The sequence below is a fragment of the Odocoileus virginianus genome, chromosome 31 (assembly GCF_023699985.2).
Source record: "Odocoileus virginianus isolate 20LAN1187 ecotype Illinois chromosome 31, Ovbor_1.2, whole genome shotgun sequence".
NCBI classification, from domain to species: domain Eukaryota; kingdom Metazoa; phylum Chordata; class Mammalia; order Artiodactyla; family Cervidae; genus Odocoileus; species Odocoileus virginianus.
Genome location: NC_069704.1, coordinates 20,892,364 through 20,964,452, shown reverse-complemented (window position 1 = coordinate 20,964,452; position 72,089 = coordinate 20,892,364).

The following is a 72,089-nucleotide window of genomic DNA, read 5'->3' as shown; positions in this document are numbered from 1 at the left end:
ATTGGGAGATGAAATGCAGGTGTAATTCTGTTAGAGCTTATTGAGGAAATTAGTGAAATACAAAGTAAGGAAAATTGTACTCTGTTTTTATTGGGGAAGAACTGGTTGAGTGAGTTTTCATACAAATTGGAGGGGGAATATTATAGATGCTCTGTATTGATGAGCTTGGAAATTTGAATACATAAAAATGGAAATGTAATAAGTACTTAAAAAGACCACAGAGAGATGATTGTAAGGCAAGAGAAAATTATTGGCTGTGATGAAGTGTCACCCCCCGGAGGAGGGAGAAGACAGGACAGGGTGCTTCAGTGGAGGCACTTCTGTGCCTGAATTAACTCAGGGTGCCGTGTGTCAGTTTCTTTTGACAGTTGGTGTTTTTCTGGGTTGGTGGGTTTTATCTCTGTGCGCTCATTGGCAGGATGAAGGCTAGCACTAAAGCAACCATTATAAAAGAGAAATATTTTAAAATGTCATCTTTTGGTAAATTTTCCGAGTGTGCCTTAGAAGGTGGGAACAAATGTCCCTTAAAATTCATTTTTTTTTCCTTCACATGCTATTTTTGGTCAGTCTGCCAGGCTAGAAAATTACTACACTCTCCTTCCCTCACCACCAGTGATCCAAGCTTCAATTTTGGAACTTCAAAAAAATGTTATCAAATGGTTTCACAACTCCAGAAATTTATTTCCTTTAGTACATGTTACTCTCCCTCATTCCCCAATACATGAGCATGAGCATGCACACACACACACACACACACACACACACACACACACATTTCTTTGCCTGTCAGGATAGAGTTGAGTGAATCTCTACCAGGTAAATGTCTGTCTCTTGTTAATGACATTTGCTCACAGTAGATTCTAATTAGAAGGGCAGTGAATAATTGATGATTTGATTTTTGATCTATTTGATAGCAGAAATGGAAATGCCCAAGTATTTGAAAATATAAAAGGACTTTGATCTTTAGTATTCAACAGACTGATTTTCATCACTGATTGTAACTTCATGGCCCAGAGAAGGTGGTGTTTGAGTTGGTGTTGAAGAGTTTTGGTAAGAGGAAAGGGAAGAAGACTTTTTTAAGCTAAGGACACAGTGTGAGTATGCATGGGAAGGCAAGACATGGCATTGTATACACAGCATATGGCAAATAATCTAGCGAGGCTAGGGTATGTAGTTTGGGTAATATTGTGATGGAACATAAAGCTGGAGATATACTCAGAACCATGTTTTGGAAGGCCTTGCATGTCAGTCTATGGGGCTGAGTTTTATTCAATAGGCAAGGGGATTTTTGAAGGGGGAAGTGATCTGACTCTTGCATTAGGAAGATAACTTATAAAATAATAAAAGTAATTTTAAGGTACAGAACTCTCATATTTGTACAGAGTTCTGAAATCTTTGTAGCTTTTCCACCTAACGTGATCCTGTAGAATGAAGCGCATGAATAAAACCCTACATGGGGTTGGGAATTCATGTCATATGATGTCTGTTTGAAATCAGTGGAACCAGACCATTATTGTTTGCAGGGCTCTATATATAAAGGATGTAGGTTTGTTCTGTATTGTCTGCACAGCAAAGGCATAAGTCTAAGACTAATTCAAATTCTCCAAAAAATCTTTAAAATTTAATATGATGGAAAAGGCAATTAAGTAAAGCGTAACTTAGCAAACACCATGAGTTATCTCCCCAAATCAGCCATTTTTAAAATCTTGGTGCATTACTTTCCATTCTTTTTGGTACACATATTTATTTGTCCATCTATTAACTCACTTATAAACAACAAATATATATTGATGTTAGAGTAGATTATATAGAGATAAGATAGATAAGACAAACTCAATTCCTGTTCTTATAGGGCTGTGGTTTAGTTTATCTTTTTCTTTTTTTATAAAGTTATAACCACATATTCTCATCCTCTTATCTTTTAAAATTAACATTTTAAATTATCATTACCTCATGTATACTTGCTTTACCATTATGGATGCATTATTTGCATAATATCTCTCCTGGTGGATACCACACATTTTTTCTTACAGTTAGACCTTTAGATGGCTTTCTGTATTTTTGCTATTATAAACTACTTTGTGAATAAATAATATACTTAATTTTTCCCTACATTTTAGATTATTTCCTTAGAAAAAATTAAGAATGGTAGAGCCAGAGGCCGTAAACATTGATAAGGCTTTTGGTAGTGGTTATTGCTTAACAAAAAGTGCATGCATTTACTTTCTGCTCAGCAGTAAATAAAAAGTCCATTTCACAGCAACCTCGCCACATTGGTCCTTACCATGAAAAAATTAATTTGACTCTAGAGAAAGAGGTCAATATCGTTGCTCTTATTAGAAAAGACACTTAGATGACTCCAGTTGTCAGGAAATGCAAGGACATATCTTGTACTGCTGTGAACTCCCCGTGACTGAAGGTGTGCAAGTTCAGACCATACAGTCCTATGATCATCCATCTAGAATCACTTTGCAGTCCAGTTGTTCCTATGGAATTTTGATTCTCTTCTATGGCAGTGGTCCAAAGTGATCACTGATGAAAATGTGCTATTTTTTTGATGCTAGAGAAACGGTCATTTGGCCCCAGAAACATGGACTATGTGTGAAAATAAAGAACCTTTAAATAATTTCAATAGGCTATAATTAGAAATAGGGAAGAGGCTTGTAAGAGGTGGTAAAGAGAAGACCACAGAAGCACCTACAAAAGAAGAAATAACGGCAACCAAGTGCTCAGCAGCGCCAGGAGACAGAGCGGGCCACTGGGGCTTCTGATACAGATATGCCACAAGTGTTAATTGCTTTGTTAGAAGAGGAACGGCCTAAAAATATATGAAGGAGGCTGGGCCCTAGAGGTACTAATGGCAGTGGAAACCGTTGCCATGACAACGGCAAGGAAAAGTCAACCAAAGGAATTACTAATACATGTGAGTGTAAATGTGTCTGACATTGAATAATGTGAGCTGATTCCTTGGCAGATTCCAACACTGTTTTTGAACCTGCAAAAAAAAAAAAAAAAAATTCAGCATTTATCACATGCAGGTTTAATTTTATGGATTTCATGGTAAGGAGTAACTAACTTTTTCATAAGAGACTGGCTTTGATTTTAAAATAACTTTTCTTATACGAATTTCACAGGAACGCTAAAGGGTATCTTCAAAAGAAAAAAAAAAAGAAATCTCTTGTCATCCTCCATCTCTCAATACAACAGCTTGCCTTTTCTTTCTCTACTTCCAACTTCATTTTTACATATCTGTAATCTTCTGACAGTTTTGAATTCTGTGTTTATTATTTAACCTCATGTCTAAAGCATTTTCCGTATTTCAAAATCATCTTGGTGGTTAATAGTTAAAATCCTGTGCAGTAATTTATCATTTGCAGTGTATTATTTACTCAACCATTCGGCTGTTAGAAGGAATTTATCATTTACAAGTTGTGTTATAGGCAATGCAGAGGGGATGGTAGAGTTCAGATTAATGTCACTAACACGTTACCCAGAGTTGAGTTCATGTTTGGGCCATGGTGCATTACTAGATACAAATATGTGCTAACTGGAGGGTGGGAGGGGTCAGTAAGTCTTGATTATCAGATAGTGCCAACAATTAATAGGATAGGGAAGAATGCTTTTCTCATCATGCCACATATTGCTTTATAATGCACATCTGCTCCCATACCCTGGGCTCTGCGGCACTCCTGTATTCTTCTCAGATACCATTTCTTACTCGCAAATGAATCTGTCAATAATAATTATTATAGTAAAAGTGAAAAACCCAGCTAACATGATTGAAACATTTCCTGATAGTCTGCAGTGAAGAAACGAAACTCTATTTCACAGGATGACAATTGTCTCTTGCATTTATGGTAAATAGGGTGTCTCTTTCACTCTGTATTGAAAGGGATTCTGCTTGACCTCGTGTACTGTATCATTCATCTTGTTTTGTGTACTTAATGGTGCTACTGGCTCAGAATGACTGTGCCAATGTTTCAGGTTGTTAATAGAGCTGCTTACTTCCATGAGGATGTCTTCTGAATGTGTCTATTGTACTCTCAGCACGCACAGTTAGCAAAGCAAAGGGCAGCCACCTGAGTCACTATGTAGAGGTACTGCTTAACTTGGAAAATTCAGGGCAAGTGCAATGCCCCAACATGGATTAATGGTAGACTGCAAGTGAAAACAGTTGTTATCCCAACTACTGTTTTGAAGACCATTCAATTACTGAAGAGTTGTGTTAATTCAAACCGATTAAAGGATGTTGGTTATGTGTAACTGTCATTAAAAATACATGCTGAAGAGTAATAAATCAGCATGTTGTTTTCCAGTAAGCTTTCAGGCTGGAAGGAAGAAAAGAAGGATTTAATGAGGCAAAGGAATAACCAGAAGGTGTTTGGAGAATAGGATAAACACAGAAAAACCAAGAAAGAAACAGGATAAGGTGACTGAGCCCAATCACCAGACACTTTCATGTAGGAAATTTTTTTAATACTTAGTTATTAGCAAATCACCTGCTCAGAGGAGTGTTCTGGGCTTTCTTCTAGGTTCAGAATTGCCAGGGGCTTGCATTTGAGAGTCAGACTAAATTTCTGCCACTTATAATACTTTTTTTTTTCTGTGCTTCATTTTTTAAAAAATTTTGAGTAAACTTTGTTTCCTTATCTATTGAAATATAGTCGGTGTACATATTATGTTAGTTTCAGGTGTACAATATAGTGGTTTGACATTTAAATACATTATGAAATAATCATCATGATGTTTAGCAACCATGTGTCCCTGTTTGTTGTTGTTCAGTTGCTTAGTCATGTCCGACTCTTTGCAACCCCATGGACTGCAGGGGTTGCAGGCCTGGTTCACCATCTCCTGGAGCTTGCTCAAACTCATGTGCATTGAGTCAGTGATGCCCTCCAACCATCTCATCCTCTGTTGTCCCCATCTCCTGCCTTCAATCTTTCCCAGTGTCAGGGTCTTTTCGAATGGGTCAGCTCTTTGTATTAGGTGGCCAAATTATTGGAGCTTCAGCTTTAACATCAGTCCTTCCAATGAATATTCAGGATTGACTGGTTTGATCTCTTTGCTGTCCAAGGGACTCTCTTCTCAGCCTTTTGGCAAAGATCAAGTGTAGTATGTGTCCGTATACAAAGAACTTAAAACAGCTTACAGTGAATAAGTTCTAGGTTTCTTTTTCCCAAGTCAGAAAGGGCCTTTAGAGAAGAGTTTATTTTCTTGTAATGAGTACATTCCTAATATCTCTGCCAGGAAGCTAAAATCCCAAGGAAATAGACATTCCACCCCTCACTGCAGGAAGAACAAAAAGGGTGGAAAGGGACCACAGAGATTTTAGAGGAAAGGATCGGAGGAAGGAGGGGTTTGTTTCAGTTCAGTCGCTCAGTCGCGTCCGACTCTTTGCGACCCCATGAACCGCAGCATGCCAGACCTCCCTGTCCATCACCAACTGCCGAAGTTCACCCAAACCCATGTCCATTGATGCCATCTAACCATCTCATCCTCTGTTGTCCCCTTCTCCTCCTGCCCTTAATCTTTCCCAGCATCAGGGTCTGTTCAAATGGGTCAGCTCTTTGCATCAGGTGGCCAAAGTATTGCAGTTTCAACTTCAACATCGTCCTTCCAATGAACACCCAGGACTGATCTCCTTTAGGATCGACTGCTTGGATCTCCTTGCAGTCCAAGGGACTCACAAGAGTCTTCTTCAACACCATAGTTCAAAAGCATCAATTTTTCGGCACTCAGCTTTCTTTATAGTCCAACTCTCACATTCATGCATGACTACTGGAAAAACCATAGCCTTGACCAGACGGACCTTTGTTGGCAAAGTAATGTCTCTGCTTTTTAATATGCTGTCTAGGTTGGTCATAACTTTCCTTCCAAGGAGCAAGCATCTTTTAATTTCATGGCTGCCATCACCATCTGCAGTGATTTTTGGAGCCCCCCAAAATAAAGTCAGCCACTGGTTCCCCATCTATTTGCCATGAAGTGATGGGATTGGATGCCATGATCTTAGTTTTCTGAATGTTGAGCTTTAAGCCAAATTTTTCACTCTCCTCTTTGACTTTCATCAAGAGGCTCTTTAGTTCTTCTTCACTTTCTGCCATAAGGGTGGTGTCATCTGCATATCTGAGGTTATTGATATTTATCCCAGCAATCTTGATTCCAGCTTGTGCTTCTTCCAGCCCAGTGTTTCTCATGATGCATATAAGTTAAATAAGCAGGGTGACAATATACAGCCTTGATGGACTCCTTTTCCTATTTGGAACCAGTCTGTTGTTTCATGTCCAGTTCTAACTATTGCTTCCTGACCTGCATACAGGTTTCTCAAGAGGCAGGTCAGGTGGTCTGGTATTCCCATCTCCTTCAGAATATTCCACAGTTTATTGTGATTTATGCAGTCAAAGACTTTGGCATAGTCAATAAAGCAGAAATAGAACTCTGGAACTCTCTTGCTTTTTTGATGATCCAATGGATGTCGGAAATTTGATCTCTGGTTCCTCTGCCCTTTTCTAAATCCAGCTTGAACATCTGGAAGTTCACGGTTCATGTATTGCTGAAGCCTGGCTTGGAGAACTTTGAGCATTACTTTACTAGTGTGTGAGATGAGTACAATTGTGCAGTAGTTTGAGCATTCTTTGGCATTGCCTTTCTTTGGAATCAGAATGAAAACTGACATTTTCCAGCACTAAGGAGGGGTTAGTACTTGCAAACTTCAGCCCCAACTTACAGTAACAGACACAATTTTACATGAAGACCTAGTGTGGGTGTGCATAAATGTTCAACTCCAGATAAGCTTTTTATAAAATAATGCTTATATTTCCAGTGCAACACTGGTATCTTTTTCATCAAATGCATGACCACCAGTTCCTCATAAGACAACATACATTGATTCATTTAATTTAGTAAGCAGGTACTTTTGTTACTGTTTTCTAGATGAGGAAATAGGGCTTTGAGAGCTGAAATCACTGGCCGTGTTCACATGACAGTCAAGTGGAGACTGAGTCATGGGTATGGATCTGAGTGATCAAAGCTGAGTCATTCTCCATTTTGCTAAATCATCTTTCTCCAGGAAGCACTGAAGATTGGTCCCAACTTGCTTAGTGACTAAAAAAAGGAGAGAAAGATGATCAGTTAAAAGAACTGTAATGTCCCAAGAACTTCTCAGCAACCCAGGCTTTTAGAGTCAATTTGGCAGCAACAGGGCCCAGTGATTCAAATCAAGGGCTCCATGGATCAGACGGCCCAGTCTGACTATTGCTGCCCGACACAGACCAGCTGTTACACTTGGGCAATTAAGACTCTCTAAACATCACTTTCCTCATTTATAAGTTGCTAATATTAATAGCAGCCTCCTTATAGGTTTACTGTAAAGATGAAAAGAGAGGATCCATAGAAGTATTTAACATGGTATTGAGAACAGATTTTGCATTCCGTAAATGTAATTGTTACCACGAACATGGAGAACTTACATGAGTGTATTAGAAACTCCTTCGTTCAAAATCAGGCTACTTCAGCTATAACTCTGTAACTTTTTCCTTCTTTTTTCTGCTTATGGCAATCCAACTCCTACTGAGAAGCCAAATGTGTTATTTGAGCCAATTAGGGCTAGATGGAAATTCATAATAAACATTTGCTAATCAACACAAAGACCCCTAAGCAGTTATGAGAAGATGGGGACAAAATTGCCTCTAGGTCATTATTTTCATTATAGCTCCTATAATTCTACTAAAAACTCTCATGAGTTCTCTTGTTGATAGCTACATTTATATGAATTAGCGGCTGCAGTTCAGTTTCCATTACCTCGGTCTCTCAATCACAATTTATAAATTCTAAAATTCAAAGCTTATGTTTTAAGATGAATGGAGTAAACTTAGAAAGCTTGGGAGAAACTTAGAATCTCCACCATGACAAATAATTACAAGAATTTGTTCGTAAGATACACTGTTAGAACAGCAGAGGGGTGATGTTCTTTGATCTGGATTGTGCCATAAGTACCTTGTCAAGCTAGGTACCTGTGCCAGCCATTAGAGGAGCTTGGACAGAATGCAGAAGTGAGAATAATATGTTTCTGTCTTGTTGAAGCACCCCCAGTTTTGTCAGCTAGAGACAATCCATTCCACATGGCATGGGAATTATCACCAGAAATTGATAAATAATACTGTCATTGGTCAAAAGGAAACCTAGCTATTGAGAAAACTCTATGGATGAAGTTCCATTCTGTGAGCTAGATCCTCTCGGATAATAGTCCCACCTGTGCCTGCATCTTGGGTAAGTCATAAAAAACTTGTCAAAAACTCTGCTTATGGTCTTCTCAAATCCTTGGAACAAATAATTTGGAACTCCAGTAACTACACCAATGAGGACCTCTAATGGATCTACTGTTTGGAATGACTTGGAGGGGAAGAAATGCAAAGACTGAATCCATATAAGTGGTTTGGATCTTATGCTCTCACGATTGTTAGAACATGTTCTGTCCCATATAGATGCTTTTCCTCCAGATACACACCGTGTGGCCTTGACAGTCTCTTAAAATATCAAGAATTTTGTTGCAGGGAGGGGGACCCCTTCCAGGGCCCAAGAGTGAGCTCTTGTCTAATGCTCGGAAATGAACTGTCTAAGAAGAAACACATGCTGCCAAAGCAAGAGGCTTGACTGGGAAGGACACCCAGGCAGAGAGCAGCAGGGTCAGAGAGCCCAGGAGAACTGCTCTGCTGCATGGTTTTTGGTCTCAGGGTTTATGGTGGTGGGATTAGTTTCCAGGTGGTCTCTGGCCAGCCATCCTGACTCACCACCTGTCCTTCCTGGTGGTGCGCACATTGCTTAGCTGAGATGGATTCCAGCGAGGAGGATTTTGGAAGGTAGTAGGACATGTGGCATCTCCTCCTTATTTTTCTCAAATTCTTCTCTGTGTTCCTTGTTCCTTACCAGGATCACCTGTTGTAAAATAACTCATGCAAATAATTACAATGGTGCCTGGCCAGGGTGGGCGGTTTCAGTCAGTGCTTCCCCTGACAAGTGGATATTGGTGATAATGATGGTTACAATTTTTTGAGTGCTTACTATGTTCCAAGCTATGTTAAGTACTTCCCATTCAAAATCTTGTTTCCTATTCACTGTAGTTCTGTAAGGTAGGTCTATTATTATCCCTATTTTACAAATGAGAAACAAAGGAATGGAGAAGTTACTCATTACCCAAGGTCATACTGCCAGCATTGTCTCATGCTAACAAGCTATCAGTGATGTTTTTTCTCCTATTTCTCATCCTTGATTGCCCCTTTATACATCTTAATACATCAATATATCTTTTACTGTCATGAATATTGCTAACGATTGTTTGTGGATGAAAGGCACAGCCTGAAAAAGCTATTGGTGCCAGGCCTCCTGTCCTACCAGCTGCATTATCTGTTGACATGAGCTTCTGCCCCTGCAATAGCATCTCTGATTCTTGAACCCAGAGGCCACTGAGTCTCATAGTGATAAAGAGTCCTGTGTGTATAATAGTGCCTCCGTGACCACTGTATCCACCAGGATTGGACCTGGAGTGGCTTCCATCTCCTTTCTTTTAACACCCAGGCAAGGAACTCTGCCTCTGTGAAACCTTCTCTGATCTCTCCTTGTCTTCCCCAGCTGAGGTGGCAGCATGCACTTTAACAGCCACATTCAGGGCAGCTATTACCTTGATCCTAGGGCACTTGGTAGGGGTATCAACAGAGGGGAGGAAAGTTATTGATTAGGGAGGGCCTTAGATGCTGTTCTAGGAAATTAGGAGTTTTATTTAGAGGGCAAGAGGGAACCACTGGCAGGTTTTAAGCAGGGAAATTGACAGAAATGTACTCATATTTGGAGAGATCGCTAGAGAAGTTGCAGTATCAGGGAAGGAGGCGAGACAGGAGGCAGGGAGATAAGCTAGGATGCCATGGCAAGAAAGCAGCAGTTCTCAGACTGGAAGGCACCAGAGTGGCCAAGAGAGCTACCCTGGAGTGTCAGACAGAATGTGTCTGGGTGGGGCCTGAGAATTTGAATGTCCAGATAGTTCTCTGGTGATGCTGACATTACTGATCTGGTGGCCCCACTTTGAGAACCACAAGAACTACTGTTGCAGATATATAATCATGCTTTGAATCAGTGCCAAGACAGGTTAGGGATGAGGGGATGCATTGAGGAAGTATTTAAGCGGTACAGCCTGACTGTGTTGGTGATGAGTCAGAGGGAGGTGAGGAAGAGGAGGGTTTTAAGCTGGGTGACAGGGAGGTGAGGAAGAGCAGGGTTTTAAGCTGGGTGACAGGGAGGTGAGGAAGAGCAGGGTTTTAAGCTGGGTGACTGCATGGGCAGAGTCGCCACCAGTGTGCTGGGGCCTCAGGAGAAGCAGGGTCCTCACGAATGCAGTCCTCTCAGGGTTAATGCTTTTTGCTTTCTCTCATTGTGAGCGTTTCCTTTTAAAGATGGCTCCATTTTTCCACTTCAGCAGCTTCTATGTGTCTAAGTGTTACGGAAGTATTTTATGAGGGCCTTTCAATAAATTAAGTGGCTTCTGTGGATAGTTTTATGTTACAGAGTAGGAATGTGTAAGGGAGAAGAATTCCAGGGTGGATGAAGCAGACTGACTGTCAGAGGGGTTTTATTTGAAGCCACCTCATGTTCCTTTCTCCTCATCCTCAGAAGTGCCGTGATTACAGCGGCAGTAGGAAATACCCACAGATTCTCCTGATCAGCAACGCTGATGAATATTATCACTCAGCAACCATGAAAGTAGTTCACCATTAAAAGAAAATTACTAACAATAATTTATTGTTCAAATATGGCGTGACGTAAATAGTGCTTGCAATGGGAATTGTAGGTGGGAATGGAAGTCGGTCACAATGGGACTTCCATATGTTGACCACCAAGCAGCAAGGAAAGAAAACCCGGATCATGTTGACTTTGAGAAAAGAACATAAATACGCCACCTGGTAGACTCTCGGGCAAGGGATTGGTCAGCAGACATACAAGCTCTTTTCACCTAGTCATTTCTGCCGGAGGCGCCACTGTGACCGCAAAGGAGAAAGGATGTGCCCCTGGAAAGATGCTTGTCGGCCAGGCTGGTCATAATTCATGCTCCAGTGACACTGTGCCTGGAGGAAAGGGGATGAAACATTTATGAAAATGGCTTTTCCTAGCCACACATCATGTTTGTCAAAGGGAAGAAGGTGAAAAAGCAGGAATCATCTCCCAGGAAAGATCATGCTTGTTTGATTTGTGTCTTTAGGAGTAGACTCCACATCTGAGGTTTTGAACGTGAACCCACGGAAAGGTTCATATCATTCACTACTGTTTTACTGCATCTCAAAACATCCTCCTGAATTATCCGTGAAGGCGGGAAAGAGTGAATTTGATCTCCAGAGGGTGGAGGTGTAGCCTGAAGCATCCATAGCAGAGGTGAGAAATTTCTTTGCAATGTCGCTTTTAACCCTGAAAAAAAAGTCATGTACATTTTCCATTCCATCCCCACATTTGTCGTAACAGTGACAACCATCTTACTCTCCCTTTGGAAGTATAAAGTGGAAGACATTCTCCCCAGATAGCACTAAGGCAGTTGAACATTCTGCAATTCTTCTTGCCACTCATTAAGCAATTAAAAACAAAAAAATTTTATCCAAGGAGAAGGCACAGCAGTTCACTCTAAGGAGTAGAATCCAACTTTGGTCAGAAAATAATGAGGTCTGTTTTGAATAAGAACAGTGATTTATTCACTATCAGTACTGTGCTCACACCGTTTTGCTGACTCTTTTTTCTTCCCTCAAATAACTTTGACAATGCTCAAGTTATCTAATACTGTCTGAGACTGTCTGGAAAGAGCACTCTGTTGGCAAAGGAAGTGCTGTCACAAATGAGCCTTCTGCCCTTTGTAAGTCACTTCACTTTGGTCTCCTCACCCATAAAACGAGAAGCTTAAACTTGCCATCTCTGAAATCAACTCTAGCTACTGGATCCCTGTGTTCAGAACTGAGACCAGTTTAACTTCCATAGGCACTGACTGCAAAATATTTGGTGAAAATAGTTGTGGAAGAGAAAGCCGGTTGAAGAATCTGAGTCTGAGCTGTATTTTCTTCTCTCTTGAATGGTGTGGTACAAGTTAGGGGCTTGAATAATATCTACCTTTCAAACAAAATTTTTTTAATTGGAGTATAGTTAATCTGCAACATCGTGTTAGTTTCTGGTGTACAGTGGAGTGATTCAGTTATATACACACACACATATATATATATTCAGATTATTTTCCATTATAAATTATTACAAGCTATTCTTAAATTTTATTTTTTCTTGAAGGAAAATTGCTTTACAAAATTTTGTTGTTTTCTGTCAAACCTCAACATGAATCAGCCTTTTGAATGAATCAACATGAATCCCTTTTGAAACTGCCTCCCATCTCCCTCCCCATCCCACCCCTCTAGGTTGATACAGAGCCCCTGTTTGAGTTTCCTGAGCCACACAGATTGGCTCTCTGTTTTACATATGGTAATGTAAGTTTCCATGGTACTCTTTCCATATATCTCACCCTCTCCTCCCCTCTTCCCGTGTCCATAAGTCTGTTCTCTCTGTCTTTTTCTCCACTGATGCCCTGTGAATAAATTCTTCAGTACCATTTTTCTAGATTCCATATAAATGCATTAGAATACAGTATTTATCTTTCTGACTCACTTCACCCTGTATAATAGGCTCTAGGTTCATCCACCTCATCAGAACTGACTCAAATTCATTCCTTCTTATGGCTGAGTAATATTCCACTGTGTATATGTACCACAACTTTTTTATCCGTTCATCTGTCGATGGACATCTAAGTTGCTTCCATGTTCTAGCTATTGTAAATAGTGCTGCAATGAGCAATGGGGTGCATGTGTCTTTTGCAATTTCAGTTTCCTCAGGGTTTATGCCTAGGAGTGGGATTATTGGGTCATATGGTGGCTTTATTCCCAGTATTTTAAGGAATCCCCATACCATCTTCCATAGTGGCTGTATCAATTTACACTCCCACCAACAGTGAAAGTGTTCCCTTTTCTCCACACCCTCTCCAGCATTTATTGTTTGTAGACTTTTTGATGACGGCCATTCTGACTGGTGTGAGGAGATATCTCATTGTAGTTTTGATTTGCATTTCTCTACTAATGAACAATGTTGAACATCTTTTCTTGTGTTTGTTAGCCATCTGTATGTCTTCTTTGGAAAAATGTCTGATTAGGTCTTTTTCCCACTTTTTGATTGTGTTGTTTGTTTTTCTGGCATTGAGTTGTATGAGCTGCTTGTATATTTTGGAAATTAATTCTTTGTCAGTTATTTCATTTGCTATTATTTTCTCCCATTATGATAGTTGTCTTTTCACCTTACTTATGGTTTCCTTTGTGTAAAACTTTTAATTTTAATCAGGTCCCACTTGTTTACTTTGGTTTTCATTTCCATTACTCTAGGAGGTGGGTCACAGAGGATCTTGCTTTGATTTATGTCATCAAGTGTTATGCCTATCTTTTCCTCTAAGAGTTTTATGGTCTCTGGTCTTACATTTAGGTCTTTAATCCATTTTGAGTTTATCTTTGTTATGAAGTGTTCAGATTTCATTCTTTTACAAGTAGCTGTCCAGTTTTCCCAGCACCATTTATGGAAGAGGCTGTCTTTGCCCCATTTTATATTCTTGTCTCCTTTGTCAAAAATAAGTTACCTATAGCTGCATGGGTTTATTTCTGGGCTTTTTATCTTGTTCCATTGGTCTGTAGTTCTGTTTTTGTGCCAGTACCATACTGTCTTGATGATTGTAGCTTTGTAGTATAATCTTAAGCCAGCTTAAGATTCCTCCAGCTCCACTGTTGGTTCCTTCAGCTCCATTCTTCTTTCTCAGCCTGCTTTGGCTATTCATGGTCTTTTGTGTTTCCATACAAATTGTGAAATATTTTGTTCTAGTTCTACGAAAAATGCCATTGGTAATTAGATAGGGATCACACTGAATCTGTAGACGGTGTTTGGTAGTATAATCATTTTCACACTATTGATTCTTCCTATCCAGGAACATGGAATATCTCTCCATCTGTTTATGTCATCTTGGATTTCTTTCATTAGTGTCTTATAATTTTCTGTGTACAGTTCTTTTGTCTCCTTAGGTAAGTTTATTCCTATTTAGTTCTTTATGTTGTGGTGGTGAATGGGATTGATTCCTTAATTTCTTTCTGATTTTTCATTGTCAGTATATAGAAATCCAAGTGATTTCTGTGTATTGATTCTGCATCCTACAACTTTGCTAAATTCACTGATTAGCTCTAGTAGTTTTCTGATACTATCTTTAGGGTTTTCTATCATGTATCATTTCATCTAGAAACAGTGAGAGCTTTACTTCTTTTCTAATCTGGTTTCCTTTAATTTCTTTTTTTCTCTGATTGCTGTAGCTAGGACTTCCAGAATTATGTTGAATAATAGTGCTGAAAGTGGACACCATTGTATTGTTCCTGATCTTAGGGGGAATGCTTTCAGTTTTTCACCATTGAGAGTAATGTTTGCTGTAGGCTTATCATATGTGGCCTTTACTATGTTGAGGTAGGTTCCTTCAATGCCCATTTCTTGAAGAGTTTTAATCATAAATGGGTGCTGAATTTTGTCAAAGGCTTTTTCTGCATCTATTGAGATGATCATATGGTTTTTATCTTTTAATTTGTTAATACAGTGTGTCACATTGATTAATTTGTGTATGTTGGAAAATCTTTGCATCCCTGCAATAGAGCCAACTTGATGATAGTGTATGAGTTTTTTGAAGTGTTGCTGAATTCTGTTTACTAAAATTTTGTTGAGGAGTTTTACATCTTTGTTCATCAGTGATATTGGCCTGTAGTTTTCTTTTTTTTCTGTTGTCTTTGGTTTTGGTATTAGGGTGATGGTGGCCTTATATAATGAATTTGGAAGTGTTCCTTCCTTTGCAATTTTTTGAAAGTGTTTTAGAAGGATAGGCATTAACTTTTCTTGAAATGTTTGACAGGATTCTCCTGTAAAGCCATCTGGTCCTGGGCTTTTGTATTTTGGGAGATTTTTGATCACAGTTGCAATTTCAGTGCTTGAGACTGGGTTGTTCATAATTTCTATTTCTTCCTGGTTCAGTCTTAGAAGACTGAACTTTTCTAAGAATCTGTCCATTTCTTCCAGGTTATTCATTTTATTGCCATGTAGTTGTTCATAATACTCTCTTATAATCCTTTGTATTTCTGCATTATAATTCTTTGTATTTCTGTATTGTCTGTTGTAACATCTCCTTTTTCATTTCTAATTTTGCTGATTTGATTCTTCTCTCTTTTTTTCTTGATGAGTCTGGCTAAAGGCTTGTTAATTTTATCTTCTCAAAGAACCAGCTTTTATTTTTATTAATCTTTACTATTGTTCCTTTCATTTCTTTTTCATTTATTTCTGCTCAGATATTTATGATTTCTTTCCTTCTAATAATTTTGGGTTTTTCTGGTTCTTCATTTTACAGTTGTTTTAGGTGTAAAGTTAAGTTGTCTATTCAATGTTTTTCTTGTTTTTTGAGGTAGGATTGTATTGCTACAAACTTCCCTCTTAGAACTGCTTTCACTGCATCCCATAGGTTTAGAGTTGTCATGTTTTCATTGTCATTAGTTTCTAAAAATTTTTTAATTTCCCTTTTGATTTCTTCAGTAACCTGTTGGTTATCTAGAAACGTGTTGTTTAATCTCCCCGTGTTTGTGTTTCTTACAGTTTTTTTTCTTGTACTTGATAGTCTCATAGTGATGTGGTCGAAGATGCTTCATATGATTTCACTTTTCTTAAATTTACTGAGGTTTTATTTGTGACCCAAGATGTGGTGTATCCTGGAGAATGTTCCATGTGCACTTGAAAAGAAGGTGTATTCTTGCGTGTTTGGATAGAATGTCCTGAAGCTATCAATGAGATCCATCTCATCTAATGTATCACTTAAGACTTGTATTTCCTTGTTAATTTTCTGTTTTGATGATCTGTCCATTGGTGTGAGTGGGGTGTTAAAGTCTCCAACTATTATTGTGTGACTGTCCATTTCTCCTTTATGTCTGTTAGTGTTTGTCTTATGTATTGAGATGCTCCTATGTTGGGCATAGATAGTTACAATTGTTATGTCTTCCTCTTGGATTGATCCCTTGATCATTATGCAGTGTCCTTCCTTATCTCTTGTAATCTTCTTTATTTTAAGGTTTATTTGTCTGACATGAGGATTGCTACTCCAGCTTTCTTTTGCTTTCCATTTGCATGAAATATATTTTTTCTATCCTCTCACTTTCAGTCTCTCTCTGTCCTGAGGTCTGAAGTGGGTTTGTTGTAGACAGCATATATATATGGGTCTTGTTTTTGTATCCATTCAACCAGTCTGTGTCTTTTGGTTGGAACATTTGATCCATTTACATTTAAAGTAATTATTGATATATATGTTCCTATTGCCATTTTCTTAATTGTTTGGAGTTGATTTTGTAGATCTTTTTTCTTCTCTTGTATTTCTTTAATATATAAATCCCTTTAACATTTGTTGTAAAGCTGTTTTGGTGGTACTGAATTCTCTGAATTTCTGTCTAAAAAGATATTTTTCCTCCATCAGTTTTGAATGAGATCCTTGCTGGGTACTGCAATCTTGGTTGTAGATTTTTCCCTTTCAGTACTTTAAATATATCCAACCATTCCCTTGTGGCCTGCAGAGTAGTGTATGGGGTTCCCCTTGTATGTTACTTCTCCCTTGCTGCTTTTAATATTCTTTCTTTGTGTTTAGTCTTTGTTAGTTTGGTTAGTATGTGTCTTGGCCTGTTTCTCCTTGGGTTTATTCTGTATGGGACTCTTTGTGCCTCTTGAACTTGATTGACTATTTCATTTTCCATGTTGGGGAAATTTTCAACTATAATCTCTTCAAAAATTTTCTCATCTTTTCTTCTTTTTGGACCTCTATAACTCGAATATTGGTGTGTTTGATATTGTCCCAGAGGTCTCTGAGACTATCCTCAGTTCTTTTCATTCTGTTTACTTTATTCTGTGCTTTAGAAGTTATTTCTACCCTTTTATCTTCCAGCTCACTGTTTTGTTCTTCTGCTTAAGATATTCTGCTATTGATTCCTTCTAGAGTATTTTTAATTCAAGTAATTGTGTTGTTTGTCTCTGTATGTTTATTCTTTAATTCTTCTAAGTCTTTGTTAGTTGATTCTTGCATTTTCTCCATTTTGTTTTCAAGGTTTTTGATCATCTTTGCTATCATTGTTCTGAATTCTTTTTCAGGTAGTTTGCCTAATTCCTCTTTATTTATTTGGACTTCTGCATTTGTTGTTTGTTCCTTCATTTGTGTAGTATTTCTCTGTCTTTTCAGTATTTTTTTGTAAGTTATTGTGTTTGAGGTCTCCTTTTTTTCAGGCTTCAAGGAAAGTTGAATTCTTTCCTTGAAGAAGGTTGAATTCTTTCTTGCTTTGGGTTTCTGCCCTCCTCCTAAGGTTGGTCCAGTGGTTTGTGTAAGCTTTGTATAGGGTGAGATTTGTGCTAAGTTTCTGTTTGTTTTTCCTCTGATGAGCAAGGCTGAGTGAGGTGTAATCCTGTGTGCTGATGATTGGGTTTGTATTTTTGTTTTGTTTGTTGTTTAGATGAGGCGTCCTGCACAGGGTGCCACTGGTGGTTGGGTGATGCTGGGTCTTGTATTCAAGTGGTTTCCTTTGTGTGAGCTCTCACTATTTGATGCTCCCCAGGGTTAGTTCTCTGTAGTCTAGGGTCTTGGAGTCAGTGTTCCCACTTCAGAGGCTCAGGGCTTGATCTCTGGTCAGGGACAAAGATGCTACAAGTTGTTTGTTATGGCATTAAGTGAGATTAAAACAAATACCCCAAAATGAGAAACCAAAAATGAACCCCAGACAAATGGCAGTTACAAAATCAGGCAAATAATAAGTAAAATAATGGAATATATGCATATACATATACACCCATGAGCAAGTCAGAACATCCAACAAGTACAATAAAGTACAGTCCAACAAAGTACAGTAGATTGACCTGGAGAAGAAAGGAAATAAAAAATTATACCTACCAGTTATGAAGAAAATAACTAAAGCACAAACTGGAAAACAAAACTAAAGCAAGGTGCCAAATGGGGAATAAAGCAATGAAAAGCAAACTAACTAATCTGTTGAGAGGAAAAGAAAGAAAGAAAAGAAAGAAAGAACAGATATGCAAAGTTAAATAGAGGTAGATGAATAAGATTTATATACATTAAAGATAAACTTCAAGGGGAAAAGAACAGTAGGAAAGGTAAACAAAAGATTAAATGTAGAAAAAATATAATGGGGTTAAATTTATTAAAATTAAGAATATAAACAATAGGGGAAAAAAGGAAGAAGGAAGAAAAAAAGGGAGAAAAAAGGACAATTCCACAGAACTGCAAAAGTTCAATGTAGAGGCAGAGATTTATAACAACATTAAAAAGTGTGACTCAATATACACATATACATTTACACCTGTAAGCAAAATCAACTGTCCAAGAAAAATTGAGTATAATAGATTGACCCAGTGAACAAAGGAAATAAAATACTATATATATCAGTTAAGAACAGAACTAACTAATGCACAAGTGGAAAACAAAACTAAAGGAATGTGCCAGTTGGGGATTAAAGCAATGAAAGTAAAACTAACAAATATGTTGAGAGGAAAACAGAGGAAGAAAAGGAAAAAGAATAGATATGCAAAGTTAGATAGAGGTAGATAAAGAAGATTTTTATATGTTAAAGATTAACTGCAAGGGGAAAAGAACAGTAGGAATAGCAAACAAAGGAATAAATGTAGAAAGAATGATAATTGGTTAAAAAAATTAAGAATTACAATGAAGAAAAGAGTAAAGAAAAAAAAAATAAAAGGAAAACTCCACAGAACTGCAAAAGCCCAAGGTAAATGCAGTGGTTTATAACAATAAAGATGTGACTGAGAAAAAAAATTGCTCAAAGACTTAATTGGATTTCATAGTGCCAATAAAATTGATAACTACAGCAGAGAGGGGAAAAAAGAAAAAAAATAGTCCAAAAGCTTCTACAGAACGTGTCAAAACATGCGAATAATAAGTGATTTTCTTCAGTCACTGCTGTCAGAGTCCTTTCCCTCACTGGCAGTCACGGTCCACATTACCTCCGTAGGATGCCCTCCAACACTTTCCTGATCGCTGGACCTGCTGTGGGGGCAGCTCAGATGCTAATCTGGTCCTACCCCTGTGTGTTCGTTACTCCAATGCCCACAGCTGTCAGAACTAGTGCATTTTCTTTTGTGGGAGCTCTCAGCAAACTTTTATATATTTCACAGGCACAGAGTCTGCCTAGTTGATCGTGTGGATTTAATCTGCAGCTTGTATAGCTACTGGAAAGGTTTTGGGTCTTCTTCTTAGCCACACTGCCCCTGGGTTTCAACTGTGGTTTTATTTCCACCTCTGCATGTGGGTCGTCCACTGGGGTTTGCTCCTGAGGCTGCCCTGGAGGACTTGGGTCTGCCCCTGTGAGGGCCAGGTGTGGAGGTGGTGCAGCTGCTTGGGTCACAGGGGTTCTGGCAGCACCAGGTACTCAGGGGAGTTGGCAGCTAGGGCAGCAGGAAATATAGTGCTCTAGAAGGGTATGGCAACCAGTATTGGCCAATATGCTCCAGTAGTCTTGCCTGTAGAACCCCCTCTCTGGAGAACCCCCCTCTCTGACAGAGAAGCATGGCAGGCCACAGGGTTGCAAAGAGTTGGATACGACCAAAGCAACCCTGCCCGCATAGATGCAGACTTCTTTTGCCTGTGGCAGCTCTGCCCCAGTGAGAGCTGAGTGTGAAGGTGACACAGCTGTTTGGCTTGTGGGGACCCTGGTGGCGCCAACTGTGACTCCATCACAGGAGTTATGGCCCTATCAGAGGGTTGTTTTGAGCCTCTTGTCGCTGGTGATCAGAAGGTCTCTTTGGCCTGTCTTTCTCTATAGCGCCACCCGTTCAGGCACTTACAGGGTTCCCTTGCCTGGGGTCCTTCTCTGTTGTTTAGCACATCAGGCACATAGAGGGCCCCCCCAGCTGGGTCCTACTTTGAAGATCGGCACATCAGGCACTTAAAGGGGCACCCTGGGTGGTGTCCTACTCTATAGGTCAGTGGGTCAGGCATTTGATGTGTCAGCCTCTCTATTGTTCTGCTGCTGATGCTGGCGTGTGGGGAGAGAGGCTAGGCTAAGGTGATGGCTCTACACCCTACATGTGACTCAGTGGTATCACCTTGTTTCTGTGGCTGCCTGGCTTTCCTCCACAGGCATTTCCCACCACAATTTCGTTCCTCACATCCCCTTGATCCGTCTTTCCGGAGTCAACAGCAGCCCTCACTCTGGGATTGCTCCGCAGTCCCTAAACCCCTGCTCCCAGCCCCTGAGCCTTCCAGGGGACCAGTTCCTGTCTGGGGTAGGTATGGCTGTCGCAAGGCTGATTCTCAATTTCCATTTAGGCCGCCAAAGATCAGCTGTTTCACTCTCAGTCTTAAATGTTTCTCCTCCAACAGACAATTGCCCTGATGTGGGGATCGGACCCCCTGCTTCAGTTTCCCCACCCACCTAGGGCAGGTCCAGTCCTACTAACACTCCTGTTTCTCCCCCTAGTTCCTTTGTCCTACTGAGTTTTGCATGGGTCTATATATTCTTTTCCACTGGTCAGGTACTCCTGTCTGCTTGCTCTTAGCTGGTGTTCTGCACACTCTTCTCTGTCTGAAGGTGTATTCCTGATGTATCTGTGGAGAGAGATGTACTCCATGTCCACCTTCTCCTCCACCATCTTGCTCTCTCCGATTATTACAAGATATTGAATATAGTTTCCTGTGCTATACAGTAGGTCCTTGTTGTTTATTTTATATATAGTAGTGTGTATCTGTTTGTCCCAAGCTCCTAATTTATCCTTCCCCACCCCTCTCCTCTTTGTTAATCATAAATTTGTTTTCTATGTTTGTTAGCCTGTTTCTGTTTTTCAAAAAATATTTTTATTTATTAAAAAGTTTTAATTTATTTTGGAGTATAGTTGATTAACACAACAAAAAATATTTTTATTTATTAAAAAGTTTTAATTTATTTTGGAGTATAGTTGATTAACAATGTTGTGTTCGGTTTAGATGTACAGAAAAATGATTCAGGACATTTCAGAACATGTACATATTCTATTCTTTTTTAAATTCCTTTCACATTTAGGTTATTATAGTATATTGAGCAGAGTTCCTTAAGCCATATAGTACATTCTTGTTGGTTATCCTATTTAAACATAGCAATGTGTACATGTCAATGCCAAACTCCCAATCTTTCCCTCCCCAGCACTCTTCCCCCTGATAACCATAAGTTTGTTCTTTAATTCTGTGAGTCGATTTCTGTCTTGTGAATAAGTTAGTTTGTATCATTTCAAAAAAATATTTTAAAACAAATCTTTAGTTAGGGCCAGGTACTCTTTGAAGTTCTTTACAGGTACTGTCTCATTGAATTCATATGTTCTCACTATGAGGTAGGGGTTATCATTATCCCCATTTGATAGATGAGAAAATTGAGAGGTTAAGTCACTTGCCCAAAGTTACAAATAGTAAGGGCAAGGCCATGTTTTGAAGCCAGGCAGTCTGACTCCGAGTCAGAGCTCCTAACTGCCGCACTGTGCTTTCTATTTAATAGTAGAGATTATATATTCTTCCCTGTAGCCAGGTTGTGCTGCAAGTTGTGCCATGGGATTTATGCTCATGGCATAAAGACAAATAAGATTTGGTCCCTACACTCTTGGAGGTCAGAATTCAGTGGAGGAGTTCAGTAGGATTGCTTTTAGAGGCCCCAGTGACAGTTTGCAGGGGGTGGAGGACGGAGTGATTCTTGTCTGTTAGGGGAAGGTGGTGGGCAAGGTGAAGAATGCAAAAGAGGCTTTGAAGGAAATGTGGACCAAGTACTATAGATGTTGATGAAGTTATCAGGAAGGGAAGGGAGCATGGATGGGCCTAGATAGGAATTCTGGCCAGAAGGAATAGAGTGCTCTGAGAGTAGTAGGTGTAGGAAGTAAGTATGTGGGTCTAAAGCTTAGGGATTTCCACTTGAGCAAAAAGAACATTGCCCAGAAGTGATAGTTAGCACATCTGTATTATTTAAAAGTTCTGCATTATCCTAAGTAAGCATGTATTTCATCTATAAAACTCAAAATAAAGCTATGTTACTTTGCACAATTGTTTGCTTTTTAAGATATCACTTTTTCCTGTTCTTTTAGAGAAGTCAAAGCTATATTATGTACATGGAGTTTTTAAAATATAAGCTTTGAAATAAAAAACCAGCCTTACCACTAATTGGCTATATTGCACTGCCTTTTCTGGGCTTAAGTTTACTTTCCTATAAATTGAGAATGGTCATAACTACTCTGTTGGGGCCTGATGGAAAAAAAGAAAGAAAACAATGAAAATAAAATATAAAATAACCACTACAGCTTGACAGAGTAGATCAATAAACATTATTTCCCATGCCCTAACCTTTGTAAAATAGTTTCCCCGCATATGTTGGGTCAAACCTTGGATTACTTTAGTAGTTGAAGAGTGCTGAGAGCCCAGTTCCATGGCCACAGATGAACTTGTTCTTGTTAGTGACTCAGCTCCTGCGTTATCAGCAGGTACCTGCAACTCATGTACCTTAGGTAGACTCTAATTAGCCTTCTCAGCTTGGTATAGCTCTGGGAGAAATCCTAATGTACAGCCAGGAGCACTTCTCCCAATGTATGGGGGGCTCTCCTGAACCCCACACAGAACAGAGACCTAGGAGAAGCATCAGGGCACAGCCTCACCATCTTATCAGCTCTGTTGGTTGCCTATGCACCCCTCTCAGCTCTCTCCCCGCACAGTAACCCAGGATGCTCAGGGTTCTGTGCTTTTTGTCTCCACTTCTATTATCTTTTCACAGACACTATAGCAAAGAGATATATTTGATTTCCTATTCCTAATTATCTGCCTATTTTCTCCACAGTTACTTTCCAATATGCTCTCAGGAAAGATTGATATGGTCCAGGCCATCCTCAGGGGGATTACTCTATAGACTCCTTCTCTCTTCGCCACGAGCTGCTCTTCACCCTGCAGCCTGAGGGATCTTTAGGAAAGACTTACTCTTCTTAAAGTGCTCCAGTGGCTGCCTGTGCCCTAGAAGAAAAGCTGAATACCCTACCCTGCCTTACAAAGCTCTTTCCTGAGTTCCTTTAGCATTATCACCTGAGAAGTTGGAGCAGGACAGTGGTTGATATTTTTTACCTTGCACAATAATAAAATACGAGAGTTGTTTTGCTCTCAGAGTAAAGATGATTTTGTGAAGTGATACCTTTCTCTCCAAGAGTCTATTGTAATGTTAGACAAGCAGAAGGAAGCTCTAGACACAAAAAGAAAAACACTTTTTGACCTGAAATTACTTGCAAGGTCCTGTAAGGATGGCCTTATAGAAGATCAGCATTTAGGAGATATATCCAGAGTGTGGGTTGTGACTTTATGAGATGTGTGTGTTTGAAACCAGATGCAGAGGGCTGTACAGATTATCCAGAGAACTGCCAAACAAAAAACTGCTTTGTGTTTTAACTGATACATTGTGATGTGAGATCTTTGAACAGTGAAGCATTCCTTGAGTTCTTACTTTATAGAACACAGGGAAATTGATCCTGTGGGGCAGTATGGAAGGGAGTGTGTCCAGAAGATGGAAAAGGTACTTTCATGAAGACATATATAATTAAGGAGAGATAAAATATAGGCATAACATAAATAGTTTGAGAACAACTATCAAGAAAGAACACTAGAAATGTCAGGGCAATGAGCACATATCTAGTGGGTGTGTTGAGGGGTGAAGATAGGTGGGGAGGGATGGCTGGTTGCTGGGGAAAGAGTCTCACAAGAGATGAATTTTGAGCGGTGACTTAAATCATTCAAACTGTTATAGGTGAGTCTTCAGGAGGTCATCTGAGAAGGCAGTAATGGCTTGAGCAAAGATAGAAGGATCTTGAGGAGATTCATTTAGAAGAAAGTTCAGAAAGACAGAAGCTAGGGGTAAGGCTATGTTGGCAAAGAAAGTTGTGCTTTCCTAAACTACTGTCCAACATCTAGATAAGGATGAGCATTATGGAAACAAACAGAAAGGTACAAGAAATATTGATGTTGTTGTTCAGTCGCCAAGTCATATCTGACTTTTCCCAATCCCATGGACTGCAGCACACCAGGCTTCCTTGTCCCACACCATCTCCTGTAGTTTTCCCAAGTTCACGTCCATTGAATCAGTGATGACATTCAACTGCCTCATCCTCTGTTGCCCTCTTCTCCTCCTGCCTTCAATCTTTCCAACATCAGGGTCTTTTCCAATGATTCAGTTATTTGCATCAGGTGCCCAAAATATTGTAGCTTCAGTTTCAGGATCCAATGAATGTTCAGAGTTGATTTCCTTTAGGATTGACTGGTTTGATCTTGTTGCCGTTCAATGGACTCTCAAAAGTCTGCTCTAGCACCACAGCCCGAAAGCATCAATTCTTCAGCATTCAGCCTCTTTATAGTCCAGAAATGTACTGGTATATACAAGAAATATACGGGTACTTAACAAGTGAATTGCTGTGGGCCCTGAATATTTTGCAATATAATTCCTGGAAAAGAGTTTCTGGGTTGCTTTCCTGAATCATTCATTCCTCCAACATCTGTTGGGTACTGCGTTCCAGGATTCAGGTTAGGTGCTTCATCCTGAAATATCACATAAACACAAACCTGTTTTGGGAACAGGGAAGGGTGCAAAAGACCTACGAATACTTACACACCCTCCCACTGACAGTAATGTATTCATTCCCAGAATAACACGGTGCCCGTGTGAATAAGGAAGAAAGATATTTTTGAGTGTATCCCTCCCTCTTTTGGTATATGGGGAAAACACCTTCCAAATCTGCCACAAGTGACCGTTGCTCCCCAGTAGACATGCACATGAGCGAGCAATTGTCTCAGCCAAGCGGGGTGATTTCAAAACTGACAGCAGTTTCTAGGCAGGATTTCAGCTCCAAGCGCCTGAGGGAACCCTGTGCTAATTCCACCAATATTTTTAGTAACTTGTAGTTGCAAGTCCAAACCTGGTCATAGCAAGAACATAAAGGACAGATTTTTATGACCTCTGGAAACTAAATAGTGCATATCACTTACTGAAGAATCAAGTCAAACAGTTTTATTTTAGAGAATATTCTTCCTCGGGCCACACTTACACTGTAGTATTTCAACAAATGACTTGAAGATGTAAAACGCGTATTTTGATCCTTTGTATTTAGCGCGTTAGTGAATGGCCCTCATCATTTACCAGTACGAACTGTTACCTTATAACCCAGATCACATTCTGTGCTCTCAGCATTCCTTTTTTATTGAACTGATATTTTCTCTAAGGAAATTGTCTAGGGACTATATTCACGTGTGAAAAGGAATACTGAACACGGGTACTAGTTATTTTATTTTTCTTCAAATTCTTTAGTTCAAGTAGAAAATTGTAAAAAGCTCATATGAAAAATCACACCGGCAAATATGAAGTGATACTAGGTCTTCCCTGTCACCTTGAATGACATGCTCGGAATGATCTTTCCTTCAGGTTAGAGGAAGTGTTTGGCCTTATGACAAAACTCATCCTTCTAATTAACATCAACCTAATGCTTGGAGTATTTTAAAAATTGTGGCTGTTTATAGCGATTTATCCCCATCTGACCTGTGTGAGTTCCCAGGTTAGTGTCTGTAACCTGTGCGAAAGAGGCTCAAGTGTAGCAGAGAGGTGGGAAGGTCCGTTTCCCTTGCTTTCATGTTTCACTGGCTTTCAAGACCCCCCTAATTGAGTCTAATGATAGGAAACTGCAGTGTTTGAAATAGTAGTTGGTTAGGAGTCTTCGGTGGCTCAGACTGTAAAGAATCCGCCTGCAATGTGGGAGAGTCAGGTTTGATCCCTGGGTTAGGAAGGTCTCCAGGAGAAAGGAATGGCTACCCACTCCCGTTTTCTTTCCTGGAGAATTCCATAGACAGAGGAGCCTGGCAGGCTACGATTCATGGGGTCACAGAGTGAGACATGGCTTAGTGACTAATCCTTTCAATTTCACTAGCAGTGAAATAGCCTTTCCCAACTTTGCATGAAAATGCCTATGGGGTCACACAAAAAAATCATAAAACTAAATTATACCACCTAAAAAGATTAAAGGGAAAAAGTTTGTTAACTGAGGGTGGGTTAAGAAATATCTCCTCATCTTCCCCTACTATACACTCATGCCTTACCTTATGAAACAGACCCTGCTTGAAAAAAGTGTAAAAAAAGAAAAATACCATTATTCCTTTTACTCACCATCTTCCCTGTGTTAGAGACCCAGTGTTTGATCTTTTCTTCCTAAGTTAAGATTTTTTTAGATGGTGAAAGTGTAAAATTCTACTTCCCTGTCTTTTATATTCATTTACACAAAAGTTTACTGGAAAACAACAGAGTTGGAAGAAGATGGTGGGTGCTGGCAGGGGCACATAAAAAGAAATCCACACTTTCATGGAATGAAATACACAATGTATTATTAAATGAAATTTGTTTCATGCAGTATAAAATATGTAATTTAGTAGTATATGTAAGTGTGTATGGGCACATAAAAAAAAGAATGGAAATATACACACCCAAAAGCAGATTATGGATGGTGAGCAGCAGATGGATAGTGAGAATAGGGTGGCTTTCAATTTCTAAGATTTTATATTATAGGATTTTTAACATAATGAGAATGTTTTACTTGAATAATCCATAAAACACTGTAACACTGTGATTTTTTTAAGGAAGCTCTTTCTGAAGGTCATGAAAAGGGGACTTGAATGAGAGGTTAGATTAAATGATATTAATTATTTTCCAAATATTGAAGAAAACTTTACAAAAGATTGATAAATTTTAGGAGAATGTTTCCCAATAAAATATTAAAATGTATTAAAAATCAGAATATAGGAAAAAAGAGTCCTGGTAAGAGACTCTGGACTAGATCCATGGACTAGAAGGAAGTGCTGAAACAGACTCTTGTGATAAAGGTCACATTTAAAATCAGTGGGAAAAGGATTAATGTACTGTAAATCACTTCAGACAGTAGACTAAACAATTTGTGGAAAAGTTACCTCGTAACACATCAAAAGAAATTCCACCCAAATGAGAGATATAAATATTTCAAAAGAACTGAAGTAAATAGAGTATAGAATAAGTAAACAAATGTAGAAGAACTGAAGCAAATGCAGGAGACTATATATATCATCTGGAGGCATGGAAATTTAATAATGCCATCATAGGCAGAAACCATAAAATTTAAGATAGATTTGGTACATAAAGAGTAAAATGTACTCTGTCAGAAACACCATAAATAAAAATAAAAGACAGATGCATGAATAATGTATTGCTTTTGTAGTCTGTGTTTTCTATTTTTCTATAGTAAGAATGGTACTTGGTGGTCTATAGAGGACCGGATGTTCATGTGATGACCGAGAGGCAGAGCATGGAGGTTAAGGGGATCTTGGTGCCAGATTGCCTCTGTTCCAATCCCGGGATGCTTCTTGTGTGATACTGGACAACTGAACCTAATTGTGTCTCAGTTCCCTGATCTTTGGAACTATAGAATCTCCCCTAAAGTTGTAAGGATTAAACGTGTTAATAAATATGCATGGCTTGTAGAATAAGGCCTGTCCTACAGTGAGCACTCTAAGTGATGGATTTTACTCTCTAAGACCTTCCTGGTTTCAACATCATGCAATTCTATGGAGGACTAGAGAGTGAATAGGAGCTGGGAGCAAACTATTCCTTTCCCAGTAGAATAATTTTACTTCAGAAGAGGGTAACAGATCATAACAAATTGTGCTTTTAGCTCAAGGGATAAGAGAAGCCTGTAGTTCCAGGTACGGTCAATGTGGCCCACTGATAGAACAAAAATTAAATTACAGACATAGAAAAAGAAACAGAATAGGAATCAGTATATCCTCATTATCTGCATAAGCAAATCAAATATATAAAATGATAGCATGAATTGTATGGAGGTGGAAGGGAATAGGTGAGGAGCAAAGTTCTCTTTGTTATCACACATGGACACTAAATGCGATTCCAATTTCCCCTGATTTTCTTCTTTAGATGAAAGCTGGAATTCTGGATATAACTGAGACAAATGACTCCTTTTCTCAATGTAGTCTTTTATTTCCTGTTTGACTCTGTGGCAGCAATGGTGAGCTGCTTCATTGCTTCTCCATGGTTGCCTGCATGACACACACCGACCAGAGCTGTGATGAAAATAATAGATGTGCTGAGGAGAGCACCAGTCACTGTAAATCTGCCATGTAGCCACATTGATATCTGCACCAGGGAAAAGTAGCAATTAGCTGAAATACAGCTGTTTTGAAGTTGATTGGGGAAGAATCGTGACCAAAATACATAATGGGTTTAGAGGCTCTCTATTTTTTCTTTTAAAATTATTGTTTTTTTTTTCCCCTTAGTACAAAAATAGCATACGATAATTGTAGAAGAAAAAAAAGGAGATAGAGACCAGAAAAATATCATAACCTGTAACCCCAACTCCTAATCTTGTAGAAGGTTAAAGAATGAACGGGTTCAAGGAGCAAACTATTCTTTTAAGAGTAGAACATTTTTTTTTCATTTATTTTTATTAGTTGGAGGCTAATTACTTTACAATATTGTGGTGGTTTTTGCCATACATTGACATGAATCAGCCATGGATTTACATGTGTTCCCCATCCCGATCCCCCCTCCAGCCTCCCTCCCCATCCCATCCCTCTGGGTCTTCCCAGTGTACCAGCCCTGAGCACTTGTCTCATGTATCCAACCTGGGCTGGTGATCTGTTTCACCCTTGATAGTGTACTTGTTTCAGTGCTATTCTCTCAGAACATCCCACCCTCGCCTTCTCCCACAGAGTCCCAAAGTCTGTTCTGTACATCTGTGTCTCTTTTTCTGTTCTGCATATGGGGTTATCGTTACCATATTTTAAAATTCCATATATATGCGTTAGTATACTGTATTGGTCTTTATGTTTCTGGCTTACTTCACTCTGTATAATGGGCTCCAGTTTCATCCATCTCATTAGAACTGATTCAAATGAATTCTTTTTAACAGCTGAGTAATATTCCACGGTATATATGTACCACAGCTCCCTTATCCATTCATCTGCTGATGGGCATCTAGGTTGCTTCCATGTCCTGGCTATTATAAACAGTGCTGCAATGAACATTGGGGTGCACGTGTCTCTTTCAGATCTGGTTTCCTAGGTGTGTATGCCGAGGAGTGGGATTGCTGGGTCATATGGCAGTTCTATTTCTAGTTTTTTAAGGAATCTCCACATTGTTCTCCATAGTGGCTGTACTAGTTTGCATTCCCACCAACAGCGTAAGAGGGTTCCCTTTTCTCCACACCCTCTCCAGCATTTATTGCTTGTAGACTTTTGGATAGCAGCCATCCTGACTTGCGTGTAGTGGTACCTCATTGTGGTTTTGATTTGCATTTCTCTGATAATGAGTGATGTTGAGCATCTTTTCATGTGTTTGTTAGCCATCTGTATGTCTTCTTTGGAGAAATGTCTGTTTAGTTCTTTGGCCCATTTTTTGATTGGGTCATTTATTTTTCTGGAGTTGAGCTGGAGGAGTTGCTTGTATATTTTTGAGATTAATCCTTTGTCTGTTGCTTCATTTGCTATTATTTTCTCCCATTCTGAAGGTTGTCTTTTCACCTTGCTTATAGTTTCCTTTGTTGTGCAAAAGCTTTTAAGTTTCATTAGGTCCCATTTGTTTATTTTTGCTTTTATTTCCAATATTCTGGGAGGTGGGTCATAGAGGGTCCTGCTGTGATTTATGTCGGAGAGTGTTTTGCCTATGTTCTCCTCTAGGAGTTTTATAGTTTCTGATCTTACATTTAGATCTTCAATCCATTTTGAGTTTATTTTTGTGTATGGTGTTAGAGAAAGTGTTCTAGTTTCATTCTTTTACAAGTGATTGTCCAGTTTTCCAGCACCACTTGTTAAAGAGGTTGTCTTTTTTCCATTGTATATCCTTGCCTCCTTTGTCAAAGATAAGGTGCCCATAGGTTCGCGGATTTATCTCTGGGCTTTCTATTCTGTTCCATTGATCTATATTTCTTTCTTTTTGCCAGTACCATACTGTCTTGATGACTGTGGCTTTGTAGTATATTCTGAAGTCAGGCAGGTTGATTCCTCCAGTTCCATTCTTCTTTCTCAAGAGTGCTTTGGATATTTGAGGTTTTTTGTATATCCATATAAATTGTGAAATTATTTGTTCTAGTTCTGTGAAAAATACTGTTGGTAGCTTGATAGGGATTGCATTGAATCTATAGATTGCTTTGGGTAGTATAGTCATTTTCACAATATTGATTCTTCCAATCCATGAACACAGTATGTTTCTCCATCTATTTGTGTCCTCTTTGATTTCTTTCATCAGTGTTTTATAGTTTTCTATGTATAGGTCTTTTGTTTCTTTAGGTAGATATACTCCTAAGTATTATTCTTTTTGTTGCAATGGTGAATGGTATTGTTTCCTTAATTTCTCTTTCTGTTTTCTCATTGTTAGTGTATAGGAATGCAAGGGATTTCTGTGTGTTAATTTTATATCCTGCAACATTACTGTATTCGTTGATTAGCTGTAGTAATTTTCTGGTAGCGTCTTCAGGGTTTTCTATGTAGAGGATCATGTCATCTGCAAACAGTGAGAGTTTTACTTCTTCTTTTCCTATCTGGATTCCTTTTATTTCTTTTTCTGCTCTGATTGCTGTGGCCAACACTTCCAAAACTATGTTGAATAGTAGTGGTGAGAGTGGGCACCCTTGTCAAGAGTAGAACATTTTGGTGTATATCCCTCTGATCTTTTACTTCATCTTTTTGCAAAAATGTAGTTAAATGACGTTTGATGTCTTAAACTTCTTTTTCACTTAATATTTTACAAATATATAAAAGATTGTAAAACATTTATGAGCCAAATTTTAATAGCTACATAAAATTCTGTTAAAAACCTGTGATAAGTATCAAACTTTATTTTACCTATTTTAAAATTTTGGGCACTTAGATTACCTCTGTCTTGTGACTATTGTTGTATAGAAATCTTTGGGTATGTGAGTTATTTCCTTAGCCTAAATTCTTAGAAATTAAATTTCTAGTTTAAAGTTTGTATATATTTCAAGGAACTTGATCTTTTGCCAAATTGCTTTGAAGACAGGTATTATAAATTTATGATTTATATTTATATACCTATAAATATAGATATATATTTAGGCATAAGAATGCCTAATTCTCCTTATCTTTGACAGCCCTAGGCATTGCAGCTATTTTTTATCTTTCCATTCTGACTGGACTAGTCTTGTCCTCTCAAAGATTTCTAGTGGTTCTGGGAGAACTGATTAAACACATGGAAAAAAATGAACTTCAAGGCCTACTTTACACTATAAACAAAACTTAATTAAGAATCAATCATTGACATATTTAAATGGTAAATTATAAAGTTTCTAGAAGAAAACATAGGAGGATATCTTTGTAAACTCAGGGAAGACACAGATTTCTTATGAAAATCACTATACATAAAAAATTGATGAGTTAGTGGCTCAGAAGGTAAAGCATCTGTCTACAATGAGGGAGACCCAGGTTCAATCCCTGGGTCGGGAAGATCCCCTGGAGAAGGAAATGGCAACCCACTCCAGTACTATTGCCTGGAAAATCCCATGGACGGAGGAGTCTGATAGACTACAGTCCATGGGGTCGCAAAGAGTCAGACACGAATGAGCGACTTCACTTTCACTTTCATACTTTATTAAAATTAAATGTGCTTTCTCATTAAGAGACATTGTGAAGAAAATGAAAACAAAAGCCTGAGGTGGAAAAGTGTATTTATCTGTATATGAATATGTATTTGTACATATACAAAAGGATTGTAGCTAAAACATATAAAGAGCTTCTATAACAATAATAAAAGATCTATCACTCAATTTAAGTGGTATTAAGGACATGAAAAGAGATTCAACATCATTAGTTATTAAGAAAGTGCAAATTTAAATCACAGTGAGAAACAATTTTAAACCCACTGATGTGGCTAAAATTAGGAAGCCTATACCAAACATTGGCAAGGGTGTGAGGCAATAGAACTGTATTTTGTTTGTGGATGTAGAAAATGGTATACTCATCCTGTGAAACGTTTTGGCAGTTTCTTAAAATGTTTGAATCTTCACCTTCTCTGAGGTGTGTCATTTCTACTTCTAGGTATTTCCCTGGGGAGAAATGAAAACATCTATCCTATCTGTCCAAAAAAATGATGTGTATATGAATGTTCATGGATCGTGGAAGCTTATTAATAGAATCTCCAAATTGGAAACAGCCCAAATATCCCTCAACAGGAGAATAGGTAAACTCATATATTTATACAATGAAATACAGCTAGCAATGACATGGAAAAATCTTAGAAACATTGTATTGAGTGAAAGAATATAGACAGGAAAGAGTTCCCTTATAAGAGTCCATTAATAGGAAATTCAGTGATGGGCAAAATTGACATGTGGTAGAAATCAGAACAGTGGTTGTCAGTGAGGTCCCCTATTAATGATGAAGAGCGACATGAAAACTCTTTGGTGTGATGGAAATGTTCTGCATCTTCAGAGGTTTTTGTTTATATGGATGTATGTATGCGTGCTCAGCTGATCAGTTGTGTCCGACTCTGCGACCTCATGGACTGAGGGCCCCAGGCTCCTCTGTCCATGGGTTTTCCCAGGCAAGAATACTGGAGTGGGTTACAATTTTCTCCTCCAGGGAATCTTTCTGACCCAGGGATGGAACCCAAGTTTCCTGTGTCTTCTGCATTGGCAGGCAGATTCTTTACCACTGAGCCATTTGGGAAGCCCCACATGGGTATACACATTTGTCAAAGCTTGTAAAACTGTACCCTTAAAAATCTGTGTTTTTCTCTGTATGTGAATTTTACCTCAATAATAAAATTCATTTTGGGAGGGAGGCTCAAGAGGGAGTATATATATATACTTATGACTGATTTGAGTTGTTTTATGGCAGAAACCAGCACAATATTGTAATATCACCAATTAAAAAATAAAAAAAAATTCAAAGCCAGAATTCAAAACTGTATGGATATTAGTGATTGCAACCATAAACAACTGAAAATGAATATGCAAAAACTAACAAAACTTTTTGGGGTAATAGGAAATGAGGGATTTTTGTTTTTAAAAGTTCTTTTTATACTTCTGTATTTTTATTTTTTTAAAGTTTTTTTGGTGTCTTTTTTTAATTTGCTCCAATACTGTTTCTGTTTTATGTTGCTGTTTTGGCTGCCAGGCATGTGGGATCTTAGCTCCCCAACCAGGGATCAAGCGCACACTGCCTGCACAGGAAGGTGAAGTTTTCATTTCTGGACTGCCAGGGAAGTTCATGTATTTTTATTTTTTAAATGCAAAAATAAAGAAATTTTGTTCAAATGAAAAAAAAAATTTCTGATATTTTAAAGATTTCAATGTAGAAGTATAAAATAATGAAATTTAGGAGCATATATTTATAACCTTGGGTGGGGTGAACTTCCTAAGCAAGACAAGAAACCCAGTTTCAATGAAACTGATATGTTAAACTTCAATAAACCTGAAAATATGTTTAAACATAGCATAAAAGAAAGCAAAAGATACAAAATGAAAGAGAAACAAATATTTCAACACCTATGATGGGAAAATTTAACAACCCTAATAAACAATGACCTCCTATAAATGGGTAAGAATAAGGCAAATGACTTAATAGAAAAAAATAGGTGAAGTATATGCACAGATAATCACATAAAGAAGAATGCAAATAGCCAGTAAATACATGAAAAGATGCTCTTTTTTACTTGCACTCAGGGAAACAAATATTAAACTGCTAGTGCAGTAGAAATGGGAAATTTTGGAAATATTAAGTGTTAGTGAAATTGGAAAATGGGTAGTCAAACTTCACTGGTTGAAATTTGAATTGCTTGAAATTTCTAGGAAAGCATCTGGCAATATCTATCAAGACAAAATACGTTAAATCATTTGACCTTGTACTTCCTTTTAATAATCTCTACTATGGAACAAAAGCACAAGGACTTAAGGATATGTGAATAACGATATTTAATGTTGTTTGTAGTAGGAAATAAACAAGCTGGGAACAATCAGGATGAACATTAATGGGAGACTGGTAGAATAAATTATAATAATCTTTACTGCAACCGTTACACCAAAATTAAAAAGTAAATCAGATTAACATATATCGACCTAGAGGGAGTCCAGTGATATATTATTATGTGAAAAGAGCAAGTTGGAGATGAATGTAGAACATGTTAGTCCATTCCAGATTTAAAAAAAAGAAATGCAAATACAGATATGCACCTTATTGGAGCATAAACATGTAATGCTTCTGCTTTCTACAGTAATTGTCACATTCATTTCTTTTTCAAAGTTCCTCCCTACTGAGTAACAGACATGCTTAGTAATAAAATTTAACCAAATTCCATAACTTCTCGGTTTTTACAGTCTCATTTTTGTCCTCAAGAGGCAACCAAATACATGCCTGTATTTGGTTAAAATGTCTGTGCATTTTATCCCATTTTCAACAATCTGATAAGACACTCCTCCTCTCTTTCAGAAGAGTAAGAGGGCAGAATGGTTGATGGAAATTTCTCAAGAGGGTGGATGTTTTGGTAAAAATAACTGTTGGGTGAATTCACACAGGCCTTCAAAGGAAGAAAGGGATTGGCTTACCCTATACTGATTCTCATCTTTGTTGAAAAAAGATAGAATTACTAGACTGCTGCTAGTGATGATTCCACTTGCTTTTTCACTGTATCAATTTAACTAGGTTATTTATAGTAGTAAGAGATAAATATCTTATTGGCAAACTAGTCCCCATTGGTGCATAATATGAAAAAGACTCTTAGGTAGAAAGAATATCTAGTGAAGTAAATTAATAAAACATCTTCCTTTTTAAATTCATATAGAAATTATGACTCCTAACTTCCAAGTCTGTCTGTCCAGTAATAGGGGTATCTTTGTCCCTTGGGGACTCCAAAAGAATGAGAATTGATCTTATTTTGTAAATTTTTTGGTCTTAGGGCATTTGAACTCTTTTCAAGTGAGTTAGGCCTGGTTTATGAGTGCAGGAAATACATTATATATGCTTACTTCTTTTCCATCTACTCTACTTTCCTCTGGTTCATATGAGTATCTCTATTCTTTCCTCTACTGTATTAGTGATTGTTATTGGCTGATTGATTTTTATTTATTTTAGGGAGGAAGAAGAAGTAATTTACTGTATGGAAGGCAGCTACTCTATGCTTACCAAAATGGGATCCATCCCGTCCACTTGACCTGTATTCACAGACCCACGCTGGGATATCTTTGTTGACTTTTCTTGGGTCTCCTCTTTTCTTCCTTGTGAGCGTGTGCTCAGTTGTGTCTGACTCTTTGCACCCCCATGGACTGTAGCCCACCAGGCTCCTCTGCCCATGGACTTTTCCAGGAAAGAATACTGGAGTGTGGTGCCATTTCTTCCTCCAGGGGATCTTCCCGACCCAGGGATCGAACCCACATCTCTTCCGTCTCCCGCATTGGAAGGCGGATTCTTTACCTAAAGTCTCCTGTATCCTAGGTCTTTGCTTTTATTGCCTTTGTTCATGGTTAAGATTATTTACTCTCCTCTTCTCCTCTTCACATGTCTCAGTGTCACTATTCAAAGAAGCTGAGAGCTTGGGACAGTAGCTGAAGTCTCTACTTGATACTGGCCTGGCCATAATTCTGATTTCTGACAGTGGTTCACAAAGTTGGCAAGCTGCATGATGCTGAGGATTTGCTGCACATAAACAAAATTACATACAGGACATCTCTGTGTGAGCGGTTGCTTTCACTTTAGGCCTGATCCTATTAACACAATGCCCGCTGCTGCTGCCCAAGAGAAAAAACTATTTAAAATGTTTATAAGAAGTCATGATTTATAAAATGCAAATCATAAAGAAAATACATTTAGAGCTGGAAGGGACAAAAGTTGAACCCTCCCATTTTATAGTTAAGGAAAGGCAAGCTTAAGTGACTTACCTGAGGTTATATAGCTAGAAGAACGAGGAGTCTTGGAACTTGCTGTTGGTGAACTATTGTGAAACTGAAAAGAGAAACAGTATGGGAAAGCAAATTCAGAAAGCCCATGTTTTTTCCTACTCACTTAACAACCTAGAAGTTTAAGATTGTACTTAATCACAGTGTTCCATCCATTTGAGCGCCATTCAAAAAAATCCCTTTGTAAAATACTTAAGTCTTTCTTGTGTTAAGATGCTCTAGATCTTTCAAAGGTAGTGTAGATTAGCTCATTAACATTTCTGTCTTTCTAACACCTTGCCATTGTTATTTAGGGAACAACTGGTAATTCTGAAATGTGCAGAAACGGGAATTGCACATTAAATCATTTGGGAGCTTTAAAAAAGCATCAATGTGGCCGGGTTCCATCCTTAGAGATTGTGATTTGATTGGTCTGGAGGAGGTCGAGGAATGAGTTTTTTTTTTTTTTAATTAATTAAAAATATTGGAGTATAGTTGATTTACATTGCTGTTAGTTTCAGGTGAAGTGATTCAGTTATACATATGCCCATTCTTTTTCAGATGCTCCATATAGGTTATTACAGAACGCTGAGTAGAGTTCCTTGTGCTATGTAGTAGGTCCTTGTTGATTTTCTATTTTATATATAGTAGTGTGTATATGTTAATTCCAAACTCCTAATGTATCCCTTCCCCTACCCATTTCCCTGTTGGTAACCATAAGTTTGTCTTGAAAGCATGTGAGTCTGTTTATGTTTTGTAAATAGCTTTGTTGTGTCATTGTTTTAGAGTCCACATATAAGTGATATCATATGATATTTGTCTGATTTACTTCACTTAGTATGATAATCTCTAGATCCATCCTTGTTGCTGCAAATAGTATTATTTAATTCTTTTTTATGGCTGAGTAATATTTCACTGTATATGTGTACCACATCTTCTTTATCCTAAAATGAGTATTTTTAAGGACTCCTAGATTATTCCAATGTACACCCAGGTTTGAAAACGATTACTCTAGAGTAGTGGTTTGCAAAGTAACCAGCAGCTTTGCCATTGCCTGGAAACTTGTCTGAAATATAAATACCCAGACCCTTTCCTAAACTTTCTGAATCAGAAACTTTGAGGGTAGGGACCAGCAAGCAGTGTTTTAACAGGCTCCCTAAGTGGTACTAATGAATGCTAATATTTGAAAAAAAATGCTGGTCTGACCTAGGATGGGCAAACTATCTAGCCTTGTTTTTATAAATAAAGTTTTACAGGAACATGGCCACACTCATTCACTTATATATAATACAATGGCATAGTTCAGTTGTGACCAAGATTGTATGACTCACAAAGCCTGAAACATTTACTATTTAGCTTAATAAAGAAAAAGTTTGCTGACCCTTGAACCATGCTTTTCAAATTTTACTGTTCAGATGGGGATCTTGTTAAATTGCAAACTCTAATTCAGTGTGGCTGGGATGTGTGTTCACTCTGCTTTGAAAGGATCTACTCCAAGACTGAAGGCAGGAGGAGAAAAGGGCAGCGGAGGATGAGATGGTTGGATGACATCACTGACTCAATGCAAACTCTAGGAGATAGTGAAGGACAGAGGAGCCTGGAGCGCTGCAATCCACCGGGTCACAAAGGGTCAGACTCGACTTAGCGACTGAACAACAGCAACTCCAGTAGTTCTTGGAGAGGACATGCTACAGCCTACGAGAACTTTTCAAAACAAACATGTAGTTGGGAATGGGGGCAGAGTGGAGTGGAGAGAGCAGCTGTTTATTGGACTTCAGTGACAGCAAGGGCGTGTGACTTACAACAGCTCTTCCATTGACTGTCTTGTCCTTTCTACCCTGAAAGCCACTCTGAGGATCACACAAGTATTAGGGTCACCAGGTGGCAGAGGAAGAACTAGCAGCCAGAGCTAGCACTGCGCTTTGCGCAAAGCAAAGCATTGAGCATTTGACTGTCCGATAAGACTCAGGTGTCTTGGTTTGTATTCTGGTCAATTTCTGGAACCAAGCAGCATCCAGTGCGCATGCGTAGACTCCCGGGCTTGGGTGAGCGCTCTCGGCCTGTGGGCAATTCCATCCCGACCCTGTGACCCTGCCTCCCTGGGACTCACCTGTATAGTTAAGTTCCCGAGAGGGACACAACCCCAACCCTCATAGGGCCAGGCAGCCTTTGTTAGAAATTGCTTTGTTCGTGGGGTCTCTGAGCACAAACGTGTTCTTAAGCTTGTCCTGGTAGCCCCATGACTGTGAGGTGCTGGGGGGTGGGAGACGTCTGCTTGAAAACGAGGGCAGTGGGAACGAAGGGCCAGGAAAAAGCGCCTCCCCGCCGCAGCCTAACGGCTGACGTGGTGCAGGGCAGCCTGCAGTCCAGAGCCATATTTTCCGAGTCTAGTCTGTCACTAAATAATATGGCACAGATGTTGGTGAATATTTTATGATTAACTTGCCCTAGGGGTCTCTAAATGTTTTATAATTTCTGGGTAAATAAAGCAAGCACTGGGGGCCTCCTGCTCTAAGCAGCAGGTTCAATATTGTTATCCTGCCGCAGATAGGAGACGTTCCTTCTTCTCCCAGTCACTTTGACAAGGCAGAGGCCATAAAGGCTAAAGTTCCTGTGTGAACAGTGAGAACACAGGAAAATAGCATCTAACCAGATGGTGAAGGCTAACTTCAGGACCTTTGTAATGATTCTGGAACTTGACTTTGGACAAAATCTTGAAAACTGAGATTGACGTTTCTTGCTTTTTGGGGTTGAAGCCTTTTGGGATTGACCGATGGAGCAGGAGTGTTTTCTTTATGATGGGGGTGGGTACAGTTGTTGGTTTAAAAGGGACAAATTCATCTCAAGATTAGGTCAGCTCAGTATGAGGAAGCACTTTGAATCTTCTGGTCCTCTGTCCTTAACCCACTTTGGCATCCTCAACAACAGAGGGCGCTCTACTGACAGCAATCTCAGGGATCCATCTCCTGGGTGAGGACCAGATGATCTGAGTTGTGCGCCTGGGTCTACACTTCATTTACTTCTTCACATGTGTTCAGTGAAGTCATGGTGGAATCCTGGTCCACGGGTCAAGGTAGGGAGTGTGAGGGTGTGGGAGACGGGCTTTAGAGAGTGGAGAGGAAGGGCACTACCCTGTCGAGATGTGTGGCTCCGGGATTTAGGAGACAGAACTTCAGATTCTGGTGCTGATTCTTACTAGCCTGTCTTTGAGCAGTTATGTGTCCTCCCTGCAGTTTCCTCATTAATAAAATGGTGATAAATACTAACTTATTTGGGATAAGTATTTGGCACAATGCCTGGCTCATAGGACGTGTTCAGTAAATAATAGCTTTTACAAGAAGCAAGCAAGCAAACATGTTCTTGGGTTCGGCTACAGGAAGAGAGGCAGAACATAAGTAGGAAGCCTGCTCATTTACCATGCTGGCATAACTCATTTTAGAACATGTTACACAGACTAAGATTTTATATGTATATATTCCTGTTAACCTGTTGATTAAAAACAATCCTTTATAAGGTGTGGATAAGTTTTGCCTGTTATTTCATATTGGCTTTCCATTTATTTGGAAGGTGCTGGGTTTTTTTTTTTTTTTCACATCTAAATGATTTGACAGTGTGAAATTCTAAAATAGAAGTTTGAAATTGTTCTCTCAAATAATCCTATGCTTTTTTAGACAGAAACTTGATACACCCAAGAATAAAACCAACTTAAAGAACAAGGGTGTTGTGAACTCTTTGGAGGTGCTTTCCAAACCTCATTCCAGATTTAGGGTCTGAAGATACAAAGGAAATGGCTTTTTCCATATTTCAATTCAAATGGTAGGAACCTTCTTTGACACAGGTGATAGAATTTCAGAGCCAGAAGGGTCCTTGAGCTTCTTATGCTTTAAAAAATACCCTGCCTGCCTCCTTCCCTCCCTCCCCCCACACAACTAAATAATCTCTTAGCAGTGAGGCTAGGTTAGCAGCAGTTTTACAAGCGTCTCAGGTGATTCTGATGCAACCAGCCATGTGAACCCTTGATCCACACCAGCTGATTTTACTGATGAAGTAAGTACTTTTTACTGGTAGGGAGAAGGCCATCTTTTGCTGAAGGCCATCTTTCCTATGGCCTTCAAAATTCTGTTAACCTATTGATGAAAAACAATCCTTTATACGGTGTGGATAAGTTTTGCCTGTTATTTCATATTGACTTTCCATTTATTTGGGAGGTGCTGGTTTTTTTCCCACATCTAAATGATTTGACAGTGTGAAATTCTAAAATAGAAGTTTGAAATTGTTCTCTCAAATAATCCCATGCTTGGGGCTTCCCTGGTGGTTCAGACGGTAAAGCGTCTGCCTGCAATGCTGGAGACCTGGGTTCGATCCCTGGGTCAGGAAGATCCCCTGGAGAAGGAAATGGCAACCCACTCCAGTAGTCTTGCCTGAAAAATTCCATGGACTGAGGAGCCTGGTAGGCTACAGTCCATGGGGTCACAAAGAGTCGGACATGACTGAGTGAATTCACTTCACTTCTTTCAGAAATCCAACCAGTTAGAAACCTTTAACAACTCACCCAGCCCCTTTCTACCATTTCCCTTCAGTTTTCAGGGTGAAGTTCAGGGTCTTCAGCTTAACTTACAGCTCTTTTCACTATTTGCCTCTTGCTACACCTCTCCCCTCAGTGTTTCTGTTCCCCTACTTCTCCCAGACACCCTTTGTCTAGTTGTGCCCAACTGCTTGCCTTTCTAGAATGTAGGGCATGATGCTTAACAGTGCCACACTTCAAGGCATGCTCTCCCTTCTTCCTGCTGGGCTGCCTTTATCTGTTTGTTTCCCCATTTTCAAAATGCAGTTCAAGCTGAGATTCCCAAGTGGAGAGAGGCAACCAGGGAGCATTAGCTGTGGCTGCCTGGGTCAAAACACTGTAGATTCATTTAAACACTGGGAACGACTCTTTCAAAGTCTTTAATTTCAAGCTCAAGTGGTTTCAGGGCTGGATTGGTATCACAGATGTGTGGAGGATCAGGTATGAGACCAAAGAAGTTACAGGGCTCTGATTTGGAGAACACATGACTCATTAAAAGATGACTAAATTCCACTTTTTGAGAAACATGGAGCAATTGGTCCAGGGGTTTTGCTAATTTACAACCCTCGCAATGATCTTATTTTACAGATTTGATTGAGGCTGGATTTTTCCACTGGCCTGGTTGAGAGCTACTATACTTGCCGAGTTCTGAGAGCTTCCTTGATAGGAAAAAGGTAAAGCTTTATTCTGACGCATAAGCACCCTGGGCCCATTTGCCTACTTCAGGGGTCATTGTCCAACCCAAGGTCTGGAGAGTCCTGGGTATGCTTTGGCTCTTCTCTTTTCTTTGCCAAGAGACTCGCTGTTAGAGATAGAGGAAAGTCTTACACATCACGCCATAAGCAGGGGTGGGAAAGAGATAGCAGAAATAGTAAGCTGTGAAGGGTGTGCTGTGTAGGATAAATAAGGCATCTTAATTGATCAGTAGATAGTGAAGGTTTGGAAAGACTGGGAGATTGGGATGTCCATTGTTTGTCAAGATAACAACCCCTTGTCCCCTACATTAAAGGCATCTTACAATAGATGGGAGATTTCCTTCTTAGTTCCTGGACACTTGCCATCTCTCTGTCTTGCTTCTGTGTTGTGGTGACCCATAGTGCTTTGTGAGATGCAGGCAACTTCCTGGGCCAGTGCCGCTGAATGGCCAAGTGTGTCTTCATTCATGCTGTGGTCACGAAAGGGGTAACTCAGCTTGCAAAGCAGGAAAGTCTGTGTTTAAGGCAAACCTTCCTCAGTTAATACGCTTTCTCACCTTGAAAGTCTTGCTTGCAGAAAGATACATTTTTACAATACAAGTTAAATAATAGGCACTGAGGAACAGTAAATTATTTATCACTTAATAAGAAGAAGGGACAAGTCATAGGTTTATTTCAAATAGGAAGCTCTCCAATGATTTGTTTCCCTTCATAGCTAACTTTTAAGAAACCATGTTATTTTATTTATATTTGTATATTATTTGCACTCTTTTCATTTTAAATACATTCATTTTAAATACATTCATTTTAAATACAAAGCTGATCTTGAGATATATAGAAACCTAAGCTATCTTTCAAGATTTATTTCTTTACTTTTGGCTGCATTGGGTCTTTGTGGCTTTGTGCAGGCTTTCTCTAGTTGTGACGAGCAAGGGTGACTTCATTGCAGGGTGGGGACTTCTCATTGCGGTGGCTTCTCTTGTTGCAGAGCCTGGGCCCTAGGGTGTGCGAGCTTCAGTAGTTGTGGCACGTGGGCTTAGTTGCTCTGTGGCATGTGGGATCTTCTTGAGCCAGGGTTTGAACCTGTATTCTCTGCACTGGCAGGCAGACTCTTAACCACTGGTCCACCAAGGAAGCCCCTAAACTTTCTTTAAAGATGAGAAAGTTTGTGTTTATAAAGGCCTTTCTTTCTATTTCCTATTTTATGATTGTCATAATGATAATCGAAGAAATATGTTATATGTCATGGCTAAAAGTTTCAGAATTATATCCATAACTTGATAAATTTACATTCAAGCACTGTAGTTATGCCTCTAGTCCCTATGTTGCAGTGTCATTATGTATCTGACTGTCCTCACAGTCCAGTTCGTAGAAAATTCTTAATATTCAAAAGGAACTAATGAGTGGGAAGCATCACATTTGTTCTTTAAAATATGTTAAATAAGAAATGAATCCATTAAAAAATCTGTAAGAAAAGCTATCTCTCATGGTGGTTTCCCTGTTTGTAAAGCTCCCCAAATGTGCAGTTTTTTTTGGTAATTTAATTTCTGCTGCAGATGTCCATCCAATTTATTTGTGATTTATCATAGATTTTAATTTATAGTGAAAGTACTGGGCCAGACTTACAAAAGGGATAATTTTTTTCCTAACCTCATCTAGTTTTAATGAATAATTCGTTTCCCCCATTATTATTAATTTATCTTTGGATGTTAATGCTTTTGGACATTACTAGCTTCACAAAGTTCTTCTCCAGCTGTTATGTTGTGAACCTAATACACCTGGAACCTTCTTGTGCCAATGTAGCTTTATCTTAATTGAAAATTTTTTCTAGTTTTTAAGACTAAGTCTGTGTTAAGAATGGAGTTACGGAATTAAAGATTTGAAGAGAAATCTGAGGCAAATAAAGAATGTAGTTTATTCATAAGTGTTATTTGTATTATACTGGACGATTATCATCTCAGCTCACTATGATCTTCAGCGATAAGGATCTTTCTCATGGTTGTAGATACCACCATTAAGGCTTAGTTTTCCTAAAATAGAACTCGTGAGTCCTTGAGCGGGTCGCTTTCCCTTATACGAGTCAGAATATTCTCATTTACATAGTGAAAATGTCATGCTTGCCCAGCCTACTTTAGAAGAAAACTGCATTAGCCCCCTTATTGAGAGAAATGAGCTCTGTGGCTGGGTGGACTGGGGTTAAAGTCTTCGCTCTGCTACTTAGTACAGTGTAATTCTGGGAAAGTTACTTAACATTTCTGAGCCTTAGTTTCCTCATCTAGACATTGGGGAAAATATTAATAGCAACCTATGGGGTTATGAAGACAGAATTTGACCATGTATTTTCTGTGCTTAGTGAATGACTGGACATATTGTAAGTTTTCTCTAATTATGGCATTTTTATGGATCTATGGGTATGTATTTGTGAAGATCAAATAAAATATACACAAAATTGCTTTATAAGTGTTAAGGAGCTATTCAGATGTGTTGACATCATTAGTTGAGCATTTTAATATTTTTCTGAACCTGGATCTTGAGTCACAAACCTTCACAGAACCTGAATGAAGCAGTCAGTAAACCACAAGAAAACTGATCCTTGTCCACTTTCTGTTTCTGGCCCCAGGTAGCACATGGCAGCTATTATACAGTCACTATATCTCAGGTTCTTTGCTTTACTTAATTCATTACTAACCCTTCTAGAAAACCTCCAACGTAGGTTCACATTCTGTTGTTGTTTGGTCGCCAAATTGTGTCTGACTCTTTGCAACCCCATGAACTGCAGCACACCAGGCTTTCCTGTCCTTTTCTATCTCCCAGAGTTTGTTCAAACTCATGTCCTTTGAGTTGGTGATCAGTTCAGTCACTCAGTCATGTCCAATTCTTTGCTACCCCATGGACTGCAGCACACCAGGCTTCCCTGTCCATCATCAACTCCTGGAGCCTACTAAAATTCATGTCCATTGTGTCAGTGATGCCATCCAACCATCTCATCCTCTGTCATCCCCTTTTCCTCCTGCCTTCAGTCTTTCCCAGCATCAGGGTCTTTTCCAATAAGTCGGTTCTTCAGATTAGATGGCCAGAGAATTGGAGTTTCAGATTCAGCATCAGTCCTTCCAATGAATATTCAGGACTGATTTCCTTTAGGATGGACTGGTTGGATCTCCTTGCCGTCCAAGGGACTCTCAAGAGTCTCCTCCAGCACCACAGTTTGAAAGCATCAGTTCTTTGGCAGTCAGCCTTCTTTTTGGTCTAACTGTCATATCCTTACATGACTACTGGAAAAACAATAGCTTTGACTATACAGACCTTTGTTGACAAAGTGATATTTCTGCTTTTTAATACACTGTCTGGGTTTGTCATTGCTTTTCTTCCAAGGAGCAAACATCTTTTAATTTCACGGCTTCAATCACCATCCACAGTGATTTTGGAGCCCAAGAAAATAAAGTCTGTCACTGTTTCCACTTTCCCCCCTTCTATTTGCCATGAAGTGAGAAAATAAATATAAGAACTTGTTTAAGGTTTATCTTAAATGGCTCTTAAGTTGGGGAAGGAAAACCAAGATCCAAGTTTATCTTGTTTTAAAATACATGTACTTTTCACTCTACCATGTCTCTGGTGGGAGGATAACAGCAGCTGTGAGTCAGACAGATTTATACCTTGTCCTGGATCTGCCACTCACAAGCCCCGTGTCCTCAGGGAACTTGGTTTATTACTCGAGCCTAGGTTTCTTCATCTGTAAAAGGGCAGGAGCTATCCCACGGGAATGTTGTGAGTATTAAATTAGAAGTCCTATAGTAAGTGACAGTAAATAATAGCTGTTCGTATTTTGTCTTCTGGGGCTGTCCATTTCCCGAGGGGGTGCTGGAGAGCCGCTCCTGCCTCTCCCGGTCAGCAGGGGGCAGTAGAGACCACAGAGGATAGGACTAAACCGGGGCCGGAGCCTTAAGCAGGCCCCAACTAGGTCCCCCTAGCAGTCTTGGCATCTCCGAATCACATGAGGTTAGTGGTCTTCGAGCTTGGTCCTTAAAGGAAAAAAGAAGGGAAAGAAGCCCCGTTGATATACTCAATAATAGGCAAAACCACCACAGCAATCATTGTCCCCAGTGTTTGCAAAAAACTCAGAATAGATGGGTTTTTTTTTTATTATACATAAAGCCATTCACAATTGGCGTGTGTTAGCAGTTTCACTAACCTCATAAATACATTAATATCATTAGAAAACAGACGGATACCTCCAGCTCCTTTGTTAGATCCAATTAGCAGAGTGGTGCCGCACAAAGGAGCCCCGAGCCGGGCTTGTCTGTGCTCACGCCTGCAGCCGCTGGGCTCCCCATTAGGGTACTGCTCGTTGGAGTCATTAAATTAGCATCATTTGTGATATGAAGGCATCTTTCCCCAAATAGGTTGCTTTCAAGAAATGAATATTGGTAAGTGATAATGATGATAAATTAACACAAAATGATCAAGTAAACGCCAGACAGATTAGACCAAACATTGATAGATGGGGTGGGGTGGCATATCCCAGTTACTCTGAAATATTATTTCTTCTTTCTTCATTTCTTACAACAACCCTATGAGAGCCTTATTACTTTTATTTTTACTTTAGTTTCTCTGGCTTGCTCCCACTGCTGTCAGGAGCCCCTGCAAAGTCCTCTATGTTTTCTGGTAGTTCTGAAAGGTGATAGTGTTGTGGCATGTCCCACATGTACCATGAACAATTATAACTTACTTCCGTGTGGCATGTGCAGTTTTATTTCCTTTTCCTCTGCTCTTATATCTGCATATGTTGGGATGTGTTACTGGCCTGGCCACGGTTTCCTCTGCTCTGTAACATGGCCCCTGCTGCTGGTTATTACTGTGGGTACACTCCAGCTCTGGAGGTGCCAAACTCTGGTTTTCTTGTTCAAGTGTGCATGTTAAAGTGACACCTCATTCTTTCTTAAAAAAAAAAAAAAAAAAATCACATTCTATTCAACATTGTTTATGTGGTACTAAGAGGCCCCTGGATTCTTTATGCAAGTAGACATCTTTTGATCCATCCTGCCAATTTCTTATCCTTTAAGACTGAGCTTAGATATCCTGTTTGTCAGGGCTTCCCAGGTAGCTCGGAGGTAAAGAATCCACCTGCCCATATAAGAGAGACAGGAGATGTGGTTCCATTCCTGGGTGGGGAAGTTCCCCTGGAGAAGGAAATGGCAACCCACTCCAGTATTCTTGCCTGGAACAATCCCATGGACAGAGGAGTCTGGTGAGCTGCAGTCCAAGGGGTTACAAAGAGTGGGACATAACTGAGCAGGCCCGCACCTCCTGTTTCCTAGGAAGTCTTACCCCGAATCCCAGGTTGCTCTGTGAGCATCCCCCACCACCTTGATCCTGAAGCACCTTGCTTACTGCTTCCTCAGCACGCTGTATCTACCACAGCCTAGCGGCACACGTGGCACATAACTCCTTATCCACTTCTGTAATCCCACACCTGGAACAGTGCTTGGTCCATGCTTATGTAGTGAACGTAACAGCCTCTTTGGTTTTGCTCCTGGTCCTGTTCCTGCCACCCTTTTAACTTTGTCTAATCAGCTCCGTTGATGCTCCTCTTTGGCATCACAGTTTGAGTGCCTCTTTTTTTCCTAGGCCTCTGGATCAGTAGTCTGATTTTCAATGATCTACCAGGTTTTAAATCAATACTTTCCTCTGATGTGGTGTTAGTTCCCTGGGGCTGTTGTTAACAAAGCTCAATCGGCACAGTGGCTTCAACACCAGACAGTTACGGCTTCACAGTCTGGAGGCTGGAAGTCAGAAGCCAAGGGTCAGTAGGGTAGGTTCCTTCTGACAGCTCTGAGGGGGAATGTGTGTGCCATACCACTCTCCTGACTTCCAGCAGCCTCAGGCATCTGTAGTTTGTAGATGGTTGTTTTCTCTGTCTTCACATCCTCCTCCATCTGTCAATGTCAATCTCTGTGTCCAAATTCTCCGTTTTTAGAAGGGTGCCAGTCATAATGACTTCTCAGGTGGTGCTAGTGGTAAAGAACCTGCCTGCCTATGCAGGAGACATAAGAGATGTGGGTTCTATCCCTGGGTCAGGAAGATCGCCTGGAGGAGGACCTGGAAAACCATTTGCCTGGAGACTCACATGGACAGAGGAACCTGGTGGGCTACAGTCCATAGGGTTGCAAAACGTCAGACATGACTGAAGTGACTTAGCATCACAGTCATATTGTATCAGCCCTTTCCCTCCCCCGGTGTCCTTGTCTTAACTTGATAATCTGTAGCTACTTCCAGTGAGGTCACTTTTATGAGTAGTGGAGGTAAGGACTTCAGTATCATTTGGGGAGACACTTTCACCTATAACGGATGCCTCATCTGCTAGCACCTCAAGAGTAGGTAGTGCCAGGTGGCTGGCCTAGGTTTGGCCAAATTTTCCCACGGCAGCTTCTCTTTTCCAGGAGGGAGTTCATGCTGTGTATCATAGTTGCTAGCTCACTTTCCTTTTCCACCTTCTCAAGGAGAGCACAGAGCTCAGACTAGGACCTGTTTCTCAGTTTTCACACTTAAAGTGAACTGGGCTTTGCATTTATTTATTTTTTTAAAAATTTCTGTTGGCATAAGATTGATTTACAGTATTGTGTTAGGTTCAGATGTACAGCAAAGTGAGTCATTTAGCCATGTACCTATATACACTCTTAGATTCTTTTCTCATATGGATCATTACAGAGTATTGAGTCGAGTTCCCTGTGCCATACAGTAGGTCCTTATTAGTTATCTGTTTTATTTGTAGTAGTATGTATATATCAGTCCCAATCTCCCAATGTATCTCTCCCCCTCCGACTCCCTGGTAACCAGAAGTTTGCTTTCTGTGTCTGTAACTGTATATTTATTTTGAGAGGTGGAAAAAAATTGCCTGGGCTAATCAGCAGTGACACCCAGCTGAAATCAAACTCAGTAATATCCTGAGCTCTTCAGGGGTTCTGTTCTTATAGCCCATTTGAGGAAAGATAGTGTATTACCAGCTGAAATGTTACAACAGCCTCCTGATAACGTATTCCACAGTTTTATTAGTTTGCTACCTCTGAATGGATTGGGAATACTCTGGATAATCCCACTGAGGCGGGGTAATCCTAGGAAGTATTTTAACAGCAGTGACTCCATCAGAAAGCTTGTTTGGCACAATCCACAGGGATCACTGCTAGAGAGGAAACAAGTTGAAAATAGCAGGAAAAAATTGAGTGGGAGAAATGAAACCAGTGGAGGATTAGGTCAGTTTCCATTTTAGATTTGAATCCCTGGTTTAATCTTGGCTATTATTCTTAAAGTTGCCTGCATTGCTTTCCTTTCAGTTTGATGTTCATTTTGATGTTCAGTTTATGTGTGTCCTTCCATTTCGTGTTGATTCTCTCCCTGGCATTTACTGCCTGGAATGATGGTCATCAGAAAAGTTACAGCAGAGGTGGAAGCCTGTTCGTAGCTGATACAGACGCCTCCAAGTCTGAGGTCCCTTACTGAAAGGTGTGACTTTGCACTGATGGCTCTCAATCCTGGCTGCAGTCCTGCAGATTCTGCTGCAGTTTGCTGAGTGGCCTATGGGTCAGTGCTTTCAAATAAGTGATCAGGTAATTCCAGTGTGTAGCAAGTGTTGAGAACCACTGACCTTCCTGGTTTGTTTGACTTGAAAGACAAAAGGGCAAAGTTAGGGGACTATTAATATTTGGAGTGTAATGTCTGCCTGAATCCCTGGAAGTCGTATCTTTCCTTGGACAACCCCTGTCCCAGCTGGGCACTTTGAGACAAAAATCCCACTGCAGCTCCTGATCGTGGCCACAGTAAACCATGTGGCTCCACATGTACTGCCCATGGCTCTGGGTTCGTCTGGTAGTCTGATTCCTTAGACACTGGGATTTCAGTTTCCAGTGAAATTGCCTTCTACTCATGTCCTTTTGTCTGTGTTGGTAAGTCACATGACCACTTTAAGCCATTCTCCTTAACTGGAAAGCAGAAACAATTGGCTTCTTCCCTTGTATTGTGAAATGAATACAGATATCCTGAACTTACAGAAGTTGATTGAAACTGTCATCTTCCACTCCCATTAGCAGACCTCTGTGAGCCTGGTTTCTCCGCTATGAAAACTTGGGAACAGTTTAGATATTCATACCCGCTTGATTATTGTTAGTTCAGTCTAGACTAGATAAGAAAGAAGCCAGTTCATCTGTTTCATTAAAAAGTTTCAATGTTGATGTACACTGTGTTGGCAGATAGAGTTTTAATAAGGGAGAATCTCTATTTCGTGAGATGATGCATGTGACTGTACCTGGCACAGTGCCTGTGTTGAGCATTGTGTGGGTCATTGCGTGTGTGTTGTTCATTAATTAGCTCCTGTAATAGAGTCTCAGTGGGTCTGACTTCCACACAACATGCTGGGATCCTTGAAGATGTCAGTGACGGAGTACAACCCACTTCACTGATAGTGGGTTACACTATGTTCTCATCTTTCATTTACCTGGTAACTGTTTGAGAAGGCATATGCTCTATTAACAGGAAGTTCAGAGTTTGTACTGATCGTTATTATTTAGATATATGTTTCTATCAACAAGTATTAGAAGAACCCACTTCCATCCATGGATGAATGACTATTAAAGGAGTACATATATGTGCTGTGTGCTAAGTTGCTTCAGATGTGTCTGACTCTTTGAGACCTTACGGACTGTAGCCCACCAGGCTCATCTGTCCATGGGATTGTCCAGGCAAGAATATTGGAGTGGGTTGTCATTCCCTTCTCCAGGGGATCATTCCTGACCCAGGGATCGAACTCACATCTCTTATGTCTCCTGCATTGACAGGGTGGTTCTTTACCACTAGTGCCACCTGATACATATATAATGGAATATTATTTAGCCTGAAAAAGAAGGAAATTCTAGCACATGCTGTAACATGGATGAACCTTGAAAACATTATATTAAGTGAAATTAACCAGATACAGAAGGATAACTAGTGTGCAAATCCAGTTACATGAGATATTAAGAGACAGGAAGTAGAATAGTGGTTTTCAGGGGTTGAGGGGAGTGGGGTAGGGAGGTTATTTTATAGTGAGTACAGAGTTGCTGTTTGGGATGATGGAAAAGTTGTGGAGATGCATGGTGGTGATGATGGTTGCATAATGCTATATGTGTACTTAATGCCACTAAATTGCTTGCTTAAAAATGGCTAAAATGGTAAATTTTATATTATGTACATTTTACCACAATACCAAACAACAAAAAAAGAGCATCTTGCTGACTGTACCTTGTGGGATAATAGTGGCTCTGAAAAATAGAAGTTATTTGTCACATTCACTGACTTCTGTGGTATAAATACTTCCCCATGGCTGATTTCAAGCTACTAACATGACTTTGAACTTGGGGTTGGTAAGAGCAGCATGCTGAGTTCTCTCTTGCTTGTGGAAAATGAGGAACTGTGTATGCCTTCCCCTTTCTCCTCACTTGCTGTTTTTTGTTGTAAATTGTTGTAAATTCAGATTATTAGACAATGACTATTTTTATGTTGGGCAACTTATAGCCTCTTAATGATAATCTTGACATATGCATTAATTTTTTTGTGTATATGTTAGCTATTTGGAATATTTTTTCATGGACCATTTTCTTTTATAACCTCAATTTTCCCTTTCTTGAATTTTTGATATCTTTTAGTTGTATATACTCTCGACATTTTTTTCCAGGAAGAGTTCATGTGTGTTTTAATTTCAGAATATTTAAATGTCTTAAATTTCTTTTTTTTGCCTTTGAAGATAACTACTTGAGTAGATGCAATATATCTTTTCCCCTCAAAGTTCAGTTAATAAAGACTGAGACCAATCTGATATTTGCTCCTTGCATATCACTTTTACTTCTGATTGTATTCTTGTGTATTTTCCTGCTAATCTTGAAGTTCAAAATTTTATCTAGGTTATGTATAAGTAATGTTCCTGGTACTATTTAGGCTTTGGGACTTGCAAAATCAGTTCTTAATCTAAGGGCATTTGCTTTTAACTTTAAAGAGTTATTTCTTTTTTCTCTTATCTCAGTTTTTATATCTGACATTATTTCTGTAGATACAATCCTGATCTCTCCATGTATCTCTTCTTTCATTAATTTAGCCTGTTACTCAATTTCTTTTCTATTTGTGGGAGAATATTTTGAGCTTGACTTCTGTGTAATTCTAATTACATTTTTAGAAAGATCCAGTGAGCTGCTCACTGGATCTATTGTTGTTGTGGTTGATATTCAGTTGCTAAGTCATGTCCAACTCTTTGTGACCCCATGGACTGCAGCATGTCGGGCTTCCCTGTCCTTCACTATCTTCCAGAGTTCACTCAAATTCATGTCCATTGTGTCAGTGATGCTATCAAACCATCTCATCCTCCGCTGCCCTCTTCTCTTGGCGTCAATCTTTTCCAGCATCAGGGTCTTTTCCAGTGAGTTGGCTCTTCACATCAGGTGGCCCAAGTGTTGGAGTTATTTCATTATCTATCGTAGTGTTTCATTACATGTCTTCACTAGCATGTTGTTTTTTTAATGATGCCAGACTGGTGTGACTTCTTGGTAGTCTGCTGTGGATTCATCTGTGTGGGCTTTCCCTCTCTACTCTTCTTTTGAGAACATGTGTTGGGCAATGTCTAAAATCCTCTCCTGTTCTTGGTGGTTACATGTTTCAAAGGGTTGCTCTTGTTCTGGTTCCCCAGGTTGCTTCTTTTCATTTGACTTGCTTTCATGCTTTACCTGTTTGGTGATTTCCACCCCTCCCTTTTGTTTGCATATCTTACAGATGAATGTCAATTCTTGTCCTATGCTGGTAGTTGAAATGGATTCGATAGAACATGGATCTATGTTTGAATATTTCAGCCACAGGTAAAGAAGAAAGAGAAGAGGAAAAAGTTAGGTGGTCTGAATTTTTGAGCTGCCAGCTAGTTTAGAGATCTAGCATCCTGGTAGGAAGACAGTGGGAACTAGAGCCAGAGTTTATTTCCCAGTTTGTAGTGGCACTCAGACTTCAACAAGGGCAGTGTCACTTTTCCTGGTGTCTCAGGGTTGCTCTCAAAATGAGCTTGCTATCTTGTCTGTGGCTAAGCATGACAATCTTTCCTAGTTGAGACCTGGGATCCTTACCTGATGTGGCCTCTAGCATCTATGCTTTTTCTAGGGGCTCAGGTGGGAGTTCATTACAACACAGGATGGTCTCACAGACCATTTTTGCCTTCCTTGATTGCTTTTCCCTTTCAATGGGTTCTACTGAGATTTCTTCCACTTACTTCATAGGTAAATTTGTCTAGCACCTGAGAGAAGTCATGGGAATGGTCAGCTGTTCCTTCCATCTAGTTCCCTCAGCAGAGTAGTTTTTGAAATATCTCAGTGTTTCTCATGTGATGATGTCACATACTTTTCCCTAATAATTTTAAAAAATATTTTTAATTTATTTTTTTAAATTGGAGAATAATTGCTTTACAGTGTTGTGTTGGTTTCTGCTGTATAACAGCATGAATCAGCTATACATATATCCTCTACCTCTTGAGCCTTCTTCCCTAATTTTTTTTTAATAATCTAAATGGGCACCAGGAATGAGACATGCTCAGCTTTTCACCTTAACTGGAAATCTAACATAGAAAATAATAAGCTAAATGTCTGGGTTCAGACGGCAGAAACTCTGGTTGAAAGACTGACGCATGTTTTCCACCAGCGTAGCTTCTTCGATTGGCTAATGTTACCCCTTCTTCAGGCTGGCCTGTGTGAATCCTGCTTTTGTATCACCATAACCAGTGTGTTGTGTTAGTCACCCTGTCGTGTCCAACTCTTTGCGACCCCATGGACGGCAAACTGCCAGGCTCCTCTGTCCATGGAATTTGCCAGGCAAGAATACTGGAGTGGGTTGCCATTTCCTTCTCCATAATGAGTATAACCCATTTTTAAATTCAGGATACACATGTGGTCATATCACCTTAATTTTGTTAAGTTAATTAGTTAAGACTCCAAGTATTCCATAGGAGGATGTCCAGTGTTTGCCTTGAGGCCCATGTTATTGTTGTTGTTAAGTGGCTAATTCATGTCCAACTCTTCGCAACCCCGTGGACTGTAGCCCACCAGCCTCCTCGTCCATGGGATTTCCCAGGTAAGAATACTGGAATGGGTTGCCATTTCCTTCTCTGGGGAATCTTCCCAACTCAGGGATAGAACCTGCATCTCCTGCTTGGCAGGCAGGTTCTTCACCACTGAGCAACCTGGGAAGCCTCTTGAGGCCCATACCCCTGTTTAAAAATTTATGAGAACTCTGAATGAAGGTTTACTTTGTCCAATTTGGGGAAAGGATGATTTCTCCTTCTAATGGCAGAGTCAGAGGGAAAAGGGAAGCCTGATAATCATTTGATATTAACTCTTGGCATTGCTGTTAAGCTGGGTCTTAAAGTGTCCCATAGATGCTGATGCTTCCCTTTGCAGTATAGTAATGGTCCAGACACCTGTACAAACCACTGTGCTCTTCCACGATTGGGCTCCAAGATCACTATTACCTTAGTCTGCACTCAGAGGTCTTCTAAACGCAACATGTGCAAGGATGGCTGGGTCCCCAGGGACTTCCATTATCACTAGACATTGTGCATATACTAGGCCTCCTGGTTTACACATTTCAGGCCTATTGAGCCCAGACTGCTAACCTAGATTACCCCTGCCCACAGGTGATTTTATTCCAGAGGGCATGTCTTTCCTGTGGGCCTTATTCTGGACCACCCTGGTCAGTCCTCATTAGTCCTCCTGACTTGGAGTCAGGGACCAGAGTTTGGGGAATCCTCTCTTGGAATATGCAATATGCAAACAGGTCCACCTTTCCCCCAGAAATTAGCCCTAGTTGTCAACAGGTACTTTGATGGGTCTGATTTGGTAAAGCACGAATGTTTCTGTTATATTCTTCTGCCAGAGCAAAGGTACAGGCTCATCCTTCATAAGAGAGGCTACTCAAATGATTCTTTGAAGAACAAATGTCTGGTTCAGAGTGCCACTTTGCTTCTGCCAGTATTGAAAAGCAGTGGCTTCCTGTGACAGTGCTTCAGGGAAGTGACTGTGAATGCAAAAGTCAGTGCAATCCATGTTTCTCTTGGCATTTTTCCATAATTCTGTTTATTTTGTAAGATAGCGTTGACTAATGAGGGTGTAAAGAGTTACAGAATCAGAAAGGCAAACAGATAAGTGGTGATGTGTGCTAAGTCACTTCAGTTGTCCAACTCTTTGTGACTCTATGGACTGTAGCCTGCCAGGCTCTTCTGTCCATGGGATTCTGCAGGCAAGAGTACTGGAGTGGGTTGCCATTGCCTTCTCCAGGGGATCTTCCTGACCCAGGGATCAAACTGGTGTCTCATGTCTCCTGCATTGGCAGGTGGGTTCTTTACCACTAGTGCTCCATGGGAAGCCCTGGATAAGTGGTAGAGTCAGAATTTGATTTCATCTTCCTGACTGTAAAGCCACTGTCTAGTCAGTCAATCAGCAGTTGTCACAGGGCATCTGCCACGTACCAGACATGTGCTTGGTAGATGCTGGGGATACAGGATGAGTAAGGTATGGTCCTTGTGAGGGACTCAGACTACATGAAGGGGTTAAGTAGGACCTTAGAGATATGAACCTGGTGCTGTTGGAGGAGTTTGTGAGACAGGGCACTGGGGCATGGTTCCCTGGAGAAGGAGAGGTCTCAGCTGACTCTGGCAGGAAGACCTGGGGAAGAGAGGTAGAGGAAAAGGAAATAAGTTCCTTTGGGTTAGAGGAAGCAGTAAGTGGTGACTACAGAGCTTTCTAGTGACCAGATACTCTTCTTTATGTTTGAGGCAGAGAGCACCTGCTGTGGTAAAGACTTTCTAAGGGTTTCTGTTTCTTTCTTCTTTCCTTTCTTAAAATCACTTTGCTAAGCTGCTAAGTCACGTCAGTCGTGTCTGACTCTGTGCGACCCCATAGACGGCAGCTCACCAGGCTCCACCGTCCCTGGGATTCTCCAGGCAAGGACATTGGAGTGGGTTGCCTTTTCCTTCTCCAGTTCATGAAAGTGAAAAGTGAAAGTGAAGTCGCTCAGTCATATCCGACTCTTCGTGACCCCATGGACTGTAGCCTATCAGGCTCCTCCGTCCATGAGATGTCCCAGGTAAAAGTACTGGAGTGGGTTGCCATTGCCTTCTAAATCACTTTACTGAGGTATAATTATTGTACCCAACAAAAGTATACAATCTGATGAGTTTGAGCATATACATCCACTCTTGAAGCTGTCACCATAAGCGAGGTAATAAACACTCCATCACCTCCAAAAGTTTCCTTGTGTCCACACCTCAACTTTTTTTTGGTAGTGAAAACACTTAATATGTTATCTTCCCACCTAACAGATTTTTTAAAATGGAAGCATAATTGATTTACAATATTGTGTTAGTTTCTGGTATACGGAAAAATGATTCTCATGTTTCTATGTATACACACGTACAGTTTCCTCTTTGTTTCCATTATGGTTTTTTACAAGATATTAAATATAGTTCTCTGTGCTATACAGTATGTTCTTGTTCCTTGTATGTAGCAGTTTATATCTATATGGGAAAGCTATCTATATATAGCTATCTATATATAGCATATATATCTATATGGGACTGATGTCCCAAACTCCTAATTGATCTCTCCCTCAGCTTTCCCTTTGGTAACCATAAGTTTATTTTCTGTGTCTAAGTCTGTTTCTATTATTTAGAGTTCATTTTTGTTGTATTTTAGATTTCACATGTAAGTGATATCACATGATATTGTCTTTGTCTAACTTACTTCACCTCATATGACACTCTCTAGGTCCATCCATGTTGCTTCAAATGGCATAATTTCATTCTTTTATATTCAATATAAATATTGAATATAAATATATTCATATAAATATTCAAATAAATATTCAATATATTGAATATAAATATATTCATTCAATACATTGCTGAGCCATATACTCTGCTGTACATATGTACCACATCATCTTTATTCATTCATCCATCAATGAACATTTAGATTGCTTCCATGTCTTGGCTATTGTAAATAGTGCTGCTGTGAACATTGGGTGTATATGTCTTTTTGTTGAGTTTTCGTCTTTTCCAGATACATGTTCAGGAGTGGGATTGCTGGGTCATAAGGCAGCTCTATTTTTAGTTTTTTAAGGAGCCTGTATACCATTTTCCATAGTGGCCACACTAGTTTACATTCCCACCAACAGCGTAGGAGGGTTCCTTTTTCTCCACAGCTTCTCCAGCATTTGTTATTTGTAGTTAGCAGATTTTTTTAAGTTCACAGCACAGTGTTACTAACTGTAGGCATTATTGTCCAGCAGAGCTCCAGAACTTATTATCTTGCCTAACTGAAACTTATACCCTACAAATAGTAACTTCCCACTTCCCCTTCCACCCAGCCCCTGATAACCACATTGTACTCTCTATTTCAATGAGTTTGATTATTTTTAAATACTTCATACAAGTGCAGTGTTTATAAGGACATATTTGTACTTTATGGGAATTAATTTCTTGTAATTACTGTTTGAGCTTTGGGGATGGCCTAATCTGTGTAAGACTAAAACCCAACAATTCTGAACCCATTATTGTCTGGTTTCCATTCCCAATTCTGTAAGACCCATGTGATCAAAGTTGGGATGATATAGTTGTTATATTTTTGAGCAACGTTCATAAATGAACTAATGCTGGCTGAATACATGCAGTGTGTTAGACTTTTTATATCAATGTTCTCATGTGGTTTTATTATCTTTGCTTATAGTTAGAAAAACCAGGGCTCAGAGAGATTAAATAATGTGCCATAGGTCATGTGGCTACCAAATGTATAAGTTGGAATGGAAGCTGAGGCCTGGGTCACTCCAAGGAAATAACCAGAGCTCTTAACACCAAACTCTCAGTTGCTGAAACTTTGAGTCACTGGTAAAGAACACAATTAATTATGCATGCATGAAAAATAGACTGGGGGGCATTAGGCAGGTGTGACTATGAAAACTGCTCTATTTCAGTGGATTTAATTTTCTCCCAGTACTGGCTTGAATTGGTGGTGAACACACAGATAGAAGGTAATCAAAGAGCTGAATGAACCTGGCCGTTGTAAACAGAAGCATGGGGTCCCCATTGGACCAGCAGAGAAGTGAATGAGTCCATTGTTTTTAATAGGCCAAATATTTCTCTCTTGTTCCCTAGGAGGCAATTGGAAGAGACATGCTGATAGCTCCCCTTGGGGCATTAACCGGAATCAAATTAGTGAAGTGAAGCTTAAGTTGGTCATTTTATTCCCAGTTCAGAAAAACAGGAAGTGAGTGGTAGTGGGGGCAAAGACTGCATTTTCTAGTTTATTAAAGATTGCAAATTGTATTAGCGTGATATTTTCATTGTAGTAATTACTTTGTGGGCCCAGTAATAGAAAAGTATCACTTCAGGTAAATTCCTATTTTTCTGCTGTGATTCTTTTAAGGCATGTCTTTTCTACTGAAATGATCGTAATAGCCAATGCAGATGTGTACCCTTGCTTAGGTTACTGAGTCCTCAGCAACATAGTCCTGTGATCTGCATACAATTTGTGCTGTATAGGCGGTAATCACTGCTGCCCTGAATGCAAGACATGGATAGCCTCTTTGAGAGTGAAGTGTGTACACCCTCATGAGCTTCGTTAATTTTTAAGACATCATTTAAGGAGTCAAAGAAAAAAGTCAACTTACCTACTTTTGCCTTTAATATTATCTTTCCCAAGATAAAGACAGAGAAGTTGATATATCATAAAGCAGAGAGAAGTTTGTGGGCAGTGGGAAGCAGTTTGGGAAGACTTCCATTCTAGGGGTTCAGCGATGTTTGATGTACATGTTTTTGGGGGTGTCAAATAGCAGTCAGTAGCAAACCTCTAAGAATTCATGTAAACAGAGGCTTGAGAAGAGAACCAAAATAGACTTTTAGTGCTTCAGTACACTTTGGATTTTTCATCATCTGTTAAATTATGAATTTAACGAAGTTACTCAGAAACCTATAGTCAATTGAGAGTTCACTGTACTTTTCAATTATCCAGTTTGACTATTGGCATGTACGGTATTTAATTTAATTTGTTGTTGGTAATATAGTTGTGGACACTCAGTGTAAATGAAAATAATAATAAATTTGTTTGCATTTTCAAAGCAGGAGCCTCACCTGACTTAAGATTTTGAGTGATGTTATTTTGTAAATAAAGGATTGTTTTTGTAAAAAGAAGAGTTATTATACATTGATCTTTTAATATCCTTTTTTTGTTTTTTATTTTAATTTGTTTTATTGAAGTATAGTTGGTTTATAATATTGTGCTAATTTCTACTGTACAGCAAAGCGATTCAATTATATATATATATGCATATTCTTTTTCATATTCTTTTCCAGAATTTTGAAAAACTTTTAGTTATTTGGCTGCACCGGGTCTTAGCTATAGCACCCAGGACCTTTCTAGTCACTGCATGTGTACTCTTAGGTGTATCACGCGGGATCTAGTTCCCTGACCAGGGATTGAACCTGGGCCCCCTACATTGGGAGCTCAGAGTCTTAGTTTCTGGACCACCAAGGAAGACCCCATCACAGGATATTGAATAGAGTTCCCTGTTCTTTACAATAGGCCCTTGCTGTTTATCCATCCTCATCCTGTCTCCTAGTGTGGGATCTGCCTCTAATGTGAAAGTAAAAGTGCTAGTTTCTCAGTCATGTTTAACTCTTTGCAACCCCAGGGACTGTAGCCCTCCAGGCTTGTCTGTTTATGGAATTCTCCAGGAAAGAATACTGGAGTGGGTAGCCATTCCTTTCTCCAGGGGATCTTCCTGACCCAGGGATTGAACCCAGGTCTTTTGCATTGCTGGCGGACTCTTTCCTGTCTGAGCCATCACTTATCATTTCCCACTTTTACCAGACCCTCCACTTCAGAGGATGCTTCCCTTATTGGTTCCCATTAAAGCATCTGGTAGTAATTGAAGGCCCCAATTTCATGAAAACTTCTCTAGGTTCTGACACTGACTCACTGAATATTTCTCGCCTGCCTTTAACATTGAGGCAGTTTTAATAATGAAATGAGGCCTTGTTGGGAGCTAATTATTATAATTAGAATATAGAATTTTAAAGGTGATAAGACTAACATACCATTTAGAAATTCAAGGCCATAAATTATTATAGCTTATTATTGGAGTGAGATCATATGGGGGCCAGGACAACCCTCTTCTCACCTATTGTGGCAGATCTTCCACAATATTCAATGGGGGCCATGTGGAGGCTTTGTACACCTTCTGATGGTTGTTGGGCAAAACACTAAAGGCCTCTAGTTACTGTGTGGGGACAGGTGCTCTCCTTCCCCCACCGTCCAGTCCAAGGCATTTAGTCCAGCCCCCTTATTTTAGAGATAAACTATGTAATGAACTGTGTAGTTTCCCAAGGTCAAGAATTTTAACCTAGGCCTTAATATTCCAAATTCAATGTTTCTCTTACTATATCATGCTGCTGCCTTTGTGATACATGTTACTGTCTATGTGAGTCAGAGTAGCTTGCTGCTGCTACTGCTGCTAAATCGCTTCAGTCGTGTCCGACTCTGTGCGACCCCATAGACGGCAGCCCACCAGGCTCCCCCTGTCCCTGGGATTCTCCAGGCAAGAACACGAGTGGGTTGCCATTTCCTTCTCCAATGCATAAAAGTGAAAGTGAAGTTGCTCAGTCGTGTCCGACTCCTAGCGACCCCATGGACTGCAGCCTACCAGGCTCCTCTGTCCATGGGATTTTCCAGACAAGAGTACTGGAGTGGGTTGCCATTGCCTTCTCCCAGAGTAGCTTAGGTAAGATCTAAATAAGATCAGTAACACAGACTAGAGTAGACTTACTTTGTTCCCCATTTATTTTTGTCAGTCAATCTCTTTTTTAAAAATTAATTTATTTATTTTAATTGGAGGCTAATTACTTTACAGTATTGTAGTGGTTTTTGCCATACATTGACATGAATCAGCCATGGGTGTACATGTGTTCCCCATCCTGAACCCCCATGTCAGCCAATCTCTTATGTGGCATCAGGTCCTAAAGGACTGTTGAGTGTGTTAACCATTTAAATCTTATCCATTTACACTCAGACTTACAACAGTTCAAAACTTAATTTTTAATCTGAATGCTGATTATCATCACTCGGTACTGGTTCCCATTAAACCTTAGCAAAAGGCTAATGTTACTGTCAATGGTGTTAGTTGCTCAGTCGTGTCCGTCTCTTTGCAACCCCATGGACTGTAGCCCCCCAGGCTCCTCTGTCCATGGAATTCTGCAGGCAAGGATACTGGAGTGGGTAGCCATTCCCTTCTCTAGGGGATCAGTCCCCACCCAGGGATTGAATCCAGGTCTCCTTCATCACAGGAGATTCTTGTGGATCCTTTGCCATCTAAGCCATCTAATGTCCACCTAATAATTTACACAACCATGTGGATTATTATCCTGCCACTTAGGATACCGCTCTTAGTGTTGCTAATTCTTATAAAAATCTTGTATGAAGAATAGTTTTGGAAACAGCAACAAATGAAAAATATGAACATCACCTTCCATCCTCTATTGAGGATAGAAAACATCTAATATTTATTTGAAGATACAATTGGGCTAGGGATAGACTGTCAAGAGTTAGCATCTACATATGTGCCCTTTGTCTTTCTGGAATTCATTTGTTAAGATTTTGCCATGAGGCCTCTGTCAGCCACCTGTCTATAAATATGTTTTCACATTGACATGAAAGAAGTTTAGGCATCATAAAAATGTGTAATTAAATAATTTCTTAAGGAAGTACTCCAAAAAGCTGCTCTTCTTATTAGAGACATCTTAGGGTGAGTTAGCCAGTGTGAATGATTTGTTGAAGTGTGTTCAAATGAAAGATAAATTGGGCAGCCTTGTCCTTTAATGGCCTTCTGCCCAAAATAAGACTGGCCAGCAAGCAATATTCATCTTAGCAATGCTGCCGTTTCGTGTCACAAAGTGACCATGTAGTCTCATAAACATAGTCCAAAGTGCTGACTTTTAAAGGTAGTTGATTTTTTTTAACTTGCTACTGTTTTATAGCTTTGTATAAAATGCTAATGCCATGACATTTATAGAATTATTAAATCATTTTAAGGAAAGAGTTACCGTTATACCACTAATTCATTTGAGTGCATTTCCCTTGCAGAATCCTTTAGTAGTTGATTGTAAAAGGATGAGACTTTTTTTTTTTGCTCCATGATTTTGTTCTACCGTGGAACCAAATCCCATTATTTTGGTGTGCTTCATACCCAAGTGTGATGGAGCCAAATCCTTTGACAAAATTTGTTGTCCCAAATCTGAGCTCATTTGCTTCCTGGCCCCCACTTGATTTGATCTAGTGTCTGCACAAGCCAAGTCTGCTTTTCTTGAGAAGTAGGCTTTCTGTTTCCCTCTTATGTGGATAAATATATAGTCATATATTTTCAGCTACTGAAAAATGAGCTCCATTGCCTTAACACTGAATCAGACAAAATATTTGGGCTTTAAAAAATATCTTGTGATCACATCAGGAGACAACTTGGATTGATTCTGGTTCTGGGCCCACATTTCCTTGTTAGTGGCCATCCCACTCAGCATATGTTGTCATACCAGGGTCTCTTTGGAAGCAAGTGGCTGGAAATTCCTAGAGACATGAAGCACTGTGAGTGGCAGAATTAGACCTCCAATCTCCAATAGATCACTGCTGTCTGAACTTGCAGCTTTCATTTAGAGTGAAAATGATGCTTGTTTTTTTCTGTCTTTTCAAAGCCCTCATTTATATATAATTATTATTTCTTGGACAGAAATTGTCTTTTAGGAACATTCCCTGGCATCCTTAAATGCATGGGAGACACAGAGAATTGACTTCACCATCAATATATTTTTCATCCCTTAGGAACATGAATATTCTTGTGAAATGTTGGAGCCTGCATTTACTTTGCCTACCTTGACTGTACATTTGTATTTACTTTTCATAGTTCTGAGTTTCTTCAGAAATAACTAATCTCATTATCATTCTACTCTGAATTAAATGGTTTTGCTGCTAAAATATATGATATTCAGTTGTATCTTTTTCTTCAACTTAGGTTTATCTTGAGCAAAGTTGTAGAGTGTTACATAGAGAGATGTGGAAACTGGAATATATTCCCTCAGGACAAATTGATTCTTTATGCAGGCTACTGTCTGGAACTACCAAGTTTTTCTGCATTTTTATCTAGTTTTGATTAATCATTTTGGAACAGAATTCTCTTCTAAAATAATGCCCATATAATATCACATAATGCCCATATAATTTGATGATATATATCATATACATATTATGATATTATAATATATAATATATAATAATATAGTATACTATATTATATAATAATATAATATAATATATATTATAATATAACATATATATCATGCTATAAGAATATAACAATGAAATTGATGTCTTTTTGATTCACTGAATGTTTAATACTTCTAGCATTCACAATATTATTGATTAGATGGAACCCATCTATTTAGGCTCTCATTGGTAGCCTGGTTTACTCTATTCCATTATTTACAAGTTTCTGTTGGAATGTATGTAGGTGCTAAATTGAATGTGTATAGTTTTATGAATATTTTTCAGTTCATCAGAGTACAAATTTTGTCTGTTAAAATGTCACATATTTCTTTGGGCTAATATCATAATCATTTACCATTTTTTTATTGGTTGTAGTAAAAATGAAATGAAAATCACTTTGCCATTTACTCCTATGTATCATTATACATTAAACTCTAGAGGTCTGATACTACTACTAACAACTAACAATTATATAGTAGTTGAAAGTTTATAGAACACTTCCACAGAGAGTTGACCCTTACAATAACCCCATAAGGTGCATTTATAATCCCAGCCTTACTATTGAGAATACTGAAGTTTCTAAGCATGTAATCAACGGCTTGTTTTTCTCTTTTCCAGGTTTACTGAGGTATAACTGACAAATAAAAGTGAATATATTTAAAGTATACAATCTAATGATTTGGTATATGTATACCATGTGGCATGACAATCACAGTAAGATTAATGTGGAAGTTTGTTCCTGATCAGTGTGATAGAAGAGGCCATTTACTATATGTTGCTAAATGACCTAAAAAGTTACATCTAAATTGTTATTGGCTTCCTTGGTGGCTCAGATGGTAAAGAATCTGCCCTCAATGCAGGAGACCTGGGTTCGATCCCTGGGTTGGGAAGATCCCCTGGAGAAGGGAATGACTACCCACTCCAGTGTTCTTGCCTGGGAAATGCTGTGGACAGAGGAGCCTGGTGGGCTACAGTCCATGGGGTCACACAGAGTTGGGCATGACTGAAGCAACTAACACACACAAGTTGTTCCAGAATTAAGGATGAATATAAAGACAATCTTCATGAGGTGTTTTGGCCACAAGGGACTAGTAGTGTGTTTCCATTAAATTGTCATCCAGGTCTGCCACATAATATCAATGATAACTTGGTTGCCATGAACTCAGGTGCACTTTAGATAGTGACTGCTGTACCAATCCAGCATTGGCCCCTGGAAAGACCAGGATTCTTTAAACAAGATATAAGTTAAGTAGGTGCTTCTGAAGGAGGACTTAATAGGACTACAGATTCAGAAAGGAAAGACCCCACAGACCATTATCATGTTCTCATTCTTTCAAGAAGATTTAAAGAGTGTAGCTGGCTGTCAGTGCGGGTATATTTGAGTGCAGAAAACTTTGACTATTTTTCGGTACTTCTCCCTTAAGCATGATCTGTTCCTCTCCCTCTCACCTATTTCAAATATAAGAATCACTCTGTTGGATCTTGCCCATTTGGCTGAAATAGCTGCATAATTACTTTCCTGGTCATGACACATCTTTTCATGTTGGATACATCTAGTCTTCTCCAGGTCTGTCACTTCCACCTCTGTCCCCTTACCACCCCCTGCGCTAAAAATTTCCCTTGGTGATTTTGTGAATTATCAAGTATTCAAAACTTGCTAATAACAGTTGATGTAAGATTCTATAGCACTCTGATGTTCCAGGTCTTTTGTTTTTCTCAAATTTAAATCCAGTTCATAATCTTAGCCCCTAAATCTTCTCTTATTTCCTTGTCTTCATCTCATTTATCCCACTACCGTCTCATTTATCCTCAGCTGCTTAAGTTAGGAATCTTAGTGTTTCTCTTCCTCCACGTAAAGCAGGTTATTGATTTGTGTTTGTGTTGATTCTGCCTCTCAAAGACTCCTGAAGCTTTGGTTTCCTCTCCATCCTCATAACCACTGCCCAGCTTTAGCTACTCATTATCTGCATGGGCTGTCATAACTGACCTCTGGTGATTCTGGTCTCAGTGCTAGGAGTCTCTCCTTCCAATCCATCCTTTGCATTCTTATCACTGGTTTTACAAAGCTGATTATGCCTATCTGCTTGATTAAAATCTTGGAATGGGTTCCCTCAAGGTCAAGTTCATTTCCTTAAGGGTTATAGTCAAAGACCTTCACAATCTATTTAGTTTAACAATATCTGTATATATATGTATGTGTGTGTGTGTGTGTGTGTGTGTGTGTTTATTGATATTTCCTACCATGTGGCTTGTATGCTAATCATACTGGACAACCCACAAGTCCTAAAGTATAATGTGTCGTTTTAGGCCTCCTTGCCTTTGCTGTACCTACTGCTTGGAACGTCTTTCTTCCTATATGATAATATTCTATTTATATTCTATAATGTTATATTATAAATAGAATATTATGAATTCTGAGGCCCTCCCCCCATGCCCAATATAATGGACTTGAGCATTGCATTTAGAATGGATTTGGCCACTGCAGTCCTTCCTGCACCCTAAATATGCCCTTTCCCGAAGGAGGGGAATAATCAAGCTTTGTTTATGAGTCTCGGTCAGTGGTCTTCTTAACCTTAACCCCTTGCTGTCCAGTTATCCCTTCTCTGAATCTGTCACATCCCTTTCAATCTCAGACTCTTGGGGTTAACCAAACCTGGCCAAAACTATGTCAGAGCTGGTGAGGGAAAAGGCTCAGCAATCCAGGCCCTTCAGGTAAAATTATTCAGTTTTAAATTAATTCCTTATTTCTCAGGCTGAATGTTACTGACCCTGTGCCTGACCTAACTTAAAATAGCTGAGTCTGTGCCGTTAGCCACCTGCCTGGTTATTTTCTCCTGTCAATTAACTGCCGTCTGAATCCCTAGGTACTGGACTGGTGCCATCTGTACCTGCCATATCTCTTGGCCATCTGCCAAGCTGTCCAACCTTCTGTGCTTTTGAGGTCATCTGAAATCCTTTATCTTTACTCCTTGTTCTGACCAATGACCTCTAGCTTCCAATCTTGAGAGCCAAGTTGATAATTTGTTACCTGAAAAAGGAAATGGCAACCCACTCCAGTATTCTTGCCTGGAGAATCTCATGAACAGAGGGGCCTGGCAGGCTACAGTTCATGGGACTGCAAGAGTTGGGCACAATTTAGCACTTTCTTTCTTTAGAATAGGGGAGATATGCTAAGGTACTTATAATTAGACAATTTTGTGGATTTTTTTTTTTTTTGTTTGGAGATAAAAAGTATGCCTGAGAAAACAAGACCCTGGACAGATAATTTTGACAGGGACAAAAATGGAAATGGGAAAGGTCTCCAGATTAGGGGTTTGTGTGTGGGCATGTCTGGGTGATATAGGACAGTAGTAGGGTATCTAGAGAGATGGTAACACAGAAGGGGTAAAGAGATAGCAATGACAGCTCCACCTATTCCAGGATTTGGTGTAGGCCTGGACTGAGTTCTACCTGTCTGTGCCCGCATTATGCAATGTAGCACTGGACTCTCTTACAGTTGTGGTAGATATAAATTTACTAGACAGTTTATGCATACTTTTGAATTTGGGACTAGGTTTTATTATTTAAATGCATAATAAAAGTTCCATGTATATTGTTCACATACCATCATACCTTCTAGAACCTTATTGAAAACTATTATTTAAAAAATAAGGAATATTAAATTTCATAGAAAAATTCAAATTTAATGGCATAAATTAATATTATACAATTTATTATTAAAGACTTCATGGTGGGACAGTGTTCTTCCTTTTCATTGGTATGATTAAGCATTCAAAAGTTTAGAGTGAAATAATGTGACTTGAACAAACATGGTTTTGGGGTGCTAGGTGTTCAGAAATACCATGCTGTCAGGGAAGGAGTGGTATCTTTTTTCCCAGGATACAAGCTAGGGGCTCAAGAATTTGTCCAGTTTTGTCCAGGTATGGTCTGGAGCAAGCACCTGGGCTGCTCAAACATGATAGTCTCAAGTTCTTTCTGGAAGGAGAAGGTTGGCATAGCTCTGGGTAATCCAAAATCAATGCAAAGTATCCAGTCCCACGTGGTTACTGGTTTGGGAAATCTTCCCATATCTACATGGAGAAATTGGAGGTAAATTAAGACTCTAGGGGAATAGGCTGGAAGAAAATAGAATCCAGGATGCAGTAAGGTGCAGTGGAAGGGGTAGCACCATCTTACCAGCAATGTGAACTTGAGTATGTTTCTTAAACTCCCTAAGCCTCAGTTTTCCATCAATAAGATGATGATAATATCACCTCATCTGTGGAGCTGCTGAGAGGTTAAAGGAATAACATGAGATAATGTACAGTAAATCCCCTCCTTACAAACAAGTTCCATTCCTAGAGCATGTTAGTTAGTCCAGTTTTTCATGAGGGCAACAAAGTTAGCTTAGGTACCCAACTAACAGTCACCTACATAGTACTGTACTCTAATATGTTTATAATACATTCACATCTTTGAAAATTTGCAAAGTTCGCAATTTGAAGGTTTGTATGTAAGGGACTTCCTGTATTAATTATATGAAGAGTTTAGCATAGTGCCTTATTCATAGTAGATTCTCTCGCTAAATCATTCACTGTCCATACCACCTACCTATCCTCAAGTCTTTTTATTGAGCCTGGAAGTCAAAGTCACCTTCATTTAATAGGACCCTAGCTAAAAATAATGGAAATGTGGGCAGAGCTCCAGTCCTAGAAGCAGGTCTGCAGTCATGGAAAGGGTGATAGGTTGGAATAAATGGGACAAAGCTGGGTGGGCCATAACTGCCCGAGGCTTTCATAATGTACTGGTTTTTGTTCTGGCTACCAAAATGAAAGAATCAGAAAATGGGTGATCAAAAAAAAAAAAAGATAATTCATATGATTTATGGATGTGCATAGGAGATAATCCTGATGAGACCATGAAGAAATGGCCACATCACTCTTTGGAGTTATATTTCTGAGCCCTAGAATGAAAACCATTGTTTTTTATTCTCTCTATATAATGTTGTCTTGTTCTTTTTGCCAAGAATGATAAAGCAATATTTTCTATTTAATACTATTATTATTGATAGTAGTAGTAATCTCATGTCCCATTAACTTCTTTATGAAAGAGGACACAATGTGCATTTCTAGTGGCCAGACTCAACACAGGGAAGACACTTAAAATCAGGCCAAAGAATGCTTTCTTTTATTACCCTGCTAGAGTACGACTATGACAGGTGAAGAACAGCCATGATGGGGGAATTTCTGAGGGGAAGATAACAGGGATGAGCATAGAGATGAATGGGGCGACTCGCCTGTGTTGTGGATGCCATGTCCATGGGGATTATCAGTCGTCATTGGAAATGTGACTTCAGATTATAATGCATTCATGGTAATGCTGCCTGTTGGTATGAACAAGGCCGATTTCCCTCATATAAGTGAAAGTTGGAGTTAACAAATTTAGAATCACTTATTTTTTGTTGTTGTTCAGCAAATCACTTATTTTTTGTCTCAGTCGTGTTTGACTCTCTGTGACCCCATGGACTGCAGTACGTCAGGCTTCCCTGTCTTTCACCATATCCCGGAGTTTGCTCAGACTCATCCACTGAGTTGGTGATGCCATCCAACCATCTCATCCTCTTATCCCCTTCTTCTCCTGCCTACAGTCTTTCCCAGCATCAGGATATTTTCCAGTGAGTCAGCTGTTCGCATCAGGTAGCCAACATATTGGAGCTTCAGCTTCAGCATCAGTGAATATTCAGGGCTGAGTTCCTTTGGGCTTGACTGGTTTGATCTTGCTCTCCAAGGGACTCTCAAGCAGTACAAATTGGAGATTCTGTTGAACACTTTATTAGAAAGAACTTCTTATGAAACATTAGTGAGGTTTTGAAAGTTTCCATTTGCTTATCCTGTGAGGCATAATCTGTTGACTGAAGCATGCAGGGTAAAACAACAGGTTTGATTTGCTAGTGGTTTGTGGGCTGATCTGGCTTGCAGCTTGTTTTTATATGGTTCAAGAGCTAAGGTTGGTTTTTACATTTTTACATGGTTAGAAAAAATAAGAATATTTTGTGACATCTGAAAATTATATGATATGCAAACTTCATGGTCCATAAATAAATTTTTATTGCAACACAGTCACATTAATTAACTTTCATGTCATTTATGGCTATTTTTATGCTACAACAGCAGAGCTGAGTATTTGTAACAGAGCCCTTATGACCTGTAAAGCCTAAAATATTTGCTATCTGGCCCTCTACAGAACAGGTTTGCTGATCCCTATAGAGATTTCAGTATAACTAAAATAGCATAACAAGCCATAACTATTTTGCTGTCTCCCAGGGATAATATAGATATTTAGAGTTTAAAGTGAATTAGATGACAATAATTGACAAATATCTGCACTTCAAAATGTGAGATGACAGTATATGACACATAATGGGTCTTTTGGTTATTATTATTAAAAGAATGACATGACCATGACTTTTAAAAAATTAATTAATTAATTTTAATTGGAGGCTAATTACAGTATTGTAGTGGTTTTTGCCATACATTGACATGAATCAACCATGAGTGGACATGTGGCTCCCATCCTGAAGCCCCCTCCACCTCCCTCCCAATCCCATCCCATCCCTCAGGGTTGTCCCAGTGCACCAGCTGTGAGTGCCCTGTTTCATGCATTGAACTTGGACTGGTGATCTATTTCACTTATGGTAATATACATGTTTCAATACTATTCTCTCAAATCATCCCACCCTTGCCTTCTCCCACAGAGTCCAAAAGTCTGTTCTATATGTGTCTCTTTCTGTCTCTCATATAGGGTCTTCATTACCATCTTTCTAAATTCCATATATATGTGTTAATGTACTGCATAGGTGTTTTTCTTTCTGACTTACTTCACTCTGCATAATAGGCTCCAATTTCATCCACCTCACTAGAACTGATTCAAATGCATTCTTTTTAATAACTGAGTAATATTCCATTGTGTATATGTACCACAGCTTTTTTATCCATTCATCTGCTGATGGGCATCTAGGTTGCTTCCATGTCCTGGCTATTGTAAACAGTGCTGCAGTGAACATTGGGGTACACGTGTCACTTTCAATTTTGGTTTCTTCAGTGTGTATGCCCAGCAGTGGGATTGCTGGGTCATATGGCAGTTCTATTTCCAGTTTTTTAAGGAATCTCCACACTGTTCTCCATAGTGACTGTACTAGTTTGCATTCCCACCAACAGTGTAAGAGGGTTCCCTTTTCTCCACACCCTCTCCAGCATTTATTGTTTGTAGACTTTTTGATAGCAGTCATTCTGACTGGCATGAAATGGTACCTCATTGTGGTTTTGATTTGCATTTCTCTGATAATGAGCGATGTTGAGCATCTTTTCATGTGTTTGTTAGTCATCTCTATGTCTTCTTTGGAGAAATGTCTGTTTAGTTCTTTGGCCCATTGTTTGGGCTATTTATTTTTCTCGTATTGAGCTGCAAGAGCTGCTTGTATATTTTTGAGATTAAATTCTTTGTCTGTTGCTTCGTTTGCTATTATTTTCTCCCATTCTGAAGGCTGTCTTTTCACCTTGCTTATAATTTCCTTTGTTGTGCAGAAGCTTTTAAGTTTAATTAGGTCCCATTTGTTTATTTTTGCTTTTATTTCCAATATTCTGGGAGGTGGGTCTTTGAGGATCCTGCTGTGATTTATGTCAGAGAGTGTTTTGTCTATGTTCTCCTCTAGGAATTTTATAGTTTCTGTTCTTACACTTAGATCTTTAATCCGTTTTGAGTTTATTTTTGTGTATGGTGTTAGAAAGTGTTCTAGTTTCATTCTTTTACAAGTGGTTGACCAGTTTCCCCAGCACCACTTTTTAAAGAGATTGTCTTTTCTCCATTGTATATTCTTGCCTCCTTTGTCAAAGATAAGGTGTCCATAGGTGCATGGATTTATCTCTGGGCTTCCTATTTTGTTCCATTGATCTATATTTCTGTCTTTGTGCCAGTACCATACTGCCTTGATGACTGTGGCTTTGTAGTATAGTCTAAAGTCAGGCAGGTTGATTCCTCCAGTTTCATTCTTCTTTCTCAAGATTGCATTGGCTCTTTGAGTTTTTTTGTATTTCCATACAAATTGTGAAATTATTTGTTCTAGTTCTGTGAAAAATACCATTGGTAGGGATTGGTAGCTTGGTAGGGATTGCATTGAATCTATAGACTGCTTTGGGTAGTATACTGATTTTCATCTATATTGATTCTTCTGATCCATGAACATGGTATATTTCTCCATCTATTTGTGTCATCTTTGATTTCTTTCATCAGTGTTTTATAGTTTTATACATATAGGTCTTTTGTTTCTTTAGGTAGCTTTATTCCTAAGTATTTTATTTTTTTTGTTGCAATGATGAGTGGGATTGTTTCCTTAATTTCTGTTTTCTCATTGTTAGTGTATAGGAATGCAAGGGATTTCTGTGTGTTAATTTTATGTCCTGCAACTTTACTATATTCATTGATTAGCTCTAGTAATTTTCTGGTGGTGTCTTTAGGGTTTTCTATGTAGAGGATCATGTCATCTGCAAACAGTGAGAGTTTTGCTTCTTCTTTTCCAATCTGGATTCCTTTTATTTCTTTTTCTTCTCTGATTGCTATGGCTAAAACTTCCAAAACTATGTTGAATAGTAGTGGTAAGAGTGGGCACTCTTGTCTTGTTCCTGACTTTAGGGGAAATGCTTTCATTTTTTCATGATTGAGGATAATGTTTGCTGTGGGTTTATCATATATGGCTTTTATTATGTTGAGGTATGTTCCTTCTATGCCTGCTTTCTGGAGGTTTTTTTTTTTTTTAAATCATAAATGGATTTGAATTTTGTCAAAGGCTTTCTCTGCATCTATTGAGATAATCATGTAGTTTTTATCTTTCAATTTGTTAATGTGGTGTATCACATTGATTGATTTGTGAGTACTGAAGAATCCTTGCATCCCTGGGACAAAGCCCACTTTGTCATGATGTATGATCTTTTAAATATGTTGTTGGATTCTGTTTGCTAGAATTTTGTTGAGGATTTTTGCACCTATGTTCATCAGTGATATTGGCCTGTAGTTTTCTTTTTTTGTGGTATCTTTGTTTGGTTTTGGAATTAGGGTGATGGTGGCTTCATAGAATGAGTTTGGCAGTTTACCTTCCTCTTCAATTTTCTGGAAGAGTTTGAGTAGGATGCATGTTAGCTCTTTTCTAAATTTTTGGTAGATTTCACCTGTGAAGCCATCTGGTCCTGGGCTTTTGTTTGTTGGAAGATTTTTTATTACAGTTTTCATTTTCACACTTGTGATGATGACCATGACTTTTGAGGCAGATAACATGCTTATGTTAAATATTAAATTATAGTTTTTGGTAATAGGAAAGGGAATAGAAACGGGATCATGGTATATGTATTTTTACGCTGTTTATCTGAGGTG